At 36.0% G+C, this 72,089-nt stretch overlaps 1 protein-coding gene, 1 long non-coding RNA gene and 1 pseudogene across 2 annotated transcripts; 2 read left to right on the top strand and 1 right to left on the bottom strand.

Annotated features, from left to right (window-relative positions):
* The first annotated feature begins 12,172 nt into the window (after positions 1-12,172).
* On the top strand, positions 12,173-13,266 carry LOC108990357 (probable carbohydrate esterase At4g34215). The gene is made up of 2 exons (XM_035685626.1): positions 12,173-12,769; positions 13,069-13,266. Exons 1-2 carry the CDS (start codon positions 12,173-12,175, stop codon positions 13,264-13,266), a joined length of 795 nt encoding a protein of 264 aa, XP_035541519.1.
* A 35,415-nt stretch (positions 13,267-48,681) lies between these two features.
* Positions 48,682-53,451, bottom strand: LOC108989586 (annotated as a pseudogene).
* Positions 53,452-69,281: 15,830 nt separating this feature from the next.
* Positions 69,282-69,827, top strand: LOC118344549. Its single transcript, XR_004798362.1, has 3 exons — positions 69,282-69,316; positions 69,471-69,566; positions 69,683-69,827. It is a non-coding gene; the product is annotated as an uncharacterized LOC118344549 (long non-coding RNA).
* Positions 69,828-72,089: the final 2,262 nt, after the last annotated feature.

Below are 72,089 nucleotides of genomic sequence, written 5' to 3'. Positions count from 1 at the left end.
TCACCCGAAATTAAGTCAGCCAAGTTAGGCAATACACTCGACTGATTGGCCTTTAAAAAATCCTGAAAATAAACACAAGCCTCCTCATGAATAGCTTCTGGATTACTAAGAATGCGACCATCATTCATATTCATTTCCAAAACCACATTATGATTCCTGGTTTGTAAAGCTTTAAAAAAAGAAGAAGACGTTTCACCTTGTAAAATCCAATCACGCTTAAACTGTTGGGCAAGCCGATCTTCCTCCCTTTTTAACCAAACATCCAACTCCATCTTATTAGCTAAAACATCCATTTCAACATCTTCTGAATACCTCTCTTGCATATTAGCTTCACTTTCTTCCACTTTCATTTCTAAATCTTTAATATGTCGGCTAGTCCAACCAAATACCTCATTGTTCCACGTTTTGAGCGCTTGTTTTAGTCTCTTCAATTTTCCTGCTAACTTCCATAACCCAGTTCCATACATCGGTCCCTCCCAAGAACTTGACACACAAAGCCAAAAATCCTCATGAGTAGTCCACATAAAATGAAATTTAAATGAAGAAGGATCATACCTGGCTGAATAATCCGAAAGACCCAATAGCATGGGAGAATGATCTAAAGACCTCCTGGGCAGATAGTGATTATGACCCAAAGGAAAAAACTCAAGGAATTTGAGATTGCATAAAGCTCTATCCAGTTGTGCCCATGAACGAGCCATCCCCAATTGCCCATTGCATCATGAATATTTGTTCCCCAAAAACGGCAACTCCACCAAGCCACCATTATCAATAAACAAACAAAAATCATCCATTGCCGTGAGCAACCTCGGACAGCCACCACGTCGTTCATTGTCATTCCGCACTATATTAAAATCCCCTAAGATCACATGAGGCAACTGCAATGTATTGATAGCAAGCAAATCCTCCCATAAAACCCGCCTATCTAAATACCGGCACTTAGCATATACAACAGATATCAAAACAGTTGAATTAATCATCAATGTGAGATACCTCCCATGATATCCACCCGTAAACCAGTAGTCCAAAAACACCAAATTTTACCATCCTTGTCAGCATTAGAGAGACAGTCACTAAATGAAAAATAATTTCTTCAATAACTCAGATGACTATCATCCTTGAATGGCTCCGCCAGTAATAGAACAGAAGGCTTATGTGCCCGAACCAATGACCGTAATCTCTTTTTCGAGGTGTCAATCCCTCTTATATTCCAAAACATGATTTTATTCATCATTGAATAAATTTCGCAGGTTTGCTTACCCTTTTAGAACTTCTTAGCATACGTTTAGGAATTACTTCGGTCTCGTTAATTCAGAATGAGAACAACCATCCTTCTTCTTAGCTGGATGCGCCAACTCAGCCTCATCTTCAAACTTAGATAATATGATCTTGGTCAAAAATCATCAGCTGCAAATCCTCCGAACTAAGAACCCGTGTACCTCCTATATGCACCTTAAAATTATCTCCCAGTCCATCCATATGAGACATAACCACAGGCTGCAACATCTGGTCCTCGCCCAAAACCAAAGCCAATTCTCTAGCAGCCTAAGCTCCACTTGATTCTGCAACCATTGTCAAATCTTTCTTATGCACCAACGGCTCAGCATCTTCCTTGATATGATTCTTGATATAGGTTCGGAGGAAGACCAAGGATCATAATCCACACAGGTACCTGCGCCGGTTCCTCATCCTCTTTAAACTCTATCGTCCATTGAAAGGCCCGATAAGCAGCCCCTTCAATATCGGAGCTTTCACGTGAAATGGCTTTCAAGAAATCTTCTTCATTAGAGAACCTTACAAAAACATTTCGTGGCCTGCGCATCACAGACACCACTGACTGCGTCGAAAGGCCCCATCGGCTGTGTATGAATCCTCTAATACGATCCAGAGATGGCCTTTGCCGCAAGAACTTCAATACCAAAGAAAATCTAAACGGAACAGCAAACCGATCCAATTCGTCCTTCGTAAATTGCACAAACACTTCGCCATCCACATGCTTAGGCTGCCGAAAAGGAATAGAAACCTCAGGGATAGCCTGAGGCATATTTAGTAATAAATCCACAAACGTCCTCTGTCAGACTGGGTTACGAGAAGGGGGTTGTGATCCCCCTGCATTAGCCATGCATGAACGGAAAAGCACTCCCTAGTCGGGGAGAAAATTCCTCACACATGTTGTTGAATCGTTCTTGGATGTGAGCGGTCCCAACTTAGAAGGTGGAGGTGTTGAAAATAATCACACGCTACCATAAATTTCTTGCATGTTTATTAAATGGATAATTCTACAACCCCTGATGTGAGTCCCGCTCCCCCGTCCCACTTGAGCTGGCATGCCCACGTGGCAATATTTTAATAATATATATAAAAAAAAAAACCAAAAGCTGTCAAAACAAACGCAATCTCGCGTCTTCTCCATTTTGGATGAAATGCTTAGAACGAAGCTCCTATGCTCTAAAATCCCTCTCTGCTCCATTTCTTCCCCGTTGTGTCCTCCTCCGTCGTCTCCTCTGGCACCGACCACGAGTCCGCACGGCAAACTCAACCCCTCATCCCCCTCGACAACCCCTACCTGAAGCTCCGCTACTCCAAAATCCCTCTCTGCTCCATTTCTTCCCCGTTGCGTCCTCCTCCATCACCTCCTTCGGCACCGACCACGAGTCCGCGTGACAAACTCAGCCCCTCATCCCCCTCGACAACCCTTCCCTGAAGTTTCCGTCGTAGCCCCTCAAAGAAATCCGAGACCCAACCTTCGGTACCGACATCGCCTCCACTTGGAAAAGAAGCCTCTCATCCCCCTCGACAACCTCTCCCCTCATTTTCGTCGTAGCCCCTCATTTCAGCATGGCATCATGTTGGGTTTTTCTGAATTTGTTTTGTTGTTTAGATAATGTTGGGTTTTTTTTTTTTTTTTTTTTGGATTTTTGTTGTTGTTTAGATGGCATCATGTTGTGTTTCTTTGGATTTATTTTTTTGTTGAGATGACACAGTCCCTTTATGCTCAAGTTTTCATTTACACCTTGTCATGTGAGTTTGGATTGAAACTTTGAAATCTCCGAGTAAAGCTTTTATGTTTTATAAAAATGGTTTCTAGACTTTTATTGTGTATGTGTAGAATGAGGGAACATGAATCATTCCTAGACTACATCAAAATCTAAGATTTATTAGGATTGTGAGGGAATGAAATAACTAAATGCCTAAAAGGTTCGAGCATTTTGCTGATGTTTCATTTGTTTTTAAGGTAACAGAATGTGAAGGTAAAATTAATTTTTCTCTTTAAAAAAGAAACAAATAAAAGAAATATAAGCACATCCTCATTAATATAGCCATATACACTATTAGTTTTAGTTGGTATGAACCTTTTATACATTCCAAACATACAAGTACATCCGTCATGTGTTTAGGCCCACATTTCAAAGTATCCTCTAGCATACACACTCTTCTTAGCACCTTTCCGGGATCAATGAATGAAAATGATGTTGAATTGTTTTAGTTTTAGTTTTGCAAAATTATTCAGTACACATTCTTTTTCTGGTGCATGAAGACTTCTTCCTAGTTATTATTTGTTGGCATGTTGTTTTCTTTTCTTTTTTTTCAACTTGCACCGAAACCAACTTTGACAATAGAAGAATTAGTTCAGAGGCTCCCCCCCCTTCCTACCATATGTTATACGTTTTCATTGAGAAGTCATTGCAAATCCATGTCTTCCATTTAGATTATAGTATCAATGCTACTTATTAAAAGAATATAATATTATCAATGCTTATTCCTTTAGCCTTTAATTTATGGAAGCACTATTTTTTTATGACAATTATCAGCTAGCTCACACAAAAATGAAAAATTCATGTAAAGATACTTTGCCACTTTACTGCTATAAGGGCATATTATGCTATAAGAGAGGCCATCGACTTAGAGTATGTAAACATGATCCAGACGTTACAGAATGCAGAATAAAAAAGAATATCAAAATAACAAAGCAATATTTCACAAACATTTATTTACAATAACAAAATAAATAAAAGACTTTTGACTTAAGCTCATGACATATCAAAGATCATGTTTAAAAAATAGTCAATTAATCCATTATTACCCTATGCACCATGGTCTCCCCTAGGGACCATCCGCACATCCTGACTTCGTAGCGATGCCGCGTTCACGGCCAAGCTCCCCCTACGCAACAAGCGGTGCCCAGTTCCGCTCCCAGCGCGTTCATGGCCAGACATCCTCTAGTCCCCGCCAGCAGAAGGACCACGGAGTCGGCACGAGGCCATTTCGTCTGATCCCAATGTCGCCCAGCGACAATCCAGGGGACGTTACTCAGTATATTTCGCTCCCGAGTAACCAGAGGAGCTCCACTGAGATAATGCCCCATCTCGGCTTGGGGTTGTGATACACACGCACCCAAAATCCATTCTCACATGAAAATCCAGTTTTCAAAAACACATGAACATGAATGCAATATACGAAAACCCAATTTTCTTTACAAACATGATCATGCATGAAATCATCCATTCAATAACCAACCCAATCAAATCCAACCGAACAACTCCATTCACCAATCCATCCGACCCCCGTACTCCTCGGACTCAGTCCGGCATGTTCAACCAAATACAGTGAAATAAGTTAGTGCAAAAATACATTTAAATTACGAAATTTCTTTGGAGAAATACTTACAGAGCTGCTATATAGCAATTTTCGAAGGATCACGAAGCTGCAAGAAGTGGAAAAACAGCTGCAGAACAGTGTAAAATACACTGTGGCCGTGGGTGACAGATACCCACTTTTCAACGGAGACAAACGAAGACCCAAAATGGATAGGGTAGGGTCTAGGGAGGTCGGTGAAGCTAGTAGTGGTGAAGGTTGGCCGTGGGTGGTGGCGTGGGCGGCAGTAGAAGACCAAAAAGCCCAAAACGGAAATATTGTTAAAAATGTTTCACCGGTGATGGATCGGAGGTAGGGTTGGGTCCAATGGGTTGCCAACAGGTCGAGGATGAAGTGGTGAGAAGATGGTGGCCAATGGTGGTGCGACGGCGGCGCAGCGGTGGCTAACGGCGGCGCGAATGGAGCTGAGATCGGAGGGGTAGCTGGGTCGCGCGGGAGAGGCCGAAGGAGAAGAAAAATAAAGAAAAAGAAAAGAAAAGGAGAGGGAAGAAAAATGGAGGGAAAGAAATGAGGTCCAATCTTCATATCTTGGGTCACAAAAATGATCAAACGGAAACGATTTCAAAATCATAAGTTAAATAAAATAATTTAAACGTAATGGTAAAGTGAAATTAAAATAATTAAATCCTACAGTAATTAATTTAGAATAAAGACATTTTAAACGTATAACAATAATTAATAATAAGAAAGCACTTCAAAATATAATTTTCACAAAATTAAAAATCATAAAATAAACCCACTAAAAATCCAACAATTTTAAAATAAGAGAATAAATTTTTGAATAAATAAAAATAATCCTTCAGTAAAAATACACTAAAATATGGGGTGTTACATCCTCCCCCCCTTAAATAAAATTTCGTCCTCGAAATTGACAAGGTCAAACATTAAACCAAGACAGAAATAAGATTCGACTGAAAAGACTTAAGGAACATACCGCAAGAGTCAATCAAACAAATACGGATATTGCTTTATCATGTCAGCTTCTCTCTCCCAAGAGAAATCTTGTGCCAACGGATCCCCATGACACTTTCACCAAAGGTATTGTCTTGGACCTTAGCTTTTGCTCCTTCCAATCCAGAATCTGCGTCGGAGCAACTTCATAAGTAAGGTTAGACTGAAGTTGAATGCGTCCAAGGTCAACAAAACACGGCTCTTGCTGTCCAAAACTCTTCTTCAACGAGGACACATGAAACACATCATGAACATCTCCAAAATAGTCCGGCAAGGAAACTCTATAAGCAACAAGCCCAACTTTCTCTACAATCTGAAAAGGGCCAACATACATTGGACTAAACTTTCCCTTCTTACCAAAGCACTTAACGCCTTTCATAGGAGAGACTTTGAGATAAACCCAATCACTTAATTCAAAGGATAAGTCTCTTCTTCTTATATCTGCATAACACTTCTGGCGACTTTGCGCTTCCGCCATTTTTGTCCTTATAAACTGAACTTGATCCTTTATTTCTTGAATTATCTCAGGCCCAAACAATTTGATCTCGCCAACTTCATCCCAACGCAAGGGCGATCTACACTTCTTTCCATACAAAGCTTCATACAGGGCCATCTGAATGGAGGAATGAAAATTGTTGTTATAAGATAACTCAATAAGCGGTAGGTGATTCTCCCAACTTCCTTGAAATTTCATAACACAAGACTGCAACATAACCTCAAGAGCCTGAATAGTACGCTCTGTTTGACCTTCTGTTTGAGGGTGATACGCAGTACTAAACTTCAACTTAGTGCCTAAGGCTGCCTACAAACTCTTCCAAAATTGGGACATGAATTGCGGGTCCCGATCTGGCACAATGCTCTTGGGTACTCCATGCAAACGCACTATTTCTTTGACATACAACCGAGTCAACTTACCCAAAGAGTCAGTATGATTATTAGGCAAGAAATAAGCACTCTTGGTCAACCGATCAACAATCACCCAAATTGGAAACAAGCAACCTCAACCCAAAATACACTCATCTATGATAAGGAACATACCTTAAAAGGCTCGATTCCAACCTGGCGAACCAATAAGAGCGCCTATAAACTCCTACCTAACAACCTAAACCCAAAAGCTCATCACCTACATTCTAAACAACATCTAATCTAACGGTGACTAAACTCACTACGAACCACCATTGACTACACCAAAATATTATCGAAACCATCTTGGTAACCCACCCACTTATTTCTACTCCTCCAAGCTAGCATTAACACAACTAGTTCCTTCAATAGTAAATCACTATTAAACCTCAAGGCAAACCATACTGCTCAAATCTTCAATCCACCAAAAGCCGTTGCACAACACCCGTAGATCCTAATGTTTTATTAACTCACATACTTTATCATATTATCCACTGTTGATGCCTAAGCTTCAACTTCGAAGATCTTTTCATACACCAGACATGACGACCCATCAATCTCTCTTCAACTTAAATAACAATGTCCTTAATTCAACCAACTGGGTGCTCAATCTCCAAAAGAAATATAACCTCAAAAATTTAAATTCCTAGGTAACCTCAAGTCACAATTAATTCCTGAAGATAATCACAATAACTATTCCCAACCATGATTTCATTGGGTAACCCACTTCAACTGTTCACTCAAATCAACTCATCAAAAATCTCAAAGCCAAGGTCTCTTGAATTAGTACAATTGTGTCGACTCCTCTTCAACACCTACCAAAACCACTTCTTCCAAACCAAAATGAGACTATGACCTATACTCTCCGAAATCCATAAACACTCACCACTACTATGCATCGATCACATGCACCCTTAGCCCAAAACCAAAACTGCTCCAAATGTGCAAGTGGTCCATCACTACCATTTCCATCGTCTGGACTTATATCCTCAAAATCAACAAGAATCATTTCCTAAATCCGCACAATCTATTATCCTTAAAATTGATATGGATTAAATCATCAACCTGTCACTGTAACCTCAAGCTAAAAACAATTATTAACCGAACTAGATCAACATCTTCAATCCACAGAAAATAAACAAACTAGATCATTACCTTCCATCTCCAAAGAGATTCTCACCTGAAAAAAATTCTCATATCAGTTACGCAACTCTCATCAATCCTATTTTAATTTAGCCCTTCAACTCTGCAAATTCTAAAACATTAACCTAGATAAAATAATTTCCCGAAATCCTTAAGATCGATGACCTTAAATCTAAAACATTCACTTATAAAACTTGTAAATTCTAAAACCCCAAATGTTATCAAATTGCTTATCAAGGTCGGCAAGATCGAAAACTTCTAATCTAACTAATCCCTCAAATGCTTGTCGACCCTACCACCTTAAATCTCATAACTTATTTCCTAAAAACTATGGGGCCTCAAACCTTAGATCAACTGCTCATAAATCTAACCTTGAAATTCGTTGAACTTACAACCTCCTACCCCAAAGACTCATTACATAAATTCTACAGAATCTAAGACCTCAATATCCTAAGCAATTTAAAACTATTCCCCTCCTTAGCAGTAAGTTGAGTTCCTACTCTCAAGAGTTCACCTAGACCATGATATTCGAGCCTCGATTTTAAAACAAACTAATCACCAAGAGTTCAGGACTACTACACCAAATGTTCAAGCCTAACAATGGCATTCTCAGTAGTACCATCTTCCTGTCATAGCACAACCCTTAACCCGCCTTTCAATTTCGAACAAAACAAAACAAAACAAAACAAAAATGAAATTCCATAAACAAAATAACATACGACAAAATGAAGAAAACCAATGAAGTATTCACAATAAAATAATTAAAACAATAAAATAACTTACCATAAAATAAAGCAATAAAATAAATAAACAAATAATTAGTATACAATAAACTAAATAAAACCAATAAAAACCACATACTTTAAATTAAATAATTTCAAATCACAACTTTAGATCTTTCTGGTATTGCACCTACAGGACATGTGGTTTTACCTAGAGCCGAACTGCTCTGATACCACCTATGGCGCCCCCGACACCCATGTAAGGAAACACAGGAATCGAGACGCCAGGATGATGACAACATGGTCACGCATCCCAATGAAAGTGCCAAGTGTGTATAAATGCAACAGTGTACAAAAATAACGCAGCGGATTAGTCAACTAAGTACCATAATTTAAATACAATTGAAATATCAGTAGAGGTTTAAAAAGTAGTTATACAGTCATCAAAAATTAAAATACAATACAGTAAAATAAGATAACTAAGCTAGTGATCCCAGATCACTCCTCGGGCGGAGCCGTCTCCTCAGGCTCGCCCTCATCGTCCTCATCTGCATCAAAATCTGCGTTACCACAAAATGGTACTGCAGGTAAGTATAACCCAAATAACCACGTAATGAAAATGCATTAATGCAACCAACATGCATGCATATGAAGAAATATACATTTCCCTTAAAACATCATTTTTCCCGAAAATGATTATTTTTCAACACACGCCAAAATCCCATTTAGCCCAAAATATCCGAAAAACATTTTTCCAGAAAATGATTTACACAAAATCCAACACACTATTTTCCCAGAAAATAATCAATTAATCCATTATTACCCTATGCACCATGGTCTCCCCTAGGGATCATCCGCACGTTCTGACTTCGTAGCGTTGCCCAGTTCCTCGCTCAGTGCGTTCATGGCCAAGCACCCACTACGCAACAAGCGATGCCCAGCGCGTTCATGGCCCGACATCCTCTAGTCCCCGCCAGCAGAAGGACCACGGAGTCAGCACGAGACCATCTCGTCTGATCCCATTGTCGCCCAACGACAATCCATGGGACGTTACTCAGTATATTTCACTCCAGAGTAAACATAGGAGCTCCACCGAGATAATGCCCTATCTCGGCTTGGGGTCGTGATACACACGCACCCAAAATCCATTCTCACATGAAAACTCAATTTTCATAAACACATGAACATGAATGCAATATACGAAAACCCAGTTTTCTTTACAAACATGATCATGCATGAAATGATGAAATGTACATATACTGACACTAATCAACAACTATCAATAACCAACCCAATCAAATCCAACCAAACAACTCCATTCACCAATCCATCCGACCCCCGTATTCCTCGGACTCAGTCCTGCATGTTCAACCAAATACAGTGAAATAAGTTAGTGCAAAAATACATTTAAATTACGAAAGTTCTTTGGAGAAATACTTACAGTGCTGCTATATAGCAATTTTCGAAGGATCACAAAGCTGCAAGAAGTGGAAAAACTATTGTAGAACAGTGTAAAATACACTGTGGCCGTGGGTCACAGATATCCACTTTTCAACTGAGACAAATGGAGACCCAAAATTGATAGGGTAGGGCCTAGGGATGTTGGTGAAGCTAGTAGTGGTGAAGGTTGGCCGTGGGCGGCGGTAGAAGACCAAAAAGCCCAAAACGGAAATGTTGTTAAAAATGCTATCGGTGACGGATTGGAGGTGGGGTTGGGTCCAATGGGTTGCCAAGAGGTCGAGGATGAAGTGGTAAGAAGATGGTGGCCAATGGTGGTGCGACGGCGGCGCAGCGGCGGAAAGAGTGTCGCGGCTTTGAGAGGCTCGTGGTGGCTAACGGCGGCGCGAATGGAGCTGAGATCGGAGGGGTAGCGTCGCCCGTGGCTGGGGAAGCTAGGGAGCCAGGCGGTGTCGACCACCACCGGCGCACGGCGGCGGGCTGGGGGAGAGGGGCGACGCACGGGAAGAGAAAGGGAGGGGGAGCTGGGTCGCGCGGGAGAGGCTGAAGGAGAAGAAAAATAAAGAAAAAGAAAAGAAAGAAGAAAAGAAAAGGAGAGGGAGGAAAAATGGAGGGAAAGAAATGAGGTTCAATCCTCATATCTTGGGTCACAAAAATGATCTAACGGAAACGATTTCAAAATCACAAGTTAAATAAAATAATTTAAACGTAATGGTAAAGTGAAATTAAAATAATTAAATCCCACAGTAATTAATTTAGAATAAAGACATTTTAAACGTATAACAATAATTAATAATAAGAAAGCACTTCAAAATATAATTTTCACAAAATTAAAAATCATAAAATAAACCCACTAAAAATCCAACATTTTTTAAAATAAGAGAATAAATTTTTGAATAAATAAAAATAATCATTCAGTAAAAATATACTAAAATACGGGGTGTTACATAGAGAGAGTTGAAATTGCTTAAATTCTTGATGGCAAAGATATATTTCCATGTACCATAAATGTCTTGCATGTTTATTAAATGAATAATTCTACAACCCCTGCTGTGAGTCCCGCTCCCCCGTCCCACTTGAGCTGGCATGCCCACGTGGCAATATTTTAATAATATATATAAAAAAAAACCAAGATTTGTCAAAACAAAAAGCAATCCCGCTTCTTCTCCATTTTGGATGAAACGCTCAGAACAAAGCTCCTTTGCTCTAAAATCCCTTTATGCTCCATTTCTTCCCTGTTGTGTCCTCCTCCGTCGCCTCCTCCAGCTCCGACCATGAGTCCGCACGGCAAACTCAGCCCCTCATCCCCCACGACAATCCCTCCCTAAAGCTCCTCTACTCCAAAATAACAAAGCAATATTTCACAAACATTTATTTACAATAACAATATAAATAAAAGACTTTTGACTTAAGCTCATGACATATCAAAGATCATGTTTAAAAACGGTAACTAACATGAAGTACAAGAAACGAGAAATGCAAGAGATCATATGTAATAACGGTAACAGAGAGGATATGGAAGTAATAATGAATAAATAAGTAGCAACTACCAAAAAGTGCAAGAGACAAGAAGCACAATATATAAACGGGTAATCAAGTGGCAAGAATATATATGAAGGGCAATATTACGACCTTTCCGTTGGCAAATTATTTTTGCGCACTCTTTTTAGATTAAAAAAAAAAAGGAAAAAGAAAGAAGAAGAAGATAAATATAAGACATAAAAAAATATGAATTGATCTATTTTTTTTTTTTTTTTTCAATTGGAGTGTGCAGAACTTGAAAATTCTAACTAGGAATGTAACTCTAAAACGTTATATAGTATATTGATTTTGGATAATATAGTCCATGTAAGTAATCTTAGAAAGTTATATTGATTATAACCTTTGTGTGTGGCTTCCAAACAGCGAATTTTTAATTTAATTTATTGATATTATTACGATAATTTATTTCTGGTATATTAGCATGCATCAGACAACTGGTATATAGCATTCGATCCAATCATATTCAATGTTCACAACTTTCTAAGAAAATGCAGTCTTCCATGCATGATATAACAATAATCAAATTTTTGAAGTACTGAAAACTGGTTTGTTTTCTCAGTTATAGGGATGAGGCTAAAAATGAAGTTTAGGTACTATCTTTTAGGTGGTCGAAAACTACGGACATTGTGTGCTTGTTTGTTTACTTGGTTAGAGAGTTGAGGGCTAAAAACAAATCATACACTCTGTATGCCACCTAAAATCGAATTTTAAGTCATATAAATATAAGATGCAGCTTGCTTCTCTTCCATCACCGCACAACTATCACTCCAGCAATATCTAAAAGACAAGAAAAAAGGATGTTTCTTTCCATCATCTTCTTCGTACTTATTACTCATGTTGGGTCTGTTATGCCCGGACAGCTCAAACCCAAAAACATATTCCTCTTAGCAGGACAAAGCAACATGGCTGGACGTGGAGGCGTTTACAATGACACCAAAACCAACTTGCTCAAGTGGGATGGAAAGGTTCCTCCACAATGCACTCCCACTCCCAACATCCTCGCACTATCTCTAAACAAGACTTGGGAGATAGCTCGTGAACCTCTTCATAAGGAAATTGATAATTTGAAGACCTGCGGGGTGGGACCAGGCATGCCCTTTTCCAACGAAATATTGGCAAAATGTCCAAACTTTGGAGTGATTGGTCTAGTCCCTTGCGCAATAGGAGGAACAAAGATAGAAAGGTGGCAAAAGGGTACTAATCTATACAATCAATTGTTGGATAGAGCAAGAGCTGCGAGGCAAAGTTCTGGTGGTAATATTCGTGCACTGCTTTGGTATCAGGGAGAGAGTGATTGTGATGAGCGGGACTCTAGGCTCTATAAGGAAAGGTTGGAGAAGTTTTTCAGTAATGTTCGACAAGATCTTGACTCTCCTGAACTTCCCATTCTTATGGTACTTTCTTTGTTTTATTTATTGCTTAGTTCAATCAGTTTCTTTTATGCACGGTTTTTTTCACAAGTATTTTTACAAACTGACATGTTTTTATATGATACGTTAAATCTAATCAATAATAAAGTGACTTTACCAAAATTTAACGTGCCACATCAAGCCATGTTAGTTTGTGAATTTAATTTTGTGGGATCTCATTGTTACTAAAACATTTCTCTTTTCCCAAACTGCTTACAGTTCCATTATGCATCTTTGCAAATTAATCATTATAAAAATTCTAAAAATATATGTATTTTTTGCAGATTGTAGTTTCTACTGGAGAAGGAATGTTCCTAAGATCTGTAAGAGATGCTCAGCTGAATATAAACCTGAAGAATGTCGTGCGCGTTGATTCCATGGGATCAACCTATTTACCAGGTCACTTGCATTTGGATACAAAGTCTGCTGTTCGCATTGGCCAGAAGCTAGCTGATAATTTTTTATACAACTTTTACCACTAGAAGTAATTAATCCAGTAAATAAATCTAATCGATCGTCGAAACTCATTGATATAAATAAATAACATATGTTTGTATGGGAGTAATGTACTTTGATTTAGTCTTAGGTTATGCAAGTTTTGTGTATTCCATTTAAAAAATAAATAAGGTCCACCACCATTTAAAAGTGGAATGCGCGAGGCTTGTATGTCCTAGGACTATATGATTTAGCCTTATTCGTTTGTATTATCTTAAATAATGTAAGGTCGAACAAAGGAAATGGGAGAGAATTATTACTGACCAATGTCCTATTTCCATTGCTCTTTCTTTCTATGCTTGTGATGTCCTTTGTTAATGTTTTCAATTGGTTTGATTATGATGTAGTCCTCAATTAATATGATGCCAGGACCTTTGGTAGCAGCAATTTTGTACTGTTATGAGAAAATATTGTCCCTATGTTTCACGAAATCTCTCAACATGCTTCTCTATTATCTTCTATATAGGAAGAGAAATGAGAAGTACACCAAGAAAGTGTACCTATCATTTGTACCGAACTGTGTTTTTTTTTTCTTGTATTTTTTAAATACAAAAAAAAATGCTATAAAAAATATAATATATATATATATATATAATACACTAGTCGATATCCACTTCAATATTGACTATCGGAGTAGCACTCCCCATATGCGAAATCTTTTGGTTGCACATCAACTTTCGTGTTACAAATATTTATTATTGATTGTATCATTCTTAATTATACAAGCTAATGAAGCATGTTTTAAATGAATTCATAAGTCAACCACTTAATTAACTGACTCAAAATATTAAGTATTGGCCGATCTGTTTGGAAATTACAAAATTCAGGATGAAAACATTTATCTTGGTGTGCCTATATTAAGATTATGCTTGATATCGGAGTCAAAGTTTTTTTACCTCAAAAGTTGGAGTCCGACTCCGACTTTACCCTCCGACTCTACCTCTAATTTTGCACATATATTATAAAAATATATTTACTTTCTATACATTCATCATATATATTTTCTATAGCTTTAACTTATATAGTTAGTTAATTCAATAATAGTTTGAGCTAATTATTATATAATAATATACTTTTTTTTTTTGTTTTTATAAAGTTGGGAGAATATAATTTCTTGATATTATTTTTGTTTTGAAATTTGAAAAAGTTGAATTGTTTATTATATTTTGTGTGGGGGTTTGAGAAAGTTATAATGATTATATGAGATGAGATAAGATATGTAACCAAACGAGACCTAAATTGACTAATAATAGTTTAGTATATGATATATGTGAACATCATACTATTCGTCTATTACTACCAAGTACCATGTAACACTCATGTATAACAACATGTAATGCTAATGTATAAAGACTATAATAACATGTAATGTTAATGTATAATAATATTTAATACTAATGTGTCAACACTAATCTATAAACTTATAATGACACATAATACTTATGTATAATAACACTAGTATAATAAATTCTATTTAAATTTTAAACACTACATTACAAGTGGATTTACGTAGTAATTGTTATTAATCAATACTAACAATTAAATTGAGTGTTTAAAAATATTAGAAAAACCATAAATAGAATGGTAACATATAATTAGACAATTAATAGACACTATAGTACGATAAAATGTTAAAAGTGTAATTGTATAATATGATAACATATAATTAAACACTAGTGAATTAATATCTAATAATAATCCATGCTAAGTACTAAAAATTATAAAAACAATAAATAAAAAAACTTAGGGTTAAAAGCCTAAAATAAAGATTAAGATTAAAATTACATTTAGGGTTTTAAAAAGTAGGGTTTAGGAAAAACAAACGTCCAAAACAGAGGAAAAATGCGAGACCTAGCCCAAAATGGAAGACCCAGCCTAAGATTTAGGCAAAACGGTGCCAATTTTCCCCAAAATTAGTTTTACATTAAAAATCCTACATTGGATGAGCTAGACGGTAAAAAGTGGGACTTTAAGCTACAGTGCATGGAAGGGATCAACCATATTTGGCGTCATACTATTTTGAAGGCAAATGGATATTTTATTCAAGAGGAGATTTGGATAATGAGGATGCAAATACATTTGAATAGTAGTTTGAGTCATGGTTATAGTGTATGAATGACCAACTGCCAAATACAATCATCACAGACCAAGATAAGGCCATAAAAATTGTAATTTCGATGGTGTTTTCAATGTCTAGGCATCGCTTCTGCCTGTGACATATAATGAAAAACCTTCCTGAGAAGTTTGGATCACATTATCGATATGAGGAAATCAAAAGTACTCTACATAGATGTGTTTATGACTCTTTCAGTGAGCATGAATTCGAGGAATGTTGGCATGATATGCTCGATGCGTATGACCTACATGTGAATGCATGGATGGTATCACTATATACTGATTGGCGTTTTTGGGTGCCGACCCACGTTGGAGACACATTTTGGGTGGGAATGTCAACTACACAGCAAAGTGAAGGCATGAATGCATTTTTTGATTATTACGTTAACTTTAGAACAACTCTGAAACAATTTGTTGACCAATACGATTTAGCTCTTAGGAGGAAGGAAGAGAATGAAGCAATTGCGAACTTTAATTCAATTAATACGGAAATTCCTTGCATCAGTCCCTATCCTCTAGAGAAACAATTTCAAAAAGCATATACAATTACTAAATTCAAAGAAGTACAAGAGAAATTGCGATGATTTCTATATTTGACTACCTCATTATTGGGATGTGAGGGTGGTAAAACTACGTTCGTAGTTGCTGATGAGGTTCAAGTTGGTGATGATTTGTTAAAATGTGCAACCTTCACTCTCAAAGTTGATCAAGATCCCTTTGATGTTAAACGCAATTGTAAGTTGTTTGAGTTTAGGGGAAATTTATGCAGGCACGCTCTTCGTATCTTGGCTCAGCTAGGCAAGCATACAATACCACCAAAATACATTTTAGATCGGTGGAGGAAGGATGTAAAGCAAAAATACACCTTTATCAAAAGTAGTTATGACACTAATAGCATCGATGATGCTCGAATGTACGATAGGATCCATAATTGCTTCTATGCACTGTGTTCCAATTCTTCAAAGGCCAAGAGCAATTGTGTGAAATTGATTAGCCAAATAGAATAGTTGAAGGTACAGTACCTTGGTATCACTGATCCAGCTACTTGCATGGGGGACACAACAGTTTTGATCCAGCTACTTCCATGGGGGGCACGACAAGTAGAGTTCTTAATCCATTGATAGTTTAGAGTAAGGGTAGACCACCGTCTAAGAGAAAAGTGCACCCCGTTGAGAAGAGTCTTAAGAAATCTAGTACGAGAAGGTGATTACACCACGACTCAGCAGAGGTTCCTTTTCATTAATGTTGTATATAAAGTATTATATTTCCTATAATCATAAATTATTATCTTCATTCCAATGAACAACGGAGTAGTCACGCTCCAGATAAATTCATTGTTAGCGACACACAGCATGAGGCTCCTCAAAACCAAGATCAACAAAGTCAAGTTTGGACACATGGCCAGATTTTCTTGCTACTCCTTCAACTGCTACAAATTATTCTGGCATTAGACAAATTGCTCCTGCCTCATAGGTAATTCAAAGAATATTATCATGCAGAAATTATTAACACAGTTCATTTAACAATTTTATGTCACTCACAGTATACTCCTCATCAAATATACACTACGGATTTTTTTGGTATTGGACAGACTACTCCTCCTTCACAGGTAATTCACACTACGAATTATATTATTTAGGTATTATTTTTTTAAAAGTGTGTTGCCACTTTTAACATTTTTTTATGCCCCCCTTAGGACATAGCTGATCAAGTATACACTAAGGAGGCTCTGAATATCAGACCGAGTGCTCCTATAATGCAGGTAATCTATTCCGTGAAATACATTTCGTTAGTTTTTGAGGATTTCCCCGTTGATACTAGTGACTTTTTGTTCATTTAAGCGCAATGGAGAGGATTGCATGTCTCGAACCAGGATAATGATCCGAGAAATTAATCATACATGATGCAGATGTGGAGATTGGAAGACGCCATGCTTCTGGAAGATAGCTGGTTGCTTTTCTATATTTTATATTTCAATGGTATATTTTTTATGTATTGGGAGGGACCAATGGTTCCTTTTTATCAATTTTATAATGAAATACCATTTTTTGGAGGAAAGTTTAGAACGTCCAAAATTTGTGCAATAACACAGTCTATTCCCAATTGACTTCTAGCTTGCAGGCACTTACAGACACTACAACAAATTTGAGATTTTGGGACGAAATTTTTTTCGTCCCTAAAAGTCATTTTTTGAGACGAAATTTAAATTTCGTCCCAAAAAATCGATGAATTTAGAAAACCGTTCGAACGTCAAAATAACCGATCGAACAGTTTTTTCTGCGACGAATTAAATCGTCCCAAAAAATTTTTACCGTTCGAACGTGAAAAAATACGTTCGAACAGTAAAATTTGGCGGATAATTACTTTATTATGGCGGGAAAAGTTCAAAAACGTTCGAACGATAATTTGTTGTGTTCGAACGGAACATATTTGGTGGCAAATCCTGGCAGGAAGCTTTCTAAACCGTTCGAACGGAATATATTTAGTTAGAACATATTCAAGCACCACATTTATACATTCGAAGGTATAATTTTAATCTCGGTACGAAACTCAAAATATAAAAAATATCTATCATATATACAAATTCATTAATTAATTTTATGTAATTAATTTTAAAATATTTTAATGATTTCTTTTACGTTAAATAAGATATTTAGTAAATAAATATTATCAATCACATACATATTAATCAACCAAATAAAGCAAATATTATCAATCAAAATGTCATATATATTGTTCATAATTACAACAAAAGAAAATATAAATAAAAGATAAAAACTATGATGCGAGGTCTCTACACACATCCTCGACTGCAGCTAATTGTGTCTCTACTTGTGTCAGTCGAGTACTAACTGTGACCTGAGTTGCATTATTGGCATTAATCGCTGTACGTAACTCATCAACCTCTGTACGTAACCCAGAGACGGTAGCCATAATCTCTGTACGCAACTCAGACATGGCAGTATGCACTGCATCAATCACTGCTGATGTGTGTACACCGATCTCAGCACGCAATATGTCAGCCAGCTCCTCGCGAATATATGTGCGTGATGTCTCAGGCTGTGTAGATGTCTCACCAGCCGATACTCCAGTATCTCCTGGCTGCCCATCTCTCTGAATCTCAGCCCTGTCAGGAACAGCTCCACGAAAACGAAATCTAGAGTGTCCCGTGCTCCGTGATAGGGTGGTGCTGTTGATCGGTGCCATCGGAAATCGGGAACGCTCGGCAGGTTCGGACACAACCCCGGCATGTAGCAAAAATCGAGTGATGAGGATCCCAAACGGCAGTATATCTGTCGTAATAAACCGTGCCTCTGATCGGATCCTCTCAAATATATAACCAACGAGGTCGATCGGGATGCCACGAGCGACCCGTATCATAAATCTCGCTCGATCCATGCCGACCTCGGTCTTGTGCTGCCGTGGGTCAATATTGTTGGCAATGATCAAATTCATAATCTTGAAGAAAGAAGATAAATCTGCCTGCCTAATACTCTTGGAGCCATCATACACTGGAGCATCTGGACCAACAATCAAGTCCCTGACCTCGTGATCAGCAAGTGTATCTATCTCATCTGTGTAATCTAGTCCCTCGTCCTGAGACTGAGCTGCATCACCTGAGGGACCAGACTCTCTACTGGTAGGTTTGGATAGGCATCAAGAAGCCTAGGAATACCCAAATATGCAGCGAGTCCATCCGCTGAAAATATAACAGGAGCTCCTCGGACAGAGATCCTATATGCCCCTCCATCGTCTGGGCTAGCAGCACCGAGCTCTTTATAGAACTCAGTAACGATCTCAATGAAGGAAAGGAGCTCCATTCCTTCTTCTCGCTGATCTAAGATCGGTGCCCAACCACGATCATTAAATACTGATGGGAGGGAATGACCCTCCCATATAAGAGCGACAAAATCAGACAGTTTTACCTGTCGCTCAAGTAAAACGGTCCGCTCTCGAACTGTTTGGATGGAAGATTCTCCTGATCTACCACGTTTACGGCCCCGAGAAGACATTATTATGATCCTGCAATTAAAACAATAAAATATACATTCAAGATTAGTGATAAAATCTAATTACGACTAAAAGATTTACAAAATTATATACTAATAGCAATTTAATAAATTAATTGATAGAACATATAATCAATTAAACGATGAAAACAATTTAATAAGCTAATAAAATGTTAATGGATTTAACTTAATAATTACCGTTCGAACGTATAAATATATGTTCGAACGGAAAATTAATAACGTTCGAACGTGTCTATAAAGTTCGAACGTACAGGTTTACCGTTCGAACGTACTGGTTAATACCGTTCGAACGTAAAACAGATCTAACTCGGCCATGGCTGAGTCAACTCAGCAGCCATGAAAATACTCAAAAATGTTTCGATTCCGTGGTTTCTTCGACTCAAAAACAAAGTATTCTTCATTCCTAAACATCCTACGATAGATTTATGATGTTCTACGGTAATTATTAATGAGAAAATATAATTTTAAGGAAAAAAACCAAATAAAACCATAAAATTATAAAATAAACGGTAAAATGAGTTTGAAAGTACATACCTTTAGTTGGGAGGACAAATGTTGTACGTATGTGTTGATCACGACGGCAGACGGCGGTGAAGAGCGTGCGTTCAAACGTTTTCTCACTTTTTCAAACGGTGGAGACGGCGGCGTGAGAGGAAGGAAGCCCGCGATAAACTTATACCTGCAGAACCGTTCGAACGTTAATATTAAACGTTCGAACGTTAATGTAAAACCGTTCGCCCGTTACTGTTTCACGTTCGAACGGAAGTTTTACAATATTATTAAAAAATATATTAAATGTATACTATATTTATATTCATATAAATTATTATAATATATATACTATTATAGTAGATTATATATATTGTAATCTACTATGTAATATTATAATATATATTATAATAGTAGAATACTTTAATTGAAAGCATAATATCTTATAAAATATTTTCTTATAGTATAATAGTAATATATCATAATACTTTACTATCAAAGTGTTATATATGAGATATAACTCATACCATATAGTACTATATAATAGCATGTAGTACTATATGGTATGAGTTTATACTTAACTAATATATGTCATATTACATATTCCATTATACTTTACCTACTAAAGTTATATATGATATTATACAACATATATACATAGAGTATAGACAACGACTAATATACTATCATCTTATTAATTTCTACATACTTTATTATGTGACCTTAGTATATTTGGGGCTATATATATGTGAGTATATATTACTAATACATATGATCTTAATAATATATATGATAGTATAGGTCACTATATATATGATAATATATATTACTATATATACTATATAATTAGTATAGATTACCATATATATGATAGTATATATTACATTATATATGATAGTATATATAACTAATACATATGATGTTATAGTACTTTTCATTTAATGATGAAAAAAGTTATATTTAATCATAAAGGATATGTGTTCGAACGGTACTCATAAACAGTTCGAACACATATGTTAATGTTTGAACGTAAAATAAGACATTCGAACGGACAAGGGAAATGGCGGGAAAACATCCCGCCAATTAAAGACAGCTGGATTACCGTTCGAACGTAATTTTTTATAGTTCGAACGGATTATTGCAGTGGTGGGAAAATATCCCGCCAATTAAAATATAGTATCATCTAATATGTCTACATATATTAATGTTGTTCTTTTATTCAACATTATAATGAAAAATAAATAAATAAAACTTTGTAATACCGTTTGAACAGTTAGAAATTAACGTTCGAACGATAAATTTTCGAGCGGGAATAATTCAATAACGTTCGAACATACTTTTTATACGTTCGAACGTGAAAATTAGGAGGGAATTGTCTCCCGCTTAATATTTTCACATTCGAACGGTTAGTAAATAACCGTTCGAACATGAAATGTTCTTCAAAAACACGACAGAACCTCACAATTTCCTTTCTCTCCGCGCTGTCGCTCCGTGCTCTGAAGATTACCCTTCGCATATTAGAGGTATTCTTTCTCAAACTAGCCCTTAAGCTCAAAAAAATTGTTCATCTCACTCCATTATTCTCGGATTAATATGTGTAGGATAGTTTGTGATTATTTTCAGATTATTCTCGGATTATTTCATTTTCATCTTCAATTTGTCAGGTATTTCTTTTAAAATAGAAATGTATGATTTGAACTTAATATTTTGCAATGTTAGAAAGTTGTATGCTTTGAAATTGGTGTTTGTGTTTGTTAGAGTTTGTAATTAATGGAGTTTTCGGCGTTGTTGAAGACGACTGGAATCTGGAACGAATACGTTCGAACGTATTAGGATTACCGTTCGAACGTATTAATTTTGTTCGAACATAGGGCATCATCGTTCGAACGGGTAATGACATTTCATATACATAATACAAATAGTTTGGGATAGTTGTGTAAATTATATGTACTACTACCATTTAATATTGTTAATTCTAGATAAATAAAATTATTATTCAAATTAAAACACTACTAAAATTTTAAAATAAAATATAAATTTTGGTAGATTTAATAATACTTAAATAGTTAAGATTTAATAATACTTAAATACTTCAAGATAAATTAATAAAATTAATATTCAAATTAAAATACTACTAAATCTTTAAATTAAAATAGAAATAGTTAAGATTTAATAATACTTAAATACTTCAAGATAAATTAATAAAATTAATATTCAAATTAAAATACTACTAAATCTTTAAATTAAAATAGAAATAGTTAAGATTTAATAATACTTAAATACTTCAAGATAAATTAATAACTTTTAATATTCAAATTAAGATACTACTAAATCTTTAAATTAAAATACTTAATTATAAACATGTAAAACTAATATTTAAATTAAAATCTGGAATAAATATTGAAATAATACCTACTAATTATGTTTTTGTTGTATTGTTGTGTAAATAATATGTTGTTATTGTTTGACATATATTACCATATTTTGTATTTTTTGTTCATCAAAATAAACCTTAGACCCGTTCGAGAGTTATCAATTCGGATGAATGCTTGATTGATAACTCTTGAATTGTCCAGAGTGGACAGTTTGGGATTGTAAGATCATTCTCGCAAACTATAGAACTATATCTGTTGTCGTCCAACATTATGAGGTTGACATTTCATCCATTGTTCTCTGGATATGCAGTTTCGTTGATGGTGCAACGATGTGTTAATCGTCAGTGCACACAACGAAACGAGCATATTTGGAGAACTATGGGGAGATGCTGCCGAAATTTTGTTGGACGTGACAGATAATAGATCATAGGTTGGCGACTATGATCTTACAATCCCGAACGGGATAGGACCAACTACCCGGTGAAAGGTGGCATACTCATTAATTGGTACATGATATATGGATGTTTGCTGATGCATTACAATATTGTTTGTAATGAATATAGTCGGCATGGATAAGAGTTGGATGAGAGTTACCGATCGATTGGGTCAGAATTACAATGTATATGCTGAAGGTGTTAAGAAATTCTTGGAGTTTGCATTGGGTACATGTGATAGTGATGGGCGTATCAGATGCCCATGCAGAGAATGCAGGAATTTGCGTTCTCATAAGATAGACTTGGTGAGAGAACATCTGTTTGTCAAAGGTATTGATAAGGGTTATACTGATTGGGTCTTACACGGCGAACCATATCCAACTTCATTTGAGGCTCCACATGAAGAAGAAGAGATCGATGAAGATGTACAACCAGAGATTGTTGGAGATGATTACGATGAGGATATGGAGGAAATGTTAGGTGACATCGGTGCGGGAATGTTTGTGGATGAAGGTGACACGGACACATTAAGCTCAAATGATGGGGGCCATAACACTTTTGCACGCTTGTGGAATGATTCACAGCGTGAGCTATATCCAGGATGCAGAAGACATAGTAAGTTGTCGTTTACCGTAAGATTGCTTCACATAAAATCAATGTGTCGATTATCTATTAAGGCAGTCAATATGTTACTTGAGCTGTTTAAAGAGGCACTGCCGACAGACAATACTTTACCTCGTAACTTCTATGAAGCAAAAAAGTTGAAACGAGGACTCGGATTTGATTACAACGTAATACATGCATGTACGAATGACTGCATATTATTTTGGCGAGAGAATGAGCAGTTGAACGAGTGTCCTATATGCCACGAGTCAAGATGGACATCGGACAAGGCAAATGTTCCGCAAAAGGTCGTCCGCCACTTTCCATTGATACCTAGATTACAACGATTATTTATGTCACGCGCAACGGCTGTAGATATGACATGGCACTCATCAGATAGAGTAAGGAACGAGAATATTTTGTCACATCCTGCTGACTCCCAGGTGTGGAAGGAATTTGATCAGGAACACCCATGGTTTGCTGAAGAACCGCGTAACGTAAGACTTGGGTTGGCAACAGATGGATTTAATCCTTTTGGGAACATGAGTACTAGTCATAGTACTTGGCCAGTTGTACTTATGCCGTATAATTTACCACCTTGGAAGTGTATGAAAGATCCATATTTCATGATGAGTTTGCTCATCCCAGGTCCGAGGTCACCGGGAAATGATATAGACATACACTTACAGCCATTGATTGCAGAATTGAAAGATTTGTGGGAGAATGGGGTTGTCACATTTGATTCGTTAACAGGCAAGTCGTTCAAGATGCATGCTGCGGTGTTGTGGACAATAAATGATTTTCCAGCTTATGGGAATTTGTCAGGTTGGAGTACTAAGGGGAAAATGGCATGTCCAACTTGTAACAAATATACCAAATCTGAATGGCTTACGTACGGGAGGAAATTATGTTTCATGGGTCATCGTCGATTTTTACCTGGTGACCATAGATGGCGTGGAAATTCTGGAATGTTTGATGGAACTGTTGAATGGGGCCAACCTCCACCATATTTGTCTGGCGAAGATGTACTTGCACAATTTATAGATGTTGGTTGTAATGAATTTGGTAAAAAACAACGAAAGAGAAAACGAGCTACGAATGAGTTGAATTGGACAAAGAAGAGTATATTTTTCGAACTCCCGTACTGGTCGAAGTTAAAATTGCGACATAGCCTTGATGTTATGCATATTGAAAAAAATATTTGCGAATCCGTATTGGGAACATTGATGTCAATTGAAGGAAAAACAAAGGATACAATAAACTCAAGGAAGGATTTGAAGCGGTTGGGAATAAGACGGGAAATGCAGTTGCAAGAAAATGGTTCGTCTGTCTACATGCCGATTGGGTGGTATACATTGTCAAGGAATGAAAGGGTTACATTTTGTGAGTGGCTAATGAAGATCAAATTACCGGACGGTTATGCCTCGAATCTAACAAGGTGTGTGAGAACAAATGATTGGAAAATAACTGGATTAAAAAGTCATGATTGTCATGTTTTCTTACAGCGTATCTTGCCTATTGGTATCCGTGGGTACTTGACCAGAGATGTGCGTGTGGCTTTGACTGAGTTGGGTGCATTTTTTAAAGACTTATGTGCGAGGACGTTGAATGTAGAAGCTTTGGATCGAATGGAACGAGAAATTGTCATAATATTGTGTAAGCTAGAAAGTATTTACCCACCGTCATTCTTCGATGTCATGGTTCACCTAGCCGTTCATTTGCCACGTGAGGCTCGACTTGCAGGACCAGTTCAATATAGATGGATGTATCCCATTGAACGATTTCTTGGAAAGTTGAAACGTACAGTGGGTAACAAGGCCCGTCCAGAAGGATCAATTGCAGAAGCATATATTGACGATGAGTGGCATACCTTCTGTTCCAAATATTTCCACGGAGTTGACACTCGGTTTGATCGGCCAGAAAGAAACTTTGACGTTGACCGAGCAAGACAACGGACTATATATTCTGTGTTTTCCCAACAAGTTCGTCCAATTGGTGCAGTGCGTGGTTATGACTTGTGTGGAAGAGAGTTCGAGAAAGCTCAGTGGTACGTGCTGAACAATTGCCCTGAGATAGAGAACTACTTGAAGTAAGTTATAACTTTTTCTTAATTTAAATTGCCTCATTACGTCAGGGAAAAAATACAAAATATAATATATTTGTGGTAATCATCAATTTCAGTGATCATATTAACGTGCTCAAGGAACTAGGAGTAAATGATATAAACCAGAAACATGAAGAGGAGTTCCCGAGATGGTTTGAAGAACGGGTAATGAAATTACATATGCGTTACTCAATAACAAATGAAAAAATATTAATTTCAACTTTGATATAGTATATGCTTTACTCAATATGTAGGTTGTACAATTGCATGCGAATAATCCAAATGATATATCTGATGAACTGTATGCATTGGCGCGTGGCCCATCGAGACGCGCTGCTCGATATTCTGCATGTATTTCTCGGGGAAGTAGGTATCACACACTGGATCGAGATTGTTATAGGAAAACCCAAAATAGTGGTGTCCTAGTCGAAGGAAGTCATGATGGAGAAAATATTGATTTCTATGGGGTTATTGTCGATATAATTGGAATGAAATATTTGGGAGAGCTTGCGGTGTATCTGTTTAAGTGTGATTGGTGGGATTTAAGCAATCCTCGTACTGGAGTCCGTGATGATGAATATTTTTTGAGTGTTAATACATCAAAAAAATGGTATGAAGATGATCCTTTTATTTTGGCTTCTCAAGCATCTCAAATATTCTACTTAGATGACCCGAAGTTAGGAAATCAATGGCGAGTAGTTCAAAAATATTCTCCAAGAAATATATATGATGTTATCCCTCAGGTGGAAGGACAAGATGAAGAAGAAGATGACTCTTTTACTCAAGAAGCATACCAAGAGAGTCAACCCGCGATAAATTTGTTTGTGGATTTGAGCCAGTATGAGATGATTCCATTAAATAGAGAAGATATTGAGGCTGAAATTGTTGATGCGACAGTTGAGGAAAATGTTGAATCATCTGAAGTATCTACAGATGATGAGAGCGAATTGTCAAATGAAACTGATACAGATTCTGATTGACCAATTAAGTGTTAACATTCCACTTGATGACAAATATTTTACTTATTGAATGTATCAGTAGTTTAAAATTATGCCGCCAAAGAGGAAGGAAGTTCGCAACCCATCTCCACCTGTTCCTAGCTCTCCTTCAGACTCACCATTAGAGATTGATTCTACAGAACAAGGTAAAAATTTAATACTCATAAAAGTTATTAATTAAGGTCCTGTAATAGAAATATAAATGCAATTGATTACAATGTTATATTTTATAGAATCTACAGTACAATCTCGTCAAGGTCGAGGCACCACTAGAGGGGTGACGTTGGAAAAATATCGGAAGGTGGGTAAGATCAAGGTTAACATTCCTGACGAACATACTGGGGGCGAAGGACAACCAGCAGCTTGGCTTGCATCACATGTGGGTGCTCTTACACGAACTTACGCACCTTTGGCAACGACTTCATGGAAGAAAGTCCCCCAAGATGTTAAAGAGCTTATCAAGAAGCGTTGTTTGGTAATATTTAAAATATTGATTTAGTAGAATAAATTCCTATACTTTACTTAAATTTAGAATATTATAAATGATAATGTGTTTGTGACTATTTTTTTAAGGATGATTTCGAATTAAATTTTGGTCGGAGAGAGGAGCGTAAGACTGTGGAAGAGCTTATGGGTAATGCATTCCGCAAATATAAGGCGAGGTGTCATGAGCATTATAATAAGTTTGAGAAGAAGGAAGATGCACGCCAACATCCTTTCCAGGATGTCCGACCTTCTGAGTGGGAAAAACTTTGTGACATGTTTGAGGATCCATCATATCAGGTATAATGAAATTTAATTATTTTACTTGTCATATCTGTCATTTCGCTTCATAATATTTTCAATTTCTTTGCAGGAGCGAAGTTCTATAAACAAAACAAATAGATCAAAATTGAAGATTAATCATCATGCAGGCTCAAGATCTTTCCATCGTCTTTCTCAGAAATTGGTATTGCTATTTTTTTTATTGGATATAGTTAATTATTTGGACTCATCATAATGACTTTATATCTTTAACACATTTATTGTAGCAAGATTCAGATACTAATTATGATCTGACAAAATTATATGCTGCATCGCACACTGATCGTAATGGAGAGTGGACTCATCCTGATGCCCGTGAAAATTATGTAAGTTTTATAACCTGTTTGAATTAAATATATTAGAATATTTATGACGATATTAATTCTTTATCTTATATATGGCTAGGATAAAATGGTTGCCCTACGTGCTGAATCTGCGTCAGATCAAAATTCCTCAACAAGTGATATTGAGATTTTTACACAAGTCCTGGGTCAACGTTCAGGATATTTGAGGGGTTTGGGTCGTTGTGTAAAGCCTGGTCCCTCTTCCTCTTCTTCTGGGAATGCATCTATGACTTCTATAGCGCTAGAGAATGCGAATTCCAGAATCGAAGAATTGACTGCAAGACAGCATGAGTTAGAGGCTCAATTGGCAAAACAAGCAGATATGGAGATGCGCCTCAAACAACATGAAGAACAACAAGAAGAGTTCAGAAGACAGATGCAACTCCAAATGCAGCAGCTTATGCAACAGTACAGGCCTCCAAACAACTGATGGATTTTGGGATTATCTATTTATGTACGAACAATACCTGTCTCACATGTTATTTATTTACTTTGCGCTTATTTTCACACTTTTGTGAGTGTTAAACAGTTTCTAATGTATTGTGGCAAATAGTATGAATGTCTATTTGGTTTTCTATTATTGATTTAAATTAAAGAGATATCGTTCGAACGAACGTAAAACGTTCGAACTCTATGTAACGACAATAGCGTTCGAACGTAGATAATACGTTCGAACGATCACACAACGTTCGAACGTAAATAATTTCAGTCCTGTTCGAACATATCCTATACCGTTCGAATTTATATAGCGCGTTCGACCTGACCATTTAACGTTCGAACACAAAGACAATTCATAACGTTCGAACGAATTCATGTGTGTTCGAACATATTTCGAACTCGTTCAAACAGGGTACTACTGTTCAAACTTAAAAATTTTCCCGTTCGAACTATTTTCTGGGACGAATTTAAATCGTGACGAAAAATTTTTTTCGTTCGAACGTGTTCGAACGGTTTCCTTCAATTTCGTCCCAAAAGAAATTTTTTGGGACGAAATGGTGATTTTCGTCCCAAAATACCTTTTGGCACAGTGATATTGGAACGACTTTGGGACGAATTTTTCTCGTCCCAAAAATTTTTACGGGATGAAATTGGGGTCTTTTGGGACGAAAATTTTCGTCCCAAAATACCCTTTCTGTTGTAGTGACTCCTGATTTCAGGAACAATATTGCCCCAAATAGACAATGAAGGGAATCACTCTCTAATGAAAATCTGTAAGTTCCTTAGGAATACATAATTGCAACTCTCTTAGAATAGCGAGCAACTATATCTCTAATGGATTTTCAATTAGTTGGAAAATTTTTACTTATATTACAATACGTAGGTATTGATGTGTTAGCTATTAATATACTGAAAATAATGAGATTTAAAATTTAGAATTTGAATTTGGATTTTGATTTTGATAAAATGAATTTTGTATGTAAAATTATAAGCAATAATATAAATATATTTGTAAGTAAATCATACAAACTGACATGGCATATGCGAAGTACTAATTTACAGCTTGCAAATGGAATTAGAAGTATGAAATATTAAAACATGGTTTAAAATGTGTAATCAATACAATTATCTCTCATGTCCATAAGATTTTAGTGGCTAAATTGTAGCTCAATTAGTATGTTCTTTGTCAACAATACAAAACAAAGGATAAAGTCAAGAAATTCGAATATTCACATATCACGTGTTTACAGTACTACGAGAATGTGAAAAATGATATATATATATATATATATATATAAGTGATGGAAAGACTGCCAAACTTTCAACTTCTGCAATTTATTAATTTGGCGGAGAAGTAAGGCCTCAAAATGATTTGAAGCTTAATCATTACTCAAAGAATATGCAGAAAGAGAAGTAGATCGCGGGGGCTGTCTGGAAATACATGCAGATAAGATCTTGAGAAAGTGCTAGCTTCTTGTGGACATGGAAAGTCATGAACATAAATGACTTTTGTGCTTCCGTAAGCTTGACAAATTCAACTTAATTTATTTTTAGGATATTGTTCTCTCTGGCCTATCGAATTTAAAATTATCCTCGTTAGTCGTGTGGACAACTTTCCTACGGCTTTAAACAGAAGAATATTGGCAGATGAGATATATACATATTTTTAGAATTCTATTGTCCTATCTGGCCTATCAAATTTGAAATATATAGGCCTCGTTGGTCGCGTGGAAAACTTATATATATATATATATATATATTGATTATTTACTACGTGCAGTACATACCATGCATCTAGGAAATAAACTTATATATAGCATAGATCGATCAGATTCGCCTGATCAACTACAAGTTGTCATGATAAGAATCTTGACTTAACTAAACAGCTTGCTGGACTCGAACCACCGGTCAAGATTGTCCTAATATCAGCTTTACACGTAATTAATTTTATTAATTATACATATTATTATTTTTTTATCATTTTAAAGAATGATTGATTTGACACATTTTAAATAATTTATATATAAATTGATACGATCCGATATTGAAGAAAATATAATTTATGAAAAATATCTTAGTACCAATTAATATATGAATATATAGTGTGAACTGATCCGGTTAATTACTAGATCTTCACCGCCTGCAGAAATCAATAGAAACTTTTAAGCTAGAATTGTGATCGTTTAATTTTTCGGTCATTGAGTGATTTAGATTCAGAAATCGGTCATTGAGTGATTTAGATTCAGAAATGAATTGAGATGGTTTGTAAATAGTAAAATAAAAATTAAATTATTTATTATATTTTGTGTGAAAATTTAAAAAAAATTGTTTTGAAATTTAAAAAAATTGAATTGTTTATTATATTTTGTGTAAAAATTTAAAAAAGTTATAATGATGAGATGAGATATGTTGAGATGATTTATAAATAGTAGAATAAAAGTTAAATTATTTATTATATTTTGTGTGGAAATTTAAAAAAGTTGTTTTGAAATTTAAAAAAATTGAATTCTTTATTATATTTTATGTGAAAATTTAAAAAAATTATAATGATGAGATGAGATGAGTTGAGATGGGTTACGAATACGAACGAGTTTTTATGCAAAACTAGAATGGCCGGGTTGGAAGAGTAGTAATTAGTGGATGATATATTACAATTGAAATTAGTGGATGATACATTACTACTTAATGTAACTACGGTTTTCCTCCGCCATAAGTGATGGCTATCAATAAACATTGGGTACCATCATCTTCCTAAAAAGAAAAAGAAAATTATACTAATAGTCTAATATTAATACTATATTACTTTTATATAGTCTAATATATTATATAGTTATAACTAATACTTATATATATACCAAGTTCCTAATACTAATTCTCTAATATAGATTATAGTTATAGTTATACTAATATAGTTATATTAAATCACTATGAGTCTATAACAAATTGTTTTAATAGGTTAAATCACTATAACAAAAAATATATATATATATATAACTATATATATATTACTATATGTATTGAATCACTTTTCGAAATGGCATCCTTTCCCCCCAAACCTTCAGATTTCGATCCTCCAAACCCCCCTCCCCCCGTAGGCTTTACTTTTAGTCTCAGTTTCCCACCCCCTCCCTCAAAAACCCTACATCCCCCCTCTCCAGGAACTGCACCCCACGTAGCAGGCTAACAACCTTCGTCGCATCCTCCAGTCCTTCCGTCGGCACCCCTCTTTTCCTCACTCTCCGCCTCTCTGTGACTCTGCCTCTCAGTCTCTGCCCTCTCAAGTCTCGTATCTGTCTCTTTGTCTCAAGTTCTCTCCACCTCTTTGCTCAAAGCCCTCTTATCTCTGTCTTGCTGTCTTCGATTCCTCATGGTAATTTTTCAGCATTATTTTTTTTTTCATTTCACTTATTTATGTTATTTGAAATTACTTTGAAACCTGATATGAATCATTAGGATTTTGTGATTGTGTTTGTGTTATTAGGATTTTTGAATCCAAAATTTAGGAATTTTGTGGTTGAGAGATTGTGTTTGTGTTATTAGGGTTTTTGAATCCGAAATTTAAGATTTTTGTGATTCTGTTTGTGTAATTGTAATTTGTAACCTGAAATTTAGGATTTTTGTGATTGTGTTTGTGTAATTTGTTCATACCATGTGGCATCTGCTGTTTATCAATATCTGTTAAAATTCTCAAAAAGTTTCATGACTAAAGCCTAAGAATCTATGCTTGGTTTTAAAAGATTAACTGGTTTAATGGCTTAATGGCCAAAACAAAATATGGTTCCTTTTGAAATAATTATTCATGGCAACAATTGATCTTGTCTATTCATTTTCGAAATTAGAAGCTGATTAATCTAATGATTTTTCACTGACTCCTCTAATTATGTAAGATTTTGAAACTGCTTGATTTATTTTCATACAATTGCAAGGTTTGTTGAATGGACTATTGGAGTTGGTGGCCTGGTGCATAGCTATTGATTCTAACTGCAAAGTTTTTTATTGAATGTTCTTGTAATTTGGACTTATAATTTAGATTTGTAATTTGGACTTTTAATTTGGGCTTGTAATTTGTTGGATTTTTTGACTTGTAATTTAGACTTTTGGTGTTTGGACTTGTGATTTTTTTTACTTTTGAACTTGTAATTTAGACTTTTGAAATTTGAACTTATAGTTTGTTTGACTTTTAGACTTCTAATTTAAACTTTTAGACTTATTTTATTCCATAGCAGATTTTACTTTTTATTGCAAATTTTGTAATAGTTATATTTATAGGCTTGTGTAGATTTTTTTCAATAAAGCAGATTTTTGAAAAACAGTTTTTAGTAAAGCAAATTTTAGTATATCAAATATTTGTTAGTAAACCAAAATTTTCTAGTAAAGCATATTTTTTTAATACTAATAGATTTTAGAATAAAAGTATAAAACAAATTTTTTGAAAGTAGTTTTTTTTTTTTATAAACATATTTTTAATAACAAACTTACATTTTAATAAAACCAAAAAACCGAATCGGAAACCAGTAGACCCGGAGATACCTATTTAGGAGGTTAACCAGTATGTAATCGGTTTTGAAAAATACAAAATCAGTACATACCGGTTCGATATTAAATTTTATTCAAAACCGGACCGGTTACACACCTAATGCCACATGTTAAGTGATTTAAAAAACAAAACAGAACTCACTCTATAGGAAGCTATCCCCGACCTTTATAGGAAGAAAAAAAAAAAAGCAAAACGTCCATTCCCTTCGGTGGAAGCCCTCGTCCCCGTCCAGAGCTGCGATCTTCCTTCTCCAAATCAATCTTGACCGAAACCATAGAGTCTTTCCATCCATTTGTTCTTTCCACCAACCATTTTCTTATTTCTATTTTCTTTACAATTACAAAGCTTGGTGTGGGACCAATTTGGTATAAGAGTATTTCCGTCTTGTGGAAGCCATGGTAGAAGCCATAAGGAAGATCCTTTAAAGATTTGCAAAAAAAAGTGATGAGGGGCCCTTTGTGGAAGCCATGGCAGAAACCAAAGGATCGAAGACAGCAAAAATGGGTATCAGAGTATTTTGATCAAACCCCATCGCAGCCCTCTTCTCTCAGCTCTATCTACAATGTTTAGAACCAAAACAATATTAAACCTAAGTCTCAAAACCGCTGATACATGTGTCTGACGGCTTTTTGATGGAATATTTCACTTTCGACATTAGAGGATATGGTCAAGGTTTTCCTTTACCATTTGATTAATCTTTCCCAAACATTAAAAGAAAACACAAATAGAAGTAAAGGATAAAACACATATCTAAGAGCTCTTTGGATAAGCAAACATCGATAGCTTGGACGGAAAAAATTATTCTTCGTTTTGCTCGATGTCAATTTGGGGATGTAAAATGGATCTGCAAACACTATAGACGGTGCTAGTTTGGATGATAATTGAGACAAATTGGCTTCTTCATTTTCGTTTACTTTGGATGGACTAGGAGAAGAAAAGACGAGAATCGATTTTTTTAATATAAATATATGGCTGCCAAGTGGCGAAGTCACATCAAGATGTACAAGGGAGCGATAACAAGCAGGCGGCCGAATAGCACGACCCTATATATATAGAAATAAATAAATATATATATATCAATAGTACTTCTCCCAAGTAATGGCAAATTAACAGAACCGGTCCCTTGCAAGCAATAGTAATAGAGCTTGGAATATATTGATGTTTGGAGCTGAATTATTGCTACGAAAATCCAACATCTTCCATTTTATTTCCCTTGAGTTGTGAGAGTCAAGCTTAATAAGGGAGCACTAACAAGTTGTTACTAACAAGCAGGCGGCTGAGTAGCAGGATCCTATTTTATTTCCTTTGAGTTATGAGAGACAGAGAGAGACGGAAGTGATGAAATTAGGGGCTACAGAGACTCGGGCGAAAAGGACCGATAACGGGAAAAAAAGGTATTGTATTATTTATATATATATATATATATGGGATTCTGCAAACTACATGCTTTGAACTAAAGAATTTCAGAACATGTAGATTGTTAATGCCTTAAATTTGTATAACAGGCAGGAAGGCAAAAAAGAATGATCTAGGGCCCACATTGATGATTCGGGCGTCAATACAGTATTTTTTGCTTTCATCCATGAAATAAATAACAAATAAGCGAATAAAAATAAATAAAGAGAGACACGGAGATTTATGTTGTTCAGCATAATGCCCACACCCACGGATTGTTTAGGGGCGACATCCATTATAATGTGTGATTTTCATTCCCTCATGGTCTAACATATCTTACAATACAATGGAAGAATTTAGGAAATATCTTTTGGAGTCATTATGTGTTGTGGAGTTTGGGCATAGGAAGCTTCTGTGTGGAGAGCCTTTTTAGAGTCCCCTAGATTTGTGGGGGATCTCCTCCTTATATAAAGGTCTATTTCCTTTAAGTGATAGAGTCCAACTTGCCTTGCAAAACTATTTCCTTTTAGAAGTCTGGGTTTCTTTTCTCTTAGTAGTCTAAGTCAACTTGTCTTTTCTCTTATTGGTTTTATCCCTGCGCTAAATTCTCGACTTTTTCTTTTTCTTTCTTTTTAGCGATGGGTTGGACCCAGTCAATTCTATCCCAAAAGTTGCCCATAATGATTAAGGCCGACTTCCTCAACAAGAAGGTCTTGAAAATCTTCAAGTCAAAATAAATAAACTTCGAAAATTGGTCCTTGGTATTCTTGTTAGTTTTGTGCAAAGTAGTGAAGACCTCAGTTTGGAGAGATAGGCGGGAGCTGTGCACGACCGTGCTAGTAGCGAGCGTGGAGCTCGATTTTGAGTTTGTTTATTTGTGTAGATGTTTGCCTGAAACATTGTTTATTGTGGCATATTTCCATGATTGATATTTTCATGATCTTTTTTGCTATTGGTAATAGCGAATTTTCTGCCCCTTGCCGTAGATCATAGTTTGATGTTCCTATTTTTGGGTTGATGTTATAATTTATTTATAGTAACCTACACTTAAGTGGTTAAGAAGCTCGTCGACTCCCTGAGTCCACATTAGGCGGTTGTCAAGCTCGTCGACTTCTTCTTGAAGGAAATTCGCGCATGACAGTTGTGGAGCTCAGTAGCTCGTTCTCAAAGGTAACCCGCTAGCAGTGATTGTGGTGCGAGCGTAAACAATCAACGTTTACTGGAGAAGATGTTGTGCTTGTATTGTTGTCCAAGTGAGAGAGGTCGGGCAGTACATAGATTTTCCCGCCCTTGAGGCACCTGGGTGGTCGAGCAGTTCTTGACCTTTCCTACCTCTTGGCTCATCACGAGGAACGTCAAGCAGTCTGATGACTTGTCCCTCCTTTTGACTCTTTGCGAGGTGTGAGTGTGGTCGGGCAGTCCTTGACCTTTCCCGCCTGTTGGCTCGTCACGAGGGAGGTCATGCAGTTTGATGACTTGTCTTGCCTTTTAACCCTTGGTGAGGGATGAGTGAGGTCCAGCATTTCCTTAGCTATCCCGCCTGTTTGGATGGCAAGAATCGTGGGATTTGAGCCCTGCACGTCCATTTCTCCATGAACGGAGCCCAGTAGGACATAACCGGTATTCAATTTCATGCAGGCGAATCCTCGCGAAATATATTCCCAGAGTGCGTAGCCACTCGAATTCTCGTGGAATCTCGAGGATTTTCGGCAGGAAAGATCTCCAAAAACGGAATTTCTTTGTAAAAATCAAATTAAAATCGCAAGTTTGACAGAGACAAAACCAGAATAATTTAGTAACTGCTTCGTCTTGTGACTGAGTGAGGAACTCATTGTTTGCCTATCGGAAGCAATTTGTTGCCCGCCATGAGGGCGGCGAGTTGGCTTTTTGTGCGTGTTGTTAGCCCAGATCTGTTGGCTTGCCAAAGGGTGGCGAGCTAGCTTCCTAGGCACGTTGTGGGGTGAGGAGCTTGCTGTCCATCACAAGGAGGCAAGTGAGTCATGTATCTTTAGTGGATATGTACCGGCCTTGACGAGCAAATAACTGCAGCGAGAAAGATCTATTATGGGCGAGTCAATTACTCTAGGCGAGAAAGACTTATCTAGGCGAGTAAAGGTGATGGCGGTGACCTGCTTGGTCTGTGGAGAGCAACATTTTATGCTGAGGTGCTTCCCCATTACAGGACAGACTCGTCTTTGTTTGTTAGCTCAGCATGGAGGGTGAGAATGTTTGTCCACTGTAAGGAGCAGCACAGCTGGTTCCCGTTGTGAAAGACTGCATTTGGGCGTATGGGCCACAACTTTCCAGTGGTGAATTCAGGGTGGCGAGGTTTCTCTTGTACATGGCAAACAACCATAGTAACAGTGAGGCTGGGCGAGGTGTACCATGGTGGCGAGGAGTGCAACGGTGGAGGCTAGGAGCTCCCGTCGCGTGTAGTAGTCTCTTGACTCGTGGCGAGGAGGTTTGCAGCAGTCGGAGTTTCTATGGTCGAGGACAACCACACTGGCGATAGAGCACACTGGCGAGTTGGGCGGTGGTGGTGTGGGGCCTCACTAGTGCACGGAAATGAGGAACTGCCTGGAAGAGCTTTCGTAGCCGAGCACCAAGGGTCGTGTGAGTCTTACATTGGTGTGCTATGGTGACAGTTGTGCGGAGCTTTACTATAGACCCGGCATGTGGGTGAGGATCACCGTAAGGATACAGACTGCGTTGGACGTTCACAACGTTGTTATGGGTGGCATCCTCTGCCAGTGGTGCTGTGCCTGACGTGGTTGGCTTCCATAGTCGAAGAATTACCCCTCTGGCGATAGAAATTGTCGACAATGCAGGTGGTGGCTGGTGGTGGCTCTGACAGCTTACGTATGTCGATATGTGGCCGTCCAACAACCCATTGGTCTCTACCCGCCTTGTGCAAGGCATGCACAATGCACCACTGCAGTGAGCGACCAATGGAGGGCTCTACCATCGCAGCATCTCTACCATGCGGGGTGGCCAGTACCAAACCCCGTTGCGCTATAAGGGTGGTGGTTGTAGGTCCGTCGATAAGCATAATGAAAAATAAACTGGGTGCACGTCGTGCACCTATTATGCACAATGTGCATTGCATGCACAATGCATCTGCCCCATGCACAGTGCATGCAATGCACTCCGCCAGTTTAATCTCCCTCTCTTTTTTTTTTTGTAACATCACGTGTGGCCTGCAACCATAGTATATGTCTGCTGCACACACTCCCCTTCTTTTTCTTTCTTTTTGCATAAAAGTATTAATGAAATAAAAATAACAAGAAAATAATTGATTTGATTAGGAAAACTTTTCTAGCTCATGGAGACAATCTCGTGAGTAGGGCTGTAATCGGTTCAGTTCGCCCGGTTTTAGACATATTTTATAACCGAAACGGTAAATACCGGTTTTGAGATTTGAAGAACTGATACTGCACCAATTACACACCTAAACCAGCACTTTCGATTTTATTAGTTTCGGTCCGGTTCGGTCCCATTCTTTCGGTATATTATAGTATATAATAATATAGTGATACTATATTGTAGAATATTATAATATATATTATAATTGTATTATAGACTATAGGGATATACTATAGTATATTATAATACATAGTGATATAGTATTAGTATAACTATTAATACAATAGACTATTATAAATTATATATAACATAAAAAAATCATAAAAAAAATATTTTATACAATATAAGAAATTAAAATATATATATGAACCGGTCTAGTCCGATGCTAGAAAAAGAAAAAGTGGAACCGGACCGATTTTGACCGGTTTTGATAAAAATGAAATCGGTACTGGACCGACCCAAACCCGTTATCGGACCAAACCCACTGGCTCGGTCCAGTGCGGTCCAGTTTACCCGTTCACTATTTTTTTTTCACCCCTACTCGTGAGGCATGGAATTCTCCTACACCTCTTTCCAGCGTTAAGAATAAAAATCGATCACATGGACGGCGTTAACCATTAATGCTTTAAATTTGCATAACAGACCAAAATGGAGGAAAGAATGATCACGGGCCCACATTGATGATTTGGGTGTCGATACAGTATTCTTCGCGTTCATACTTGAAATAAATAATAAATAAAAAATTAAAATAAATAAATAGAGACACATAGATTTATGTCGTTCGGCATAATGTGTGATTTTATAATCTCTCATGGTCTCACATATCACACAATACGATGAAAATTTTTTGGAAAGATCCTTTGCAGTCACTCTGTGTAGTGTAGAGCCTTTTCATAGTCCCTCATATTTGTGAGGATCTCCTCGTTATTTAGAGATCAATTTTATTTGAGTGATTCAGCCTCGCTTGTCTTATGAAGTATTTTCCTTTCATAAATTTGAGCGTATTGTTTTTAGCAGAGAAGTCAACTTATCTTACTTTTTCTTAACTTTATTTATAAGTTAAATTCTTGACTCTCTTCTTTTATTTTTAACGTTGAGTTATGCCGGATCAATTCTACCCCAAGATAGATTTTTTTAAGAGGGAACAATTTAGGCTTTAAATTATTTTGGCCAAAAATCGGGGCACATGTAGTATCGATCTTTTGCTTTTCAGAAATCAACAGCTTATATAAATTGATTTCCTTTTAATTTGTGGGGCACTGCTGATCTTGTCGTCTAATGATTCCATCCAGTTTGATCTCTGGATAGGGATATGGTATTTAGTAACGTTATATAAAGTCTTATGCAGTTTTTGACGACTATCTTTTTAAAAGAAATTTGAATTTATTTTTAAAGAGTATATGCATGATCACGCCCGGATAATTATAACTTTTAACTACTTCCCCTTGACCATCAAATGATATATGCATGAACACTTTCTCATGATTCAGCAGTGCCAGGCCAGGAGATTGAAACATAAATTATTTTTCTGCAAAATGAAATAATTGTGATAATGCATTATGCACTGGACGCATGGTGAATTCTAGTAATGGCATATATATGAGAGATATATAAAAGAGTTGTGCAAGTATCATATTATGTCATGACGTTCCAAATACCACGATACGTGGAAAAATCAGCAACTATATATCTCGTCTTAATTAGTTGGAAAATGGTAGACAAACAATACTTTCTACAATCTTTTTTATAAGAATAAATCTTTTCATCAGTCACTATTCACCACTCAACACTCAATGTGGCAAACCGGGTTTGCTAAGAAGTGAACCGGTTCTTGTCCCAACTCCTCCATCTTTGTCCCGCTCGAAGGAAGCACGATGAGAGAGAGCTTGAAGAGAGAGAGAGCATGATAAGGTCGAAAAGAGACAGAGCTTGAGGAGAGAGTGACAGGAGTCAGAGAGAGAGAGAGAGAGAGAGATTGATGAGGTCAAGAGGTCGAGAGCTTGTGAAGAGAGAGAGAGAGAGAGAGAGAGGTCGAAGGTGATGGGTCTGAATAAAAAAAAAACTATTAAGTGTGGGGTGTGGGAGTGAATAGTGGCTAATGTATAGTAAAACTCTTTGCACAACTATGTTTTAAATTAATGGCATTTTTGTAAAGTAATTTATAAAAATAACATTACTTTACATAAATACCCTTATTTTAAAACATGATTGTATAAAAAAATTTGTATATCATTACTCTAGTTATTATGATCTCCACTCCTAGTTCTTAGTCTAGAGTGGGGGCTAATAATGCAGAAAATTTTGATTATTATTCTATACAAAAAAAAATTGAAATGGCCTCTTCCAATGCTTTTTGTGATTTTGTGCAGGTGGTTGTGATCATGCACTAATTGGCAGTTTATTTGTTTATGAATTTCAATGTAATTAGAGTTTACATTATAACGAGTGTCCTACGGTTCATTGTTATTTACAACATATGGCTTTGTATTTCTTCTCGTTTTTAAACACTGATTTTCTTGTCAATTACACGACTTTTTTGAATAGTTACTGAGTGATAGAAGTGATGAGCATCACCACTTCAAGACATTGGTATCCTTATTGGTATCATTTTGTGAACTACACCCATCCAACTCTCCTAGAGTGTGTGTTGTGTCTCTAAATATTTAATCCTTCACAGTAAAACATAGTCAAATACTAATAACAAAACTTGGTAAGAAACATAAAGACCATTGCGTTTCACTCCGATTTGCAATTAATAATTGTGTACATAAAAAAGAACAATCCAACCAAAGGCAACTTCCTGATTATACCAAAAAGAACAATATCCTACTTACATGTTAAAGAGGAGTATCCTGGTTACATCAATCCAGAAAGATCCACAAGAAAAATCCATAACTAAGCCCTCTCCAATTGGAGCAACAATCAATAGAAATCCATCACCAGTCACCACATAATACTAAAATCGAACTACAAACAATAGAGAAGATTATCCATAAAAAACAAGGATCAACTGCATAATATTATAATACTATATAATCCAATCAACAACTTAACCAATCAGTAAGCAAAAATGGTCTTACCCTTGGATTAGCTAGTTTTGGTCCAAAAGTAATTCAAGTAATCTTCGATCGACCTAATTCAAAATATTCTTTAAAGCAATCTCTACATGAAAATATATATATATATATATATATTAAACATATAATTAATTGAAAAGACGATATGAAAATAATTTTCAAATATGAATCTTACCGGTTTCTAACTTGTAGCTTTCAACATCTTCCATTACATCTTGGGAGTCATAATTAATAGAGGGGGCAATCAACTAGTTTTGCGTTCAGATAAGAGATTCAACTATTGTCGGGGGCTAATAAGCTATGAAATGAATCTAAGACATGAGCTCCGATGTTAAATGTCAACTCAGAAGCAACAATAGATATGGAAATAGCTGACAAATCTTGAGCTATATTAGCAAGGATCGTATATCAACTTGAGTTCGTCTTTCACCATATTAGAATATCGAAGTCAGGTGTCAATCCTTCAACATTTTTCATGAAATAATTATCCAATTCTGATTTAGACTCTACCACACCTTTTGATGCTTGATATTCGTGATACATATTGAATAGATCATCCTCATCATCATAAGTGTTGTTTTGAGTTTCACCAACACTTAACTGGCCCCTACTTGAACTTACATTGGAATTTGAATACTGCTTATACATCCACTCAATCATCCTCCCTAACCTTGTAATAAGTTCAAATGCTCACTCATAACCAATAATATTTGTAAACCAAAACTCCAAAACTTCCAACTTGGAGCGTAAATCAAGCATAGATGCAATAAAAAACAATTTGTTCAATTTTTCAAAATTCCCCCAATACTTTTCATATTTCAACAACATCATCTCTGACATGGTTTTCAGCATATCACCCTCACTCATAGAAATTTTGTTCAAATGGTTATAGATTGTAAATATTTCCTTAATGAACAAATTTAAAAGTTCCATAAACTATGCTTGAGACCCCCAAGGTCATATCATTAAAAAGCTTCAAAACCCGTACAAAAACCTTGACGATTTTCCAATAATGAACAGTTTCTATTCCTTGTTCAACCTCATGTAAATATGGGTCAAACTTATTGTTTTCATCTTGCAACACCTCAAACATCGCATAATATTTGAGAGCCGCACTCAACATTAGATATGTTGAGTTCCACCTACTTGGAACATCAAGACAAAGAAGCTCACCACCCAAAATACTTTGTTTCTCTATGCATAACTTGAACTTATTAAATGTTGCAAGGGGAGAATTCACATATGTCACTGCATTTTGAATTTTCACAATTGATTTATCAATTTCTTTCAAACTATCCTGGACAATGAGATTCAAAATATATGCACAACATCTTATATGCATAAGGTCGTTGACTAATACCATACAGTCCCTAAGTTTAGGAATTTTTTCAAAAAACCGATGGCCATAGTATTAGAGGATGCATTGTCGACTGTGATTGTAAATATCTTCTTTATGCCTCATCCAAGTACGGATGACTCAATCTCTCTTCCAATTGTTATTCTTTTGTGATTAGGAACTTTGTTAAAATCTATAATTCTCTTATGTAAGATCCAATCATCATCAATAAATGGGTTGTCATGCACATATAGTTAAGATTTTGAATTATTGTCCTCATGTCAGTAGTGATGCAAATCTTATAATCGGATGCCATGAACATGTTTTTCAACTTTTCTTTTCCTAACACATACATTTTCATTCAATCTCTCATGACAATAATGCGAGAGGGGATTGAAAATCTAGGCCCAACTACAGCCATAAAGTCTTTAAAACCTTATTTTCTACAAATCTAAACGATAGCTCATCCACAATTACAATTTTAGCTACCGCCGACCAAATTTTCTATTCATTGTACTTGAAAGTCTAACACTAGGACTACTAGTTTTACCATCCACCCCCGTCTTCTAAGTCTAAGTCATTTTTTATTGGGGGTTATCATTTCTAACTCCAATAGTTTTACAAGCTTTACTTGTCTAATTTTGGTACTTCAAGGATGAAGTACGTGGTTTTTTAGGATGGCATGACAAAACCTTATCACAACAATCACATGAGGCTTTGGGCTCATTGGGATCCTCGACATTCTCAATCCTTGTAAAGTGTTGCCACACATTTGATCTGTCCCGTCTTCTAGTGATAGGCGGGCAAACTTGAGGACTAGTTGTTGGGAGAGAGCTATCCAAAATTGGAGGTAGAGTGTTATCCAAATTAATTACATTAGGTATTGATTCAGACCCAGATGAAGGCATAGCAGCACTAGGTTCCATAGGGTTCAATAGCAATTTGTGATAAATTATGTTACATGTACATCAATATATTTAGATTAAAAAACTAAAGCTACACCTATATACCAACGTCATAAAATTAAACATAGAGAAATTTTGAAAAGAGATTAATGTATTATGAAGGCAAAGCAGAATTGCACACTTTAGCTGACAAGAGTATTATGATTGCACACTTTAGCTGAGAAATTAATGTATTATGATATTTTGATCTTGCTTATTCTGGGGGACACATGTCACACATCATGGAGAGTAGTCATCCTGGCCTCTCTCGATTATCTTCAACTAATTCTGAGTCAGCACTATTTTTCCCATTAATTACAAAACTAAAATCATCATTTTCGTGTAATCCAGCCCATATAAGATTCTTAAGCACAGGTTGGGCCTTGGGGGAGAAGCAATTTTAGATGTCAAATTCAAGGTTAAAGTAATGACAACAATAAGAAGGCAATCTTTCAACTGACTTGATTGTTTAACTATGTTGTATTTATTTTATAGGTAACTAAAATGTTTCACCATGTCGACCTCTGACATCCTGAACAGCAAGGATTGAGTATTCTCCAGTTTCTTCAATTTCCCAAAAGCTTTTCCTCTTTATTAGTGTTTTCCAATAGTAGTAAGGCAACATAGAATAACTTATTAAAAAAAACCATATAATAACTCTCTGCACTAACCAGAACCAAAGACATCTCATTTATGTGGCCGACACTTGTGCTTTAGTTTTCTTAGGCCTAGAGAACCCCCTTCTAGCATAACAAACAGCCGACCAACTGTCTTTACACCCATTTTTCCTTGAATATTGACCTTCCATATAAAAGCTTTGAGTAGCTTATGACTTTGCCTCATAACCTTATCAGGCAAAAGTACACAAATATGTTTCCATGCCAACAACACTACCTACACAAACAGCATTACGGCCAATTCAAGTTTTCCTTCCACTTCCTCAAGATAAGAGGACAATATAACTTAGCTACCCTTATAAGTAATAGGTTGACATCAACAGTTCATATCTCGAAAGTGAAACCCAATGTCTTGTGGGGGAAATCTTCCATGAGAAAGTTCATTTTGTAGTTGACTATAAAGTCACATAAAATAACTCAATGTCATCACACCTAGATCTTAATTATGAGATTTGGCTCACCCAAAAGACAGAATACTCAAGATACTCTGAGTCGTCTTTGTAAAGTTGAATACACTTAAGACACTATTAATGTCAGAAACTCTCCAACAAAAAAATTATTCATAGCAGTTGGCAATGTGGTAAGTTCTTAAAATCCAACGATAAATAACTTCTAAAAATCATTCGAATTTCACGCAGATAAGATAGGAGGAACCCACTCCAATGTGCTTCAAAAACTCCGCGAGACCATTTCTCAGCCAAAATGAAGACACAAACCAAATTAACCTTTTGCAATCAGTTGCTGATGTTGAGTGTTGTGAAGTCTGGTCCACAGCGCTCGAGCAAAGTCTTCAACTGCCAGAGCGAATGATTCACAGAGACTTCGCGCAAGCCCCAATCGACAGTGACCTCGAGCAGATGCGATACAGTGAGTTTGTTCCACACTCGCTCGACGCACCGCTCAAGCAGAGTTCTAGTCAGAGAGTTCACTCATGAGCCATTCGACACATAGTTCGAGCAATTGATGGGAAACAGGTTCGCTCGATGCGCGCTCAACACGCCGCTCGAGCGAACATCGCTTTTGTTGAGATTTTAGGGTTTTTCGCTGGGTACCCTATAAATATCATATTTTAGTTTCTATGGCAACACAATGTGTGCACCATAGTCACCCCACTATTGTATTGTGATTCGTCAAGTAATAATAATCCTCTACAGCTCCCGCGGAAGTAAACAATTAGCCGAACAACGTAAATCTTATGTCGTGTGATTGTTTGATTGTTCTTTTCTTGTCTGCTTTCAAATTTTGTCATCATTTTTCACAACTATTGGTATCAAGAGCCAAGTTTCAGGTCTAAGGAAAAATGATGGCTAGAGAAGAAAGGAACGTATCTAGAATTGAGATGTTCAATGGCACTGATTACAGGTATTGGAGGATGCAAATAGAGGACTACTTCTATGGGAAGAGACTTCATCTCCCATTGTTGGGGAATAAGCTAGAAGGAATGGAAGCTGTTGATTGGAACCTATTGGATCGACAGGTTCTGGGGGTTATTCGGCTGTCCTTGTCGAGATTCGTTAAAGAAGACGAATGAGGATCTCATGGCGGCTTTGTCAGGTATGTATGAAAAACCGTCAACGTATAACAAGGTATAATTTGAAAATGGCAGAAGATACATATGTTGCATAACATCTACATGATTTTAATACTATCACAAACTAATTGTCGTCTGTTGAAATTGAGTTTGATGATGAGATACGTGCACTGATACTGTTGGCATCACTGATTAAACTGAGATCATTTTTCCTGTGGTGAAGATCACAACCATCAAGTTAGTATTGGCTATAGTTGCTACTAAATATCTGTATATTGAACAATTAGATGTGAATACAGCTTTTCTTCATGGAGACCTGAAGAAGACATCTACTTGCACCAACCTGAGGGGTTTGTAGTACCTAGAAATGAGAGTTCAGTTTGTAGACTGAAGAAGAGTTTGTATGCCCCAAAGAAAGCTCCTAGACACTGGTACAAGAAGTTTGACAGTTTTATGTGCTATTCAAGGTACATCAGATGTCAGGCAGATCACTAGTGCTATCTCAGGCATTTTGACAATTCTTACATTATTTTTTCGTCATATGTGGATGACATGATTATTGCAGGAGCTAGTATTGATGAGATCAAGGATCTGAATAAACAGATGTCAGAGCATTTTGCAATGAAGGATTTGGGAGCTGCAAAAAAAATCATTGGCATGAGAATTGTCAGAGACAGAGTCAAGGGCATGTAGAGACTCTCGCAGGCTGAGTGTGTGAGAAATGTACTTAGCAGGTTCAATATAAACAAGACCAAACCAGTTGGCACACCCTTGGGCAGTCATTTCAGACTCAGCAATGATCAGTTACCAAAGTCAGAGGAGGAATAAGACTACATGAGTAAGGTTCCTTGTGCCTCAGCTATTGGTTAACTTATGTATGCTATGGTCTGCATAAGACCAGATATTGCTCATACAGTGGGAGTTGTGAGTAGATACATGAGTAACTCAGGAAAACAACATTGGGAAGCAATGAAGTGGATTCTGAGGTACCTAAAAGGCTCCTCAGAAAAGTGCTTGTATTTCTCAGAGTAGAGCTTAGAGGTGCAGGGCTATGTTGATGCTAATTTAGATGGAGATACTGATAGTAGAAAGAGTACAACATGCTTTGTTTACACTATGGGTGGTACTACCGTGTCATGGGGTTCCAATTTGCAAAAAAAAAAATTCTTTGTCTATGACACAAGCTAAGTATATTGCAATGTCAAAAGCGTCAAAGGAGATGATTTGGTTACAAGGCATCTTGGATGAAATGGGTAAAAAGAATTAGAATGGCACTTTCTACAGTGACAGTCAGAGTGTCATATTTCTTGTCAAGAATCCAGCATTTCATTCCAAGACCAAGCACATTGAGATCAGGTATCACTTTTTCGATCATTGCTAGAGGATGGGCAGTTGTTACTTGAAAAAATTTGTAGAAGTAACAACCCATCTGATATGTTGACAAAATGTGTTACACTTGAGAAACTGAACTTGTGCGCAACTTCAGTTGGTCGTCTAGCATGAAGACAAAGACAATGAGTTGCAGAGGTGGAGGATATCATGTTTTGAGGCAAAGGGTGATACAGTGGGTGTACCAGTCTCCAAGTGGGAGAATTGTTTAGTATTGAGAAGTCTTGTCCATAAGGCTCGAACGGAGTCTTTAGCTGCTCGAGCGGATTTGTCATAGAGAATTTGCGCAATGCCTGATCGACAGTGAGCTCGAGCGGATGCGATACAGTGAGTTCGCTCAACACTCGCTCAGCAAGTCAAAGATTTTGCTTGTGAGCTGCTCAACACATGGCTCGAGCAACTGACAGGAAACAAGTTCACTCGATTCGCACTCAACATGCCGCTATAGTGAACATTGCTTTTGTTGAGATTTTAGGGTTTTGTCGTGTACCCTAAAAATATGATGTTTTAGTTTCTGTGGCAACAAAGTGCGTGCACAGTAGTCGCCCCACTATTGTATTGTGATTTCTCAAGTAATAGAAATCCTTTACAGCTCCCGTGAACGTAGGCAATTTGTCAAACCATGTAAATCTTGTATCGTGTAATTGTTTGATTGTTCTTTTCTTGTTTACTTTCAACTTTTGTTATCGTTTTTCAAAATTATATGCCTCCCATTCGTGAACATAGGGAGCTAAAATAATAGTTTACAAATGTCTGTAGACATGCTCCTTTTGTGCCTAATGTGGAGTATTTGGACCGAACAGACACCCACAATTTTGAAGGCCGCAAGAGAATGCTATCATAGTTAGAAACCTCAATTGCTTTGTACGAGTGGTCAATCACTTTCAATAATTCTATTTTTAGTCTTGTGTAGAGATTTACGAATCCTTGTTCCCATTCCCTGCTTGACTAGGAGTTCTCCTATATATTCCTAGTATATTCAGGTTGTGCTTTAGTGTTGTTTAGTAAAATTCGATCACTTTACTTAAAAATGAGTTTGGCCAATCAAGTGTCTGAAATGGCAGTGAAAAGTGGCATTTGGACTTTGGAGGGTCTAGCTTGCTCTTTAAGATTTTTAGGATTGATTGAAGGAAGATCTTGTATGCTCCTTGGGTACTTGAGTTTTGCGTTTGGCGCATATCAATAAGGATTTGTTACAATAAAAAAAGGACTTATTGAAGTAATACATGTGTGGAATAACATGTTGCAAGCGAAGGAAATAGTTGAACTTTGTTTTTAAGTATTTTCACCATCTTTGCTCTTTTATATGGGTGTGTTTATTTTAATTGAAATATTTTGATTTATTACCCTCTAGGCACTCAGATTGATCCCTAAACCCTCGCCACCTTCCATATATGCCTCCACTACTGGGTCAGATGCCTTGGCTTACAATTTTTCTGCTTATGTTTTCCAAGTTATCTGAGTCAAAACCTGAAGCCAGCCCAAAGCATCCTGATGCATCCACTTTCTTGTAGATATGATATTTAGGTAGAGAATAAGTGTTTGTGGAAGTGTTTGTTAGTTTCAAGAATTTTAGATATGACAATTGTGTAGAAGAAATATTGGTAATATGTTTGTTGGATGAAAGAATTGTAAATGTGTTGATAAATTCTATATATGATTGTTGGGTAGAAGAATGGTTGTCAAAATATGTTTGTTGGATAATTAGGTTGAGAAAAAAAATTAATTCAAAAAAAATAATTTAAGTATCAAATTAAATTATTAATTAACATATATTAGTGTAATTGTAAAATATATTATAAAAAATAAAAAATAATATTATTAAAAAAATAATATTATATTATTATTTTGATGAATTCAATGACTAATCCAATGTAGAGTTATGGATAAGGAGATTTTAGTTATATGAAAAACATGTACTTTTCATCAAATTTTAAAGATGAATTTGATAAATCCAATGCCAGTGCTCTTAAGCTATGGTTTATATACAACAACACATAGACATTTATAATTATCTCACCCACAATCTTATCTCATAGAGTACTTTCTCTTACATATATATATATATATATTAATTAATCTCTATTAACATTTCAAAAATAATATTTGTGATGAATTATTTATAATAAGAATGATTATTTATAAAGAAAATAAATTTAATTTAACTGAAAATAGTCATTAAAAAAATTAATCACAATAAATAATTTCTTATAATAATATTCCAATAATATTATTCTCACTATCTATATCACTTCTTCCATTATCTTTGTTGTATGGAAAAAATTATAAAACTACACCATGAAGACGAACGTACGCGTGGTCATCAACGTACGTACGCTTGTGAAAACTTTAATCATTCATAATTTATAAGTAAAATTCAGAAGATGTGAACTATGGCAAAATTAAACAAAGCGATCATAACAAGAAAGGACGGCAGACTATGCCTGTACTCATTTCTTAGACCTTTTTTTTTTCATCGCGTAGGCATAAAGCGCTTTATTATTTAACAAGCATTTGAGTCCGTACACAAAGGTACTTATGAGGACATTATTTAGAGAGCAATTACATAGATGGAACCATTTTCACAGTCCGATACGATCGAGCATGATCTTCAGCTAGCTAGCTAGTAGGAAGTTCTTGAACCAATTGGCCGATACTTTAGCGTGCCTTGTCAGGTTATGGTTATAATCTATATAATAGAGGCCAAAACGAACTGTATAACCCGAGCTCCATTCATAGTTGTCCATGAGAGACCAAGCGAAGTATCCCTTCACCTTCACACCGTCCCTGTTCATGATCAAAAGGACATATAAATGTCAAAAAATTTCAACTTTTTGTACGAGAGAAGGTGGTGGATCAGATGATCAGAACTATATATTTACCATGAAAAAGCACTTACCCAATTGACTTGTTAAGATAGGAAAGATGGCCATAAAAATATTCGACTCTTTGGCTGTCCACAAGAGATTCTTCAAGCGATAAGGTTTCGTTATTGACCTCAGAAACTCCTACAATAACATATATAGGGTTTCACTTAATTAGATTCAAATGGACATCACTTTAATTTTCCCAATATTTCATTAATTGCCTTTAATTAATAGGCGAGAAAAAATTAAAAGAAAAAAAAAACATGCAGAGAGCTATGAGCTGAGAGATACCATTCTCAGTGATATAAATCTCCGGATCATTGTACTTATACTTGAAGTAGTTCAAAAGATCACGAAGTCCTTTAGGATAAATTTTGAGCCAAGGGGAACCAGTCTGCGATTTTAATAAGATTGATATGATCAATAATATTATTATTATTATTATTATTCAATATAACTAAAAAGAAATGTCGTTTTATTTATAACACACACACACACACATATATATATATATATAGATATACCGCTGGACCAATGAGGACTCCATTGCGAGAAGCTGCAATGCACAGTGAAAAAAACATGATGGTTTATTAGTTAGTACTATGTAGTAGATTATAACTAATTAGAAATTAATTAAACTTATAAAATCAGTAATTAAAAACGTGGAATTTGTAGTACGCACTTGTTTGATTAACAAGACCATCTGTCATGTAGGATTTGTTGACATGTTGATATGAAGGTGCGTAGGCAGCATAATTAGCTGTATAGTAATTCAATCCGACAAAATCATATGCGCCTTTAATCATCGCCGATTGATTTGCAGTGAAAGTGGGTAAACGCGATCCAACCAGAGATCTCATGCTTGCTGGATAGTCACCAGTTGTCATAGGGTCCATGAACCTGCATTAATATTATACATGATTTAATAAACCATATATATATATATATATATATATATATATATCTATGGATCATTTCAATGAGTACTGCATGCTAATTTATATATATATATATATATATATATATATATATACTTGAAAACCCTCAAGCTAGCAGGCATGCATGAATGCTGAACTTACCATCCGCACATAAAATCAAGGGTACGTAACGAGGCGTTATGGTCTTCGGCTGAGTTAGAGTATGGCTCCATCCAGTAGCACACGTGGGTTATCCCGATAACCCCTTTTTGAGATGCCTGAACATATATATATATATATAGTGAACATCATGATTTGGTTAAGATCACAATATTCTACCGGAAATGCAAAGATTGAATATTATAGGGTATATAAAAATGTATACATATGGTAAAGATGGAGAAGAATTAGTGGTACGTACCTGATATTTGGTCTTGTACACTTCAACAGCATGAGCATGAGCAAGAAGAAGGTTATGGGAAACCACATAAGGCTCGACGCCGGAATCCCACCGGTGCAATTCGGATTATAAAAGGAGGAACATCGGAAAGGTGCTAATATCCCTTGTGCGTATCCACCATTGCTGTACGTCCATGGCTCATTTAGTGTGATCCAATGCTTTACCCTATCGCCAAACTCCTTGTAACAAACTTCCGCGAAGTCCTGGAAATCAGGCCTGAATATAATAATATATGTATCAATACATGACACGCATCTCTACACACACACACACATATATTTATAGAGTTTATAATTAGTCGCTTACACAACTTTTTCACTTAGGAAACCACCATACTCTTCTTCTAAAGTTTGGGGAATATCCCAGTGAAAGATTGTCGCAAAGGGTGTAAGACCTGCATTCATTCAATTATATATAGAAAACACCACAGATTAGCACTTTAAGCTTATGATAATTAATTTATATATATATATATATGTTAGAACTATTTATATATTGGATTAAATCATGATCATGACCTTGGGCTATGAGCTCATCGATGAGTCTGTTGTAGTATGCGACTCCTTCCGCGTTCACGCCATCCTTAAGCTTTCCAGCTGAAAATAACATGAAATTGTTACCATTAATTAATAATATTAATTGAAGGCTCAAAAAAGCTATAATATCGAATTCCAAATTTCCAACCTAGCTCCATTGATATTCATGTATAATAATTATCATTTATCCAATTTTAATGGCCTTTTTATAATATATATTGTCTGAATTTTCATCCCGGAAATTCAGGAAATATATATTATAAAAAGGCCATTAAAATTGGATAAATGATAATTAATTTATGCAGATCGATGAGAATCATACTTGGTAAGATTCGGACCCATGCGATTGAGAACCTGTATGAATCTCCACCCATGTCCTTTAGAATCGCAACGTCTTCCTATAACATATAATAATAATAATAATAAAAGAAAGAAAAAATTGTTATCGAACTTTTATGAAGGCATTAATTTCACGTTTTTCAAGATATTTTTAAGCCGTTTCTCAAGATAATAATAATTTATGATCGAATGGCTATACATCAGCACGTAGTCGGAGCACACTTCACATAATAATTTTTTTTTTTTAACTCAATACTTAATGTCATGCGGCTACAGGCTTATATAAATAATTTTTCTTTATGATCAGATGTCGTTTCTTTTTTTTGGAAAAGATGTCCGCGTTCCTGAAACCGACACTCTAATTTGTAAATAATAATAATATTTCTGCCTTCTCAAAGCAGTATCAGATAAAAAAAAAACATACATCTGATAATAATATATAATATACATATATAATATAGAATATATCCACTCTCTCGCAGAGTGATTATTTACGATAAAAATAAGTTTACTTTTTTTAGAATAAATAGTAATTTTGTAGCGTATAACTGATTACATATAAGCTTCTTTTTTTTTTTCTTTTTTTTTTTTGTAGAGAGGGGAAAAAGGCATACCTTGTAGCGATGATACTGATCGATGGCTACATCTCCATTACTACCATCTGTTATCTTCTCTGCATTAAGTTCAAATAGATCTTATATTCAGAAGATGTAAATGTTTGCGATCCGCTATTTTGAGCAAGTTAATGAACAATATGCAGATCAAAACTTTGTTCTTTTCTTTTCTGTAATGATGACAAGTACTAGTACAGAGTAAAAGTACTTGTACAATTCTTTAGGGTTTGGCCTTGTGCATACAAAAGTTCAAGGAAGTTCATGTCTCCTAAAGCACGACCCAATTAATTCGAAGAGCGAATCAAGTCGACCACCACTCGGGGTAAGTAATTCATTATATTATTCTGTCTTCAAGGTAGATTGAATTTACTGATCAATATGCCGACAAGTGTATGTATATTATGAATATATATATATATATTATTGTATATTATATATATATATATATGCTTGCTATTGAACCACAAACTTCGATCTTGATTCATTCTCACTTCCAAATTCTATTCTCAACTTTTTGGGTATGGAGTTCTAATAACTACAATTCCAACTCAAATACAAGTTCAAATAATATATCATATATATATATATATATATATATATATATATATATATCCAGCTTGTAGGTATTACTATTTTCTATTGTTAGAGCCCAAGGAGTTGGTAGAATATTAGAGTCATTATTCGAATGATCTTGGGAAAGAAACTTGATGTTTTTATTTGTAAATAGAGTTAACTAATGGCTTGATGCCGTAACTATGTGGTAAAACGTTTTTATTTTAGGAATACGTTGTTTTATCTTAAATATTTTCATCCTTAATCATATATACCATGCAATTGATGCATTATCTTTAAAGTGATATTCCATTTTAATTAGTAGTTGAATTTTGGAACAAGTTAAAATGTATCATATCATGATCTAGTACTATAAAGCGCACAGGATCATATATATGATAAAATTCAAGATAAAATAATAATAATAATAATAATAATAAGATTGTTCTTTATTTTATAATGATCTCCTTCAGATCATACACCCATTTTCAAGCGTCTTCCACAGAAGTGAAGAGAGAGCGAGACCTGGATATTTGTGGGAGTAATAATCTCACATACTTGGTTTTCTACCACCTTCCTTTACTGCACCTTCATACTAGAATTTAAACACGAGTCGTTAGAGCATGTCTATCAAATATTCTCAAAGAATTTTGGACAAAAAATCAATCCCGAGGATACCTAATTAAACATGTATATTGAGACCATGGGCTTATACCTGGTAAGAAGCTGATGCAGCCCCGAAATAGAAATCTGAGGGGAAACTGCTTCTGTTGAAAGAAGAAATTTTGTAGGAAGGGGACAAAGCAGCAGAAGCAGCATTGTTGTAACTGATGAATGAGCCAAGAAGAACAAGGAGGCCTAGGCATATGTAGCCTTTCGATGCCATGTTTAGGAGATTTGGCGAATGGTGATCTTTGGATGCAACTCAGGGGCATTATATAGGGAGCACCGTGCTGGTCATAAGTAGCTTTTTTTTCTTTCTTTATCTTTTCGTTATTTAGTAGTGATTTCAGTTATAAAGTTATTGGAATAGGGCTATCATTTTTGGATAATATTTTATTTTATCTCATTTTATTATTATAATTTTTTTAAATTCACACATAAAATATAATAAATAATTCATTTTTTTCAAATCTTAAAATAATAAAAATATTAAAAAATAATATTTTATTTAACTTTTAACTTTCATCTAAAATCATTTTATTTCATCTTGCTATTCAAATCGCACATAAATGTATCTACTCATAAGCTCATAATAATATTAGAGAAAATATATTTACAATTGTGAATTGTGCAACCATCGCGTAATCATTTTGAAAAAGTTAAATAAAATATAAGACCCACATGAAAAAAATTAATTATGTGTAATTTTTAAAAAGCACGTTTATAAGTGACAGTAACCAATGAAAATATTGACTTTTTAATTTTTTGTAATTATAATAAGTCTCACAATAAATCATATATTTAACATCGATCCAATCATAAATAATATAACTCTAATTAATTACATACATATTTACATAGAAATATGTATTATTTATGAAAATAATTTCTTGATGAGAAGTGCTGCATTTATAAAAAGTTTTGCTCATAAAAGTAAATATATATAAGTTAATATGACTTTATTTAATACATTAGACATATTTTATAAAAAATAACTTTAAAACCTAATCTACTATCTCACTACAAGAAAAATCGTATTTACCGGCAATTTTAGTGACGCTGGAAATTAAATCGCTGGGATTGATTCTTATTTGCAGCGATTTTATAATCGCCGCAGATTTTAAACACCGCATCCTGCTAAATGTTCATGACTTAACTTATGTCTTTTTTGCAGCGATTTATTATGTATATAGCAGCGAATTTTTTCGCTGGTGGGGTAGCCAGCGATTATAAAATTGCCGCAGAAAATATCGGCACCATTTAATATCAATCTCGTCGAATACAAACTCGCCGCAATTGAAGCGCATGGGCGCCAAATGCACGAAGTGCCTTTTATTTTCCCCCCAAGTTTATTTCTCCCCATGTCTGCCCACTTCGACGCGCGAGAACTCTTCTGCACTAAGACCCATTGCACCAAAAGACTCCATTTTCAAACCCAAAAGCTCCGACATCTCCAGTGTTCTATCATGGCATCAACTCCCCCATCGTGAGCTTTTGACCCATTATTCGAGTCTCATTTCCCCACACTGGCCTTCTCCCTTCCGTTCTAGGTTCGAAGAGATCACAAAACTTCAAATCCCACAATCGACTACCCTAGTGTTCTCCATTGCTCCTATTCTCTCTCTTTAGGAAGCTAGGTCCTACGTTTGTGGCTCCCCTTACAAATTTCAAATCCGTGCGTCGTGGAGACATAGAAGTTCATATTTGGGGGTTTTCAAGAATAATCGAGTGGTGGCTCCAGGTATCTCTTGCTGCCATTGCATTTATCTTCCCCCCTCCACATTTAATCGTAGGTTGCATTACAAATTTGTTGTCGTCTTTAGATCTTTTCATGATTTTTCCTTCTGTGAAACTGATGTGCATGCTCCTCTGTTTATTTTGCGGTTTAATGTTGTGTATGATCTGCCTCGTGTGTTTGAGCTGCTGTATCAGTTGTGGGCATTAGATAATTTTAATTCACCAATTTTTTTGTTTTTTTTGACTTATCAGAAGCTTTTCTTGTAGAATTTATGGCTCAGTTTTTGGCTTATCAGAATGTTTTTCTGCTAGAATTTATGGCCCAGTTTTTGTTACCGTATTTAGTGTAAGTTAGTGATTTCTTATAATGCTTGAAGAAAGTGCTGCCATTTTTCATATAGTATATGAATTTCTGAAGTTGTTGCACAATGTAGGGGATTTCTACACGCTACCATAGCTCATTTCACTAGAAAATGTCTGCTTATATAACTTACTAATGACAAGGATTAAAAAAAAGACAGTATTTGGTGAATTAAATACTGCTACCTTATGAAAAGGTCTACTTATGAAGATATGCTAAAAGTCCTAATATATAATTATAGGACACATTTCTGCCAAATCTATATCATTTTTTTTTTTCATTTCAGAATTAGACTTATATATATATATCAAGCCATTTAGAGAATATATATGGTCTTAGCTAGTTATTTGTGTCACACCAACAAATAGCATGAACTGAGTCAAGCTTAATTATGTTGCTACTTTAGAATCACCAACAGATCATATACTTCTCCACTTTAAATTGCGGAACCCTTAAAACCATAAGATGCAGATTTGGTGCTTGTGGCATTTCAAAAGATTAGGTGTTTGTATTATTAACGCATTGATTTGGAGGACCAACAAGGGTTTTGATCACTCCTATCACTCTCTTTCTCCCTCTCAACCACAAACTAAATCTCTTGATCTATATTGTTATATTATCTTCTACTTTTGATTGGTGATTTCTTTTAGAACTTTGATTGGTGAAGATGCTAGCCACCCTAATTCTTTTACCGCTTTTACTTTCATTTTACGAATAAAATTCCCCTTTTATCCAATCTTTTCCATTTATTTGCTGGGAAATGTTTATCTTTTATTCCTTTTAAAACTGCTCAATAGCAGATCCTCCCTTTTTTTGCCATTCTCATCTTGATTCTACTTTTATTATCCTTCCAAAAACTATTACTATCTAGAGCTACTGGTTATCTATTTAACCTAACAATAATATATGGACATAGTCTACGGTTACTTGGTCTAGAAGCAGTAGGAAGTAAAGTGATAATAACTGAAAAAAATTTCCTGTCTCGATTCTAATATGACTTGCATTATGTTGATCTATTATTCAATTCATTATCCTTATGCACTGCATTTTATCTCTAACCTGTGCCTTCTTGTAAATAACATCTCTATAACATGTACCTTCAGCTTACTCGTCACTTATACATCCCTCTCCTCGTTGTCCATGTCAAGCATATTTGGGGGATCCGATTAGATACCATTAAGTTGTGTTCATTCCCTCGGTTATTGTTATAGAATATTTTAGCAGCCTATCTCTCTGAAATATGCAAAATCAGTTCCTACATAGCTTGGTCCCTTATCTATAAATTATACGAGAATAAGATTATACCATTGTTATCTTCAACCTGGTTTAGACCCAAGCTGTCTCACCTTAGAACCAGTGTTATTTTCAAAGCTTGTGGTTGTTGTATTACCAACTATATATTCCAATCCTTTATACATAAATCGCTGCCAACTTTATTTCTTATAATATCCATGGAAGCATTCTCTATTATCTTTGACTGCTGCTGCCATTATATTAAAAAGCATTATATTATGGGAAAGCTTACAATGGCCGCTTCTATTAGAAACATAGTTTTGTCTTTGACTTCGTTGAAGTACTTGACAGTACAGTGCCCTTATATAAGAGTTGGGAGTGATCATTTGTCATTTGGCAAACGGCTAGTGTCATATATATATTTATATATATGAGTACATATATTATATTGAGTATAAAATGAACTCTTGCCCTTCAGATCTGTCTAGTAAATACATTTCATTGTTGCACTTGCCATGGAAATCTGTTAAACTATAACAGCATAATATATATGACTATTACTCAAGTTTTTTCCTTCCTTTTTATATATATATATATATATATATATATGATAATTCACTTCCATTCATTAAGAATGATTACGAGATTTGACCCATATATATTACTTATTCACATGAGTAGATCAGAGGGAGAGCTAGGGATGTTGGTTCTGTTCAATTAGCATTTATGAATCCAACCTTTTTTTTGGTATTATTATATAGATCATATGTATGCATACACCCACCCGGTCGCATGCATGAGGCACTTCGTAGGTTCAGTCGATCCGTTCAATCACTTTTGGAACCACTGTATATATTAGCTTTCTGATATTCCAGTCTGCCTAGCTACCGGCCTGCAGCAATCGTTTTGGGAAGTATTAATTTTTTAATTTGGCAGATTATATATGTTTATATTTTGTGTATAATAAGCTTAATTAATTAAGTTGAAATTGAAATTAAATCATAGATCGATAAAGTTTCAAGAACCATCAAGATATTAACATTAAGCATGCTGCATGGTGCTCTGAGGTTCTGATCAGCACCAGAATTACTTTGTAATAATTTATAAATTTTCTTAATTTGCTGCTTAAATATTTATTGATCAGTTGATGAATTATTTATTGATCAGTTGATGAATTAAAAGACACTACAAGAAAAATGCCTTTTCCCAGGGATTTTATATCTGCTGCAAAAGAAATCGCCACAATAAGATATTATTGCCATCGATTAAGAATTCGTCGTACGTTTTAAATTCCAATCCTCATAAAAACACCGGGCCGGTCCCAAATTAAGTTGGCAGAGGTTTGTGCCCAGTTTTTGTACTTTATATATATATATATATATATTATAATTGCATTAGTCTAAACAGTACTAATATATGAAAAACAGACATCCACGTTATAAATGTTGGAATGATAACTGCATGCACGATTTCAGTACCACAACTAGAAATAGAAAGCTGGAAGATTTACACGAACATAGATATATATATATATATATATATATACATATTATATATATTAGTTTCTTCTCTAAAGTTCTGCTTGATATATATATTCTCAACCAATGCATTAACTAAACATCTTGCTGCTATATACTGACCAAGACATTAATAATCAGGCCCATAATTATTTTGCTTTTTTCTGATGCTCTCAACTTTATATATAGACCTTAGATCGATCTGGGCATGCAGCATTGTAGACTTTGTTCTAGGAGTTTGGTCCATTTTAGTATCTTTCCTTATACTAAAAGGTTTGTGTATGGTTCCCTGGTGATTATGCCCCATGTGGTTTCAGGATTTAAAGGATTAAAAATTTTAGTGGATCATGCAAGCATGAACATGATCTTATATATATAGGCATCTTAGCCAGAATTATCAATATATTGGTTGATGGCAGCTTAAGTATAATGAACTACTCCTCTAGCCAGCTAGCTAGGCTCCATATGGTTATAGTCCATATATATCCTCCATTTAAAGAACAAATAATGTATGTACACAACCTGCAGGCACGTATTTAATGCAGTTTATTGTTAGAGGTAATTAATGAGGAATCTGATCCCTAGCTATTGGACTAGGGCTTCTCAAAACAGTGTCATCTTTTACTCATGATATAGCATTAAATGTAGGCTTATTGAATGTGCAGAAGTTTATTTCTACTCTTTTTAATATTGAGAAGATCTTCTGTTTTAAATATTGAGTTTGAATCATTTTTTGACTATGTTTAACCCTTTATGACTATGTGTTAAACTAGTGGAGATAAGAATGTATTATTTTTAACACTTTTCTTCAAGATAATAGCCTATGTAAGCAACCGATGATTTTATTCAAACTAGTAGGTTCGATTAGAATTTTCTGGTTTGTCAAGAGCTACTCTTGTATGGGTGTTCTATGCTTTCACACAAAAATGATGTGAATTCTCAGGTTTTCTTCGAATCTAGTATGCTTGGGTTGTGTAGTTGAGATTGTGGTTAAATGAGGGATGTTTAAGAGCATGAATGTACTAAAGCTGCTAGCTGTCCATGGTAGTGCAGAAAATTCTGCACTGCACTCTGTTTTGCTTGCATGCTGTCCATTTCATTCCCATTTTTCATTTGCATCTTTTGCTCAACCAAAGTTATTTCTTTGTATGAAAAACAGTTAAAAACAAGGGACAAAAACCAGCCTGCATCTTGTAATCTTTAAGCTTTAACTTTTCTGTACTAAATATTGAGGCAAATATTATTTCCCATGGGATGAAGGAGATGAAGCTCTTTTTGCATATAGAGATTAATTTATCTTACAATTTAAAAAGCTGATCAATAGGTTAATTTATCACAGCAAACTATATAAATTTATATTAAGGGTGTATATATAAGTAGGTATGTATTTCAGTTTCTATGCAAAAAGAACTATTTGTAATTTCTGTTTGTGATCAACCAAACATTTATCTTTGTATGTGATCTATAAACATATACTTTTATTTGCAAAATGAAGTTGTACTAGGCTATTTGTGTTATTACTTTTAAGAATGACACAAATATATGAATCTTTTATAGATACATATTTGTGTTATTACTTCTAATATTTAGTCTATAAAGCCACCACCCGGCCATGAGTGTAACTACTAATTAAATGAAAACTAAATAATATATAGCAAAGAGTTAAATTTATCAACTAAAATATATATCATCAAACAGAAATAAAAATCTTGTTTAAAGTTAAAATTTATTAACGGAAAAAAAATTTAGAGGAGCGTGACATCATCTACGTTATAATGATATATATATATATATATATAATATCTTATCTTCCATATTGGAGCTAATTGTCAAACAATATTGTATTAATGTAACTATCGATCATGATGATGATGGGATCTCGCACTATGTTCAATTAATCACATTGGTACTACATTATTTACATGTACTAAACTTATACATTATAATATATATATATATATTTATATATATATATATAGTCCATGCATTACGTATTTTTTGCGCAACTTATTATATATATATATATATACACATATATATATGAAGCAGTACTACTAGATTATAAACAGAATCAACTATCACTGATTGATCAAGTAATACCTAAAATTTTCCATTTCCATATTCTGCCTTATGAGCACATACGTGCCATCCATAATGCTTTAGTTCTAATATATTTTTTTATTTGTTTGAACCATAATTTGAAAGGGAAAGGAGCTACACTTGACTGGGGATCAATAATTGTTAAATGAGTCCCACGACTCCCACCTAAATATGATTTCTTCCATAGAGAAATACTTTAAATACAAAGTAACTTTATGCCAGTTCTGTGACTTAATCATGTATTACGCCAACTTTACGGCGATTTATATAATCATTTGCCATTATGTTACTAGCTGGTTCTGTCCAGTTGGGAGTTTCAACCCTGAACAGCCAGCAAATGAAATTGATTGATAATTTAATTTTAGTTTTTATATATATGGAGGAGTAGTCCTATTTATGCCAGTTCTTTTGTGACTATAATGCAGACGTGAGTACATATACTAGAAGATTAAAAGCACTAAGCAGAACTTTATGTATTTGTCAAATAGCACAGTTGAGTGTAGCTTCCCCTTACATATGATCTAATATATAAGACCAGATTCAAAGTCCCTATATGAGATGAGACAATCATGACTAGTAACCATATCATGACTAGCCAACTAAAATAATAAACCTTAATGGAGTTAAAATATTGTGAACTTGGGTTCTTCATTGGTGCTTCATTAAAATTCCTGAACACTTCAACTTCTCAGTTACATTTGCATAGTAACTTGGGATATTTAGTCATTTAATTATTGGCCATGCGTGCGCACCAACTCCACTCTGTCCTTCTCTCTTTTCTTGCCAGGGTAGAAAACTGTAAATAAATATATTTTGAGTTACTGTTTTAACGATATTACTTTCTTTAGGGGTATTCATCATACAACTTTTTTTTACTGCTCTTATTCCAGGACCATACTAAGTATGCCCCTTTTGCCTTCAACAAGTGCCTCCCTTCAGCTCATCCCATCCTACCTTTTTTAAACCTTCATATGCAAAAATTAAAAACATCAAGTTTCCTTCATTTTATTTATGTGGCTTTTGCTTGACTTGATTTTGAGGGCTAAAATGCAGAGAGCAATCATTAAAGTAATGTAAGAGCCATATAATGCGTAATCTCTGTATGAAGTTCAAATAAAAATTCATTTCCAGCTATGCTTCAAAATTCCCAACTCGAGTTGAACCCTAAAATGCAAATATTCATTAATGCAAATGAATAGATACCATGCCCCAATACCTACAACAATTAGCTTCCCCTTGCATATATATGCTATTAATGTTTCTAATACCAACAAAGTGTATATCGCATACTAACTTGAAAACAGTTTGTTGCAATTTCAGGGTTACTTTTAGTGTCATGTAGTTGAGATTTGCTAAAAGTAATTTTATTAATTGGAGTGATTTAGATCGAACTCAAGTATTGATTGATGTTTTTGTACTTATTTGAATATTTTATTCATTAAGCATTGAATGGATTGTTTAGCCCTTGGTATTAATATGTACGTTGTCTGAGCCGATCTCAAGCTTATAACTAGCTTTCCTACTTTGTGCACTAGTATACGGGACATCCTATTTCAAATTGTTATTTTTTAAAAAATGAAACTACACTTACATAAATATTGAAAATACAATACTACATGAAATACTATTGAACTTATAGGAACTTAACCCAATTGGTTGCTTCCATCCATTTATCTTTCATGTACAAAACCCGACGGCCTTTATTGGACAACAAACATGCAATTTGAATGTATGCTCTAGTTATTTATTTAGGATGCTTGGAATAAGGACTTTTAAAGTTTGGCTTAGTGCTAAGTATGGATAGAAGTTAAATGGTTTGATGTCGTGCTTGTTAGTTGATTTTCCCTAAGTTGACAGGATGTAAGGAACGTGCTTTCTAGTTGAAATTATATAGTTGGAAGATGCAGTTAAGCTTGTGATTAAAATCATTACTCTTATAAGAAGGTTGCTTTTATTTGTATATTTTGCTTTTGTTTATTGATTTCTTTTGTGTTAGGCTCTTCTATATATTAAGATTTAATCTGACACTTTATGTTACATTTTTGGGTGCAGATTGTAGGACGGATGTGCTGTCATTTTGATTGAAAAGCACTTGGTTGAGCCCGACGGCCTTATTGGTGAGCCATTTCACCTAGGGGTGAGCTGAAACAATTTGTATTGGGGATTGAAGGTAACGAATACCCATACACGTCCGTAATTCCTTCTTCCTTTCATTTCATGAATTCTCAAAACATAGATGGATGTTTTGTTGTTAGTGTTATTATATATGCTAGACATAGCTTTGATTGGTTAATATATATGGTTTATTAGTAGATAATCCATCTAATAATAATTCTATTCTACCTAACAAATTTCACATGCTGTTTGTTCTTTGTTTTGGGTGATGTTGTTTGCCGGTAATATTGTATTTTTCCTTGTGTGGCTAATTAATTAATTTGAATTTGAGTTAGAGTCGTCAGTGCTATGATTTAATTTCCTTTACTTAATAACACAGTTCATAGATATAAAATAACAACAAAGTACTCAAGGATCCTGATGCAAGACCATGCAAAAGATGTCAACTAAAAGTAATTCTGCATGCAAACCCAAAAACAATTATTACTATAATTGAATATAATCATTTAAGTACTGCTTAAATGCATCTATGTTTCAATCCTTGGATTAAACAATTATTTTCTTAGATTATATATATCGGACAAGTATTATAAGGAATTGCCTAAAACAGTATGGAGTATATAAGGTAGATAAGCAGTTTCTTCCGACCAAACAAGAAAAAGTGGTCAGTGTTATGGCCTCACAAACGAACTCAAATTCCCAACTGAGATGATATCAAGAAAACCTGATTACTTCTTGAATCTTCTATCTTTTCTTATCTTCTATATATAATCTTCAACTATAATGTCGGACCAATTGCATCGTTTTTGCTTACTTTTGTTAGGAAAATTGCTTTAACAATATTACATCATCTATCTACGATGAATTGTAATTTCCATAGATGAAAACATAAATCCGAACACACCCACCTCAAAGAATGAAATGGAAATTTCCGACAACATAATAAAGCTATGCTTCTGATTCAAGAAGTGTAATTTTTTTTTAATAATACAAGTAAATAGGCATTGCCCAAGTACATATGAGGTACTATACAAACACCATATCTTGAATTCATTAATTTGTTACATGATTCCAGTGGTGTATGCAAACACCACACCTTAGACCACCTTCCTATATCTTAAGAAAGAAACTTATTTGTAAGTTGTAGGCACGAGTAAGCAACACAGTTCATTGCCTTGAAAAAATGAACTGTTACACACATATGCTCTTTAAATAAACTATATTACACTAACCTTTGGTATGCAATAACTGAACAGTGCCACACATATATGCTCTTTAAATAAGCTGGCAACCTCTATAACATCCTTCACAGTCTTGATTAGAGTTTCCTGAATTCCACGTAAAGGTTACTCCCATTGGCGCCACGCTCTACTAGCCTAGTGTCTCAACCACCTTCTAATATGCTTTTTATGAAGTGAACTAGGTGCCTCCAATTCTCTTCTTCAAACAACTTCTTATTCATTCTTCTAAACGTGAATGCGCACCGACAATGAGTTTTTCATCGAACTTAGTTGTTTACGGTCCATGCTTAACTAACTTTCTTCCCCTCCTATATCGTGCTTCAGATGGATAAAATTTGGATGAATGACCCCGATAGGCTTGTATCACCTGCATACGTCGAAGGCGTTAAATATTTCCTCGCACAAGCACGAACGCATGCAAGTGGAAGGGATCGCATCCGGTGTCCATGTCGTGCATGCCTTAACAATCTGTGGCTGCCTATATATGAGGTGGAAACTCATTTGTTTATGAAAGGGATCAACCCAAATTACACACAGTGGATATTTCATGGGGAGGAGGATACAACATTGAACGTGAGTGATGAAGATATTGATGATGCTATCAACCAAGAAGACGATTACATAGATGACATGCAGGATATGTTAGATGACATCCGGGCAGGCACCTTCGATGATGCGCCCCAAGCTAGCACTCCTGCGGCAAACAGGCCACGAGAGACGGTAGAGTCACCATCTTTCGAGCAGCTACTAGAGGATGCCCGACGTCCGTTATTCGATGGGTGTACAAAATTTTCAAAACTGTCATTCGTTGTGAAGTTGTTACACATCAAATCAATCGGTGGGTGGTCAATTGAGTCATTTGACATGCTACTTGATTTGTTGAGGTCTGCCTTTCCTGATGCCCTATTGCCACAATCATATGAGGAGTCAAGGTCGTTGGAGCGCGGTTTGGGCTTCAAATACCACAAAATCCATGCATGCCCCAACGACTGCATCTTATTTTGGAAGGAAAATGCAGCTCTTAATGAATGCCCTGTATGTAAGGCTTCGAGGTGGATACCAAATACACGCGGACATCGCGCGGTACCTCAAAAAGTGTTGCGTCACTTTCCATTGAAATCGAGATTGCAGCGTCTCTTCATGTCTACAAAGATAGCAGGTGATATGCAATGGCACAAAGAGCAACAGACAGAAGAAGATACTTGTATGAGACATCCGGCCGACTCTGAGTGCTGGAAGAAATTTGATGAAGATCATGGCTGGTTCGCTTCGGATCCTTGCAATGTTAGGCTCGATCTGGCAAGTGATGGCTTTACTCCATTCAACAACTTGGCTAAACCTCATAGCATTTGGCCAGTGATCCTTGTCCCCTATAACTTGCCGCCTTGGTCATGCATGAAAGACCAATTCTTCATGACATCTCTGATTATTCCTGGTCCAAGGTCACCAGGGAATGATATTGATGTATACTTGCAGCCGTTGATCGATGAACTGCTTGAATTTTGGGAAGATGGGGTACCTACATATGATGCCTCAACTAAGGAGACGTTTATGTTGCATGCTGCCTTATTGTGGACAATCAATGATTTTCCTGCCTACGGGAATCTGTCTGGCTGGTCAACAAAGGGAAAATTGGCTTGTCCGTCTTGCAATGCAGACACAGACTCTAATTGGTTGAAATATGGCCGAAAACATTGTTACATGGGACATCGTCGTTTCTTACCCCCAGATCACATATGGAGAAGGAGGAAATGGTTGTTCAACGGTAGAGAAGATCATCGCATGCCACCAAGGGAATTTGGTCCTGAAGAGATTCAAAATCAATTGCAGATGATTGGGGATGTTCAGTTTGGCAAATCTCATAGGAAGAAAAAACGCACTGCTGAAGAGCTGAACTGGACAAAGTGTAGCATATTCTTCGTGTTACCTTATTGGTCAACAGTTCGACTTCGGCATAATTTAGATGTTATGCATATTGAGAAGAATATTGCCGACAACATCTTGTTCACTTTAATGAACAGTCCAGGGAAAAGTAAGGATAACATCAATTCAAGGCGTGACTTAGAGCTTTTGGGCTATAGAAAAGAATTACACTTGATATGGCATGGTGATCGTGTAACAATGCCACATGCACAGTACACATTAAACGTCGAGCAAAGGAATAAATTTTGTGAGTGGTTGTCTGATATCAAATTTCCAGATGGGTTCGCTTCCAATATCTCGAACTGTGTATCTCGACGTGACTGCAAAATCTCAGGGTTGAAAAGCCATGACTGTCACGTTTTCCTTCAAAGACTACTCCCTATTGCTGCTGGGGGGTATTTAAGAAGTGACATTGGCTTGGCTTTGGCTGAACTTGGTACTTTCTTCAAAGAGTTGTGCGCTCGAACACTCGATGTCAACCGCCTGGCCCAACTCCAAACTGATGTTGTCACCATTCTATGCAAACTGGAGATGATATTCCCTCCTTCCTTTTTCGATGTTATGGTCCACCTAGCTGTCCATTTACCCCGTGAGGCCAGACTTGGGGGTCCAGTACAATATAGGTGGATGTATCCATTTGAAAGGTATCTCGGCAAATTCAAGCGGTATGTTAAGAATAAAGCCCGCCCAGAAGGTTCAATAGCCGAGACTTACATTCACACCGATGCTTAACATTCTGCTCCATGTATCTCAAAGATATTGAGACGAGGTTTAGTCAACCGGACTGCAACATTGATGCTGACGAAGAGGAAACGTTAGATGGGTTCAAAATTTTCAACCCGAAAGTTTGTCCCTTGGGCATGCCTTTGAACGTGCAATTAGAAGATAAACTATTTAGGGCAGCCATCTGGTACGTGCTCAATAATTGTGCGGAGATTGGACCTTATATAGAGTAAGCATTAACGAGTCTACTTAAAAATCATCTTTCATTCTATACAATTTGTTATGAACCCAATACCATCTAACTTCAATATGTTGCTTCGCCTCGATGCACCAAATGCAGGGAACACTACGAGAAATGTAAGGTGCAACACCCAGATTGCATCGAGCGCACGCACCAAACTGAGTTCCCAACTTGGTTTAAGCAACGTGTAAGTTCTTATCCATTCCTATCTAAGATGTGCTGCTATAGCTTTCATTTTATATGATTTGGATCTAATCATATAATAAACGTTATGACAATTTGCTTTTTTAAATATATAGATCCAGGAACATCGTACCTCGCAGACACTTGATGTGTCCGCTGATCTGTACGCGTTAGCTTGCGGGCCTGACCGTTGGGTTGCAACATATGCTGCTTGCATAATAAATGGAAAAAGGTTTCATACGAAACAGCGTGAACTTCGCCGTCGTACACAAAATTCTGGAGTGGTGGTAACTGGTGATGAGGCCACAAATAATTTGGACTTCTATGGAGTTATTAATAATATTGTAGAGTTACGCTACATGGAGTGGCGTCGGGTGTACCTGTTTGAATGTGATTGGTTTGACGTTGGTGATCGAAAACGAGGGGTGCGGGTGGATGACCATATGATTAGTGTCAATATGAACAGGACTTGGTATAAGGATGAACCATTCGTGTTGGCGAGTCAGGCTGATCAATGTTTCTACATAAGAGATTTAAGGGCGAAAGGGAATTGGGGTGTTGTGCAGAACTATGCAAATAGGAATGTATACAACATTCCGCCACTGCCAAGAGTTCTTGAAGTAGTTGATGGGGAATCAAGTACTCCTGATGCCGATCAAGAAGATGAGCCATCATATTATTATGAACCAGTGCAGTGTGATAACACAGATCAAGTGGCAACTCAACTGAATAGGCCTGATATACTACCTAGCCATGTAGATGCACGAGAAATCATGGATCCGGTTGGTCAATGCATAGATTCAACAGGCTTTATTAATGTTGACATGATCACATCTGAGTCTGGAAATGTGGCCAGTGAGGGGGAATATTCAGATGAAGAGGACCTATCAACAAATGAGGGGGAACATTCAGATGAGGATGGGCACACAACATCTGATGAGTTTGGCGACCTGTAAATATAACCCAGGACGTAAATCATTTAAGGTTGAGATATTAGAATTCTTGTTCGAAATTTTCCATGTGTATATAGACATCTGACAATATGAGAACAATATTGAACTTGGTATGTGTATATAGACAGTTCAATATGAGTTTGGGTGAAATATATGTTTTGATTTATTTTCTTACTACCATGAAGAAAATCATTTTATCTGGCCCGAACTACTTATTATGCAAACTCATATTTTCTTATTATGCAAGTAGCAAACAATCTTGAGAGTAGTATTCAAGTTTTACAACATCTATACCTAAATTAAATAGTACCTAACACGTGATTTAATTTGCTTCAGGTTACGTTCAATATCGGGAGGCTGTGTGAACTGGGATGCACTATGCATTATCAAGGTATATATACGGCCGACTCTCAGTTATTCGTTTGTCTATTTAAAGTCTCATAGTGTAAGGGTTAGTCTACCTAAAAGTAACTGAAAATGGTAGATAAATTTGCTTGTTTACGGACCTGTCTGTGCATATTGAGATTATTTTGTATCAATTAGGGCATCAATTTTATCCCACTATGTTATTAACTTGTACTCGTGCAGGTAATCAGCCGGGACCCAGTTCAAGAGGTGGAGGAAGACTTCGAGGTCTTCGAGGTGGAAGGCGTTATATCCCATACTCAGGTCGGCACATCCGACCACGCGGTGCGAAATTATCTTCATATCATAGCACGGAGGAGTGTAATCAATCCTCCTCGGATGACTCAACACAGCCCCCAAGTCCCCCACCATGCGTTGTGCCAACTCACGCGCCAGAACCTATTCAAGAACCCCAACCAAATACTGCTGGGGAACAATCACCTACTGGAGAACAAACTGGTGCATGTTTTTCCAATACTTTAATTTTGAAAGCATTAGCATGTTTGTATGTGTTATTAAGTGTGAATATTCCACATTACACTTTAAAATACTAATATATTGTACCTTAAAATACAGCTGCAGATGCCCCAATGGAGACCGAAGGAACGCAAGAACAGAGGAGACGAACTCGTGGGCCATCTAGATGCATTTTCTTTGACAAGCTAAGGAAGAACGGGAAAGTGCAGTTGAAGATAAACGATGGTGAGACAGCCCCATGTTGTGAACACGCTTCTATGTTCACAACACGAGTATCGTGGATTGTGAAACAATACTGTGACATGAGTTACAAGCGTTGGTCGGATGTCCCACCAGCGATTAAAGAGGAGCTCATTGACCGTGTTCGGGTAAGTCAAAAATTTAATTGTCCTTGTTTGGGGTGTTGTTTATGTAGTATAATCATCGCCTAAATAACGAGATAACTGGTGATTGTTTGCATGCTGCCTTATGTAGAGTGACTTTGTGTTGGACTGGGATCGCGAAAACGACCGATTGACGGTGAGAAAGGCCTTACGTAAGCGCTTCAACTCCTTCCACCACGACTTGCACAAGATTTATGAATCCTATGGAAGCCACGCAGAAGCGTTGGCTGATGGAACTAGTCTGGTGGACCCCATTGTATGGGTGAAGTTGTGTGAAAGGTGGGGCAGCGATGCCTTTAAGGTACAGATAGTCTTTCTCACATACAACCATATAATAGCTATATATTTAATATGTCTAAATATTGTGGTGGAAAATCTGTTTGTCTATTATAAGTAATTGTTCCCTATTGTGTATGACAGAAAATTTCAGCTCAAAATCGGGAGAACCGAAAGAAGCAGGCCATTAATCACACATCAGGACGTAAATCATTCGTCCGATTACTTGAGCAAAAGGTATGTCTAAGGGAAAACAATCTTTTCATTTCAATAGAATAGTGAAAATGCACTTTACTTGGAGATTTTAGTGACAATATTACTTTACTATCACTAAAGGTGGTTACTCATAGCTTTTGTTGTTCAAATGTCACATGGTTCATACACATGACAGCGCAATGAGAATGGGAATTTGGTCGACTTCTACAAAGAGACGCGTTGGTCGAAGAAAAAGAATGCATTTGTCACAGATGCTACAGAAAGTACTTATGTGAGTAGTGCAGAAACAGCCGTTGGGATCTATGTTGAATTTCTATACGGTAGTAAAATCATTAATATAGCACTAGCTAATTATTTGTTAATAATCGTTGCTTTCTCAATGTGCAGAAGGAGATGCAAGGTAGGTTGGATGGCCTAGGACCAGAGCAACGTAGTGATGAGGCAGCAGCGACTGTCTTTAGGGAGGTTCTTGGCCATCGACCTGGATATGCACGGGGACTTGGGGAAATGGTCATCCCCGAGTCAAGTAGACAACGTGACAAAGTTTAAATGCAACAATACATGTCTGAGGCTGAAAAACACAAGAAAGATGCTGAACAATATAAGAAGGATGCTGAGCAATATAAGAATGATGCTGAAGCTTACAAGAGTCAGCTAGATGAAATGAGGACAGAGATGCGGGAGCTGAGGGAGCATCAGCTACAAAATGACAAAGTGATGCAATCTTTCTTTAGGGCTTTCCCGTCGTTCACTGAGTCAGTTCGACAGACTCAGTGTAACGATTCCCCCGGCCCATAAGGGGCTTCTCATAAAAGGGCACATTTTTTGGGTGGTTTTTTGTGACACCGGGGAGGCATGAGTCAAGGGTGTCATCGTGTTTAGCCTTTGGGTGGTTTTTGTACTTACTCTATACGACACTGGGCTATATATATAAATATATATATAGTATTATATATATTTATATAAATCTTGGATCTATGTCTACACCGGGGATCTCTTGGATCTCTCATGGTCTGCAAAATGAGGTTAGTATCATTTTGAGTTATCCACCATAAAATGTACTTGTACAAGTGAAGTGTTAAATATATTTCTAGCAACTTGGTTTCCCAAACCCGATGAATAATTCATTGATAGTTTTATACATAATTCCTTTTTTTTTTTTTTATGGTAATCATCACAGAAGGCTGACTCTCTGAGAAGCTTCCTTGAGATGAAGGAGAAGGAATTACTTCTGTTGGAAGAGAAGCTTAAGGCTAGAGAGAGAGTAAGTTCCGACACATTTTTCCCTGCTCTGTAAAAGTTTACTTACAACTTGTGTTTTATTTTTTTCCCGTGTAAAATGACATTGATCCTCTACAGTTATGTATGTAGTTTAACTAGCTTTGTCGCTTTGGAAATTCTAGTAAATATGTTTTCATTGCCACAGCTTGAGCTGCAGATGATGTATATTTTTGCAATCACGCATGCCTCCCATTACATTCTTAAGCCATATGGAGTCCCTGAATTCACCTCCCAAATTATTGTATGTAGTACTTCTGATCTCTTGATCCACTTCAATATTTGGTCGACTTGAACATGCATGTCTATAATATGGTCTTTTCTATATCCATATACACTCACATAGTACTTAATATATAAGTGTGTGTGTATGTGTGAGGCTACGTACGTAATAATAGGAAGGGATACAATGTTTTCCAAATATTCATTTCATTGAATGCAACGATTACATAATGCCTTAGAAATCTTCTATAGGCATATGATATAGCAGGTAATGACTAAATTTTGGTACTGTCGAAAGGTTAGATTTATTTTTGCAATGCATATTTCATTTATATTTATTCCCTTATATTTAATAGCCCCTAAGTTTTTTGTTTTCTTTAACATAAATTCCACTACTGTCGAAAACTTAGATTTGTTGAAAATCATGGGAAAAAAGCTTTATTGTTCAAACCTATAGTACTCTTTGCTTCCCTATTCTATTCACGGCATCCGGTCGCTTGAATTCTGTCGATTAACGCTTGTCTTTCTCTTTTGATACATCAAAACTCAATCCTTCACTCAGTTCTTAGTAAGAAGCCCCCAGTCTTTCAGCTAATGTCATTTTATAATTGGTTGAATAAAGTGTCCCAACTCATCATGATCTCTTGGCTTCTATATCAACCATGAGATGAGGAGCCTTGATAGGTTTTGTAGGTCGGGCCTTTGAGAAGGAGCCTTTAATACATTAAGTTTCTTGCAGAGCAGTTTAGGGATGAATTGACTGACCTCTTGATGTGCTGCACTTTCAAATATTCTCTGAAACTTTAAAGCACCACATCTTTTTAATGTCACTTGGTTGCAGTACTTTGTCTCATTGCCTTAATTTTGTCATGGAACCAGCTGCAAAAGTTCTCTTGCTGCACTTGCCCCTCTTCAAGTAGTACTATTTGATGTGGATGGAAGTTAATGTGATTCAGATACACTCCATTACCATGCCTTCCGTGAAATGCTTCAAGAGGTGGAATTTCTTTCACTACCTACCTTATCAGCAAAAATATAAAATAAAATACCCATAAACTCAGATTTCTGATTCATAATTCTATTAATTCATGTCTCTACATTTCTTTAGATCACGTTCTTCCACACCCAGAAATAAGCCTTCCCTTGGCTAATGAATTATGACAAACATTTTGATCTTTAACTTAAAATATGTGAGGAAAAAGCAATCAAATCCACCATGATGAAATGGATTTATGGCAGCTTACTTGTTGCTTAGCCAAGGGAAGCTCATAATTTGTATGAATTTAATATATAT

The sequence above is a fragment of the Juglans regia genome, chromosome 14 (assembly GCF_001411555.2).
Source record: "Juglans regia cultivar Chandler chromosome 14, Walnut 2.0, whole genome shotgun sequence".
NCBI lineage: Eukaryota > Viridiplantae > Streptophyta > Magnoliopsida > Fagales > Juglandaceae > Juglans > Juglans regia.
Note: the sequence above shows the minus strand (reverse complement) of the source record. Positions and strands in the feature narration are given on the sequence as shown.

Coding starts and splice junctions, on each gene's coding strand:
- LOC108990357 (XM_035685626.1), top strand. CDS start 12,173: ATGTTTCTTTCCATCATCTTCTTCGTACTTATTACTCATGTTGGGTCT. Junction 12,770..13,068: donor CTGAACTTCCCATTCTTATG/GTACTTTCTTTG, acceptor TATTTTTTGCAG/ATTGTAGTTTCTACTGGAGA.